Consider the following 50,969-nt stretch of genomic DNA (forward strand, 5'->3'; position numbering starts at 1 on the left):
TCAATGTCATGCAACCATAACAAAATACTATTTAGAGATGACTGCCACACAAACACATTTCTCTAACAAAGACAGAGATTCTATCGCTCAGTAAATTACTAAAGCTAATTGCCCCTAATTGGAAAGCCTTGATTAAGGTACAGCTTCTGATTTAAGAGGAAGCCAGTATTGATGATGCCTGTTTCTCTCCATTCTAATAGTTAATTTTAGTATTCATTTCCTTTTAATTTTCCTGTCAAAAGACCTTATGCATAAATGAAAGCCATTTGTGCAAAACTACACCTTTCTCTGCATATTGCCAGTGGCATTAAATTAATAAGAGGAATGCGTTATTTTTGCTGTACTTAAGTCTTCAACATATGATTTCAAGGACCAACAGATATAAGGTATCCTTTGTCCCTGCTGTCAATCACATGTTAAACGGTAGATAGTATTGTTGCCTGTAGATTGCTCATTTGCACAGATAGCTTAAATTGTTTATTTGTACTTTTACCTAGACGCTGAATAACCTCCAACTGAACCACTTTGTTAAATACAATGTCTTGTTTTTTGTTATTATTGTGTCCATCTGTGTTTGTGTGTTTTGTATGAATCCAAATTTCCCTGTAACAGACAATAAATATACTTTGAACCTCTTCAAGAAAAATAACTTGAAATCTAGCTTGCCACAGCTTTGATTGATTGCATGTACATTTGTTTTAATCCTAAATTAAACCTCAGCACAGCCGACATTAGAAATCAAAGGTTAGAAGATCCAACTGTGTGTATTTTTACAGAAGCATGCCGTGTTCCTTCACGGTGTGTACAAAGTAAAGTTCTCAAATGGACAACTCTGCTTCTATATTGTGTAATCTGCCTCGTGACAGTGACACATTGTTTTAATTTACAAAACTGTGACAACATATGAAAAATGCTTTTAATTTCTGGCAGCAATAACTACTAGTCTTTTAGTGCTCAATTTAAACTTACAATAGTGGTGAGGCAGAAGCATATCCAACACAACTTCCATTTCCTCACAAACTCCATAAAGTATTAAACTCTGATCATTTTGGGGTGGCCTGTTATGGAAATGCTATAATTAGATTCCAATGCTTGGGAGGCTTGCAGGGTGTTGATCATTGTTATTTCATGAAGCACACAGGGCTGTGAAACTCATCCTTTCAGACTAACCATTTCTACTTGCAGATAATGAAAATAATAACTAACCAATGTCCATATATCATTTGAGGGATTAAACATATAGTAAGGTAAGGTAGTAACTGCTATTTTTATAACTGTGACATGGTATTTTCTTAAACCACAGATTCAGTATGTTGACCTTATAATCATGTTATCCTTTACAAAGAGAGGATTGAGATGAGAGATGTTTATATCATTTGGGGAAAGCGGCATGTCTTCCACTGAACAAAAATGGAGTTACGGCACCCTCTGGCTCTCACGACATCTACTGCACATCTGTCCATCTTGGAAAAGGAATCCTTCCTCAGTTGCTCTTCCTGAGATTTCTTCCATTTTTCCATCATTAAAGAGGTTTGTTTGGGGAGTTTTCCCTTATCTGAAGTGAGGGTCAAAAAGGAAAGATGGTGTCTTATTCTGTACAGATTGTAAAGCCCCTTGAGACAAATTTATTATATTGGGCTATACAAATCAGAATTGACTTGACTAAATTGACAATAATATTGCATATCAATACCAGTTTTTTTTATAATTTCTTTATGTCTGTGCAAGCATCAAGCCACAAGGTAAATTAAGCAAATCTTTTACATCTAACTGGATGTTGTGCGAAAATGCAAGTCTTCCTTTAAAACATTGTCTCCAGTTGACAGCTTATGATAATGTGTTCTTTCATTTTTGGTTCCTTTCAGATCTCTTTTCATCTCTAGGGGAAGAGGCCAGGGTCCCATTGAGCACAAGATTTCAATTAAAACCTTTAACACTGTGTCTTTCAGCCCAGGAGTGAATAGTCATGCTTCAGTAAAACTCCTTGGAAGGCTTTGTTAGCATATGTGCATGTTGGTTTTGTTGTAGCAGAGAAAAACAGAAGAATAAAACACTGTGTCGTTACCTGGAAACGTCAGACTTTACTGGTCGGACATTAAAAACAGTAGATGTTCAAGAGCTCTTAAAGCTTGAGATCCAATTTGCCTGGTTCATCATGTCACTTAACACACTTGTTCATGAGAGGAATAATAATAATAATAATTCAAAACAAAAGACGGGCAAAAACATGTATTCACAAAGCCAAGCATCCCGACAGGTTGATTACAGTTTATAAAAAATAACGAAACACTTGGATAAGATGCAAGTTTAAAAAAGTATTTATAATATGATACAAGGGTATTTTGTGCAAGAGGTTGTTGGGGCTGTGAAACCTGTACATTATGAACAAAGCACTTAAAATTCGAGAGCAACCTGAAAGCAGAACACAGCTAGTGGGCCATGAATGTGTCAAACGGCTAACTGTCAAGATACTAGCTGTATTATACAAATGGTTTGCACCAGTATACAATGGCTGTAAAGGTTTAGATTACATATTTATATAAAGTGCAGAAGATACAAAGACTTCCAGCGAAGGTCTGAAGTGCTTTGTGACTGAACCCACCACCACATGCTGAAAGCCCTCTCATCATATGGCTGGGTGGTTGGGCAAAAATCAAAAAACGTGGCAGGGCAGCATCACAAACGGTTGGCAATAGTCGAGCTGCAGAATATATACTGTATTACAAAATGTATGAAAGGGTTACCAATCTGTGCAATATATTGAATCTTACAAATATAATCCATTTGAACAGTTGTGAAAAAGTTAGCTAAAATTTCCCCTTTTACAATTATAAATAGACACTTGTTGTTTACTGCCCCTTCTACACTGAAGCATAGCACCACAGGCTTTCATTTTCCAACTCCAACTCCAACTGAATATGAAATAACCTGGAATAAATGAGGAGGTTCATTCTTATATAAGGGGATTAAGACATCTTTGAAATTAAAGATATTAGAAAATATATGCACTGTTAGTGACTAGATTACATGTTTTGTTTATAGTTCATAATTCTGGTTTGTCTCTAATGGTTTAAGGTTACAAAAAGCAAGTGAATTCAGCATCACAGTTGAGTCTCAAGAATACAGGAGAGCAAAGAGGCATCAAGCACTCCATCAAACTCTGTCCAGCACCTCTCCTTGTCAAAACGCCAGCAGCTGGGGTTTCTGGGGGATTATCTAGGTCTGCTGGGAACCCTGTTGAAAGACCACATAAAATAATTTAACATGTAATGTCAGCGTACAATGTGGATGTTATAAAAAAAACAACAACTAGATGTTATGTTGCTACTAGATGTTATAGTACAGTGACTTTTCTCCTTACGGAGTTGGTTCTTTTACGTTTCCAGCAGTCTGGATTGAGTCTTTTCTGCTCCTCAGCTAGAGCCTTGGCCTCCATGGTGTACATCCTCCTCTCCTCATTCTTCATCTTCTTCCACTTGTCACCCAAGATGACACTAATGGCTCTGGAATTTAAGGTGAGAGACAGAAGAGCAAGGACTTTTATGCCATAAAAATTTTATTAAAAAAGATTTAAAAAGTCATAGTATAGTATAGTATTAAAAATAATAATAACACAACCAGCATCATTATCAAGAATGAAGTACAGGAACATAACGATTGCGTCATTCACGTGCATATTAAGTAGTCACATGTATTTGTTTTGGTATTATAATGCATCCATATTTACCACTCCAGCAGAGACGATGGTTTCTTCAGCCAGCTTAAGTTTATAAGAATTTGTCCAAATTTCAATATTCCCTGCAAACTAAGATAAACAGACTACAAACCGACTGCGTTTGTTTTAGCTTGTTTTGTAAAAATTCGCTATTTGCAGAGTAGGGCTGTGTTTGCGTAAAACAGCGCGGTGGACAAGAGTTTACTGAGCAGACAGAGCAGATTGAAATATCGCTTTCTACATGTTTATGCCGGTCTACACAGGTGAGTGCATTGATAAGTAGGCCTATTGGCTTTTAACTCACAAAGGTTTTAATGTAGCCTACTTACAGTAACAAGACTAGCGTTAGTTCATCTGCACCAGCGGTAGGCTAATTCTCTTTGTATTGTTCCCAGTCAGAGATATGACTCAATCAAACTACTGTAAATAACAGGTCGCGCAACTGTGAACGTTGTAATTTGGCATGTGGATGAGAGAGTGCTTCAGCATTTCAACCATGATTTCAACACATCAATAACTCTCTTGCACACATATTGCCAGTGCCTAAGGTTGCCGACGCCTGGTATAGTATGTCATAAAAAGTCATCATATAGTATGTCATAACAAAAGGTATGCCATAAAAAAGTGCCATTTAAAAAGTCAGTAAAGTATGCCATTACAAATGTCTCATGATGTCTCAAAACTCATGAAAGATGTTTTTTAATATTTGATATGGCCTTAATTGTCGCTAAATTGATTTATCAACCTTTAATACTTTTTAAGACCCGGAAGACACGCTGAAAAAACTAATTTGATCAATTTAGGCCTTTAGTTTAAGGCAGGGTTGCCAACCTCAAGAGCTGAAACAGAGACCTGTGGCTTTAAATGAAGAATTGACTTATACAATAAACATGTTTAATGGTCCAATAAAACATAATTACACTGAAGGCAAAGCTTGATTATACTTCTACCCTAGAATGATTTTGAAAGAAACCTAAACTAACACATGTAGTGGAAACAACACTTGTTGGGACATGATTGGCTTAAAAAAATGGTCCAAAGAAGCATTGCTCATGGGCTCTTTAATGGTGGGTCTTAAAGGAGAGAGCACTACTCATTCAGTTTTGCTACCAAACAAACCAAGACCATTGCTGTGTTACTTTATCCCCAACATTGGGGTCTCACCCCTATTTTCCACCGGGCGCATCTGTGCTCTTTGTTAAACTACAAAGCTTCACATATAATGGCATGGACTTTTAGTCTGTAGCTTTGGGCTTGACAGCTCTAGCCTGGTTCACTCATTAACAACACAAAGAGGGTCTCTGTTTTTAAACTGTCAATACACACTGTGTCTACCCTCATTCTCTAAAGCTACGTTCACACCGCAATTCTTAATGCCTGATTCAGATTTTTTGCTCAGATCCGATTTTTTGTTTGGCTGTTCACATTACCTTTTAAAATGTGGCCTATATCAGATTCCAGTGTGAACTGTTTGCGGTTTTGAACTGACCCGCATGCGCAAAAGAACACTAACAATGACATCAGACGCAGCACGCTGTTGCACTAAAGTTAGGGAGGTTATGGAGGAAATCAGCATTTTCGCTTTTATTTATTTATTTTTATTTTATTTTTATTAAAATGTTTGTGTAATGGCAGCCATAACATTAATGCGCAGATGCTGAGGAGGAGAAGACTGAAGAGAAGAGAGACAAATTTGCGGGGTTATGGCTGCAAATTCACTACAGAGGTCTGTGTGACCGGACGGCCAATTTGCACGTCAGGACCGCTACACGGGCCTCCACCACTCTACGCCCCCTCGCTACGCTCCACCTCCCGGCGTTGCGCGACTTCGGGCCGGTGGTGTATGGATAGTGGTGCGCCCGACCCCGAGGGACCGGGATCCCACCTCAGCCGGCGCACGCCGGCTTTCACTTTCATTGCACCACGGGGAGACCCTGACTCGCGAGCGCGTTAAACTCCTTGGTCCGTGTTTACAGACGGGGGGGGGGTGAGTCGATCCCCGCCCTGGCGATGCGACGCGCGGTTGGGGAACACGGAGGACAGTCCGCCCAGGTTAACAGCCGCACTGGAAGCAGGGGGCCCCGCCCCTCCCCGCGGGGAGAGTGGCCGCAGCGAGGGTTTTTGAGGTAAAAGTCACATCAAATCCGCCTTGGCTGTTCACACTGCGGTCGCATTGAAAAAAATCAGATCTGGGTCGGATTCAGGACCACATGTGGAAGTGGCCTGAATCTGATCTGAAAAAATCAGATCTGGGCTAGATTTGAGTGTTCACACTACTTCTGAAGAAGCCTGACCTGGTCACTTGACCCCAAAAAAATCGGATTTGGGCCACTTTGGCCTGCAGTCTGAACGTAGCCTAACAGTACCTCTGCTTCATAAGCTAACATGTCAACACAAAATGAGACTGTGCTTTAACAGTACGGTCATATTATACTTCCACCCTACGAATTTTACTCCCTCTCTCATTCAGGCATGTCTCTGCTGTTTCGTTGTGATCTCCAGTCAGCTCCAATGAACTTGCAGTCGGACATGTCCACGTTGGTCAAAGAAACACTAGTTTATATTTCTTGACGTTCAACTTCCGGGATTGCTCCCGTGCAGCAAATTCGGTGGATTAATGAGGACTATTACTGACTGATCTCTGCAGGGTAAATTGACACAGCTAGCTAGACTATCTGTCCAATCTTAATTTTCTTTCGCACGACTATTTTGCAGCGGCTCTGTGTGGAGTTGAGCGCCGCCCATGACGATTCTGATCGGTTTAAAGAAATGCCAATAAACCAGAGCATGTTTTCCTCCCATCCTCGAATGCCACTTGCGCGCTTTGAAGGAGGGTCTGGCAAAAGAAACACTAACGCAGTGTGTGCCATTATGCTATTTGGTACATTACACAACTAGACTACAACTGTCATATGACTTTCATAGACTACTGTTCGTGATCGCTCTGCTAAATATTTATTTACTACACACACCTGGACCTGTGACATCACATCCTCTTACAGGAAATTACATTGAATGCAAGGCTAATGTGAGCGTATTTAAAAATGTGACACGGTAATATAGAAATTCATTAGCCTAAATTAGATAAGTCTGCAATACAAAACCCTATGTATAAGTGCACTGGATCTTATTGACTTTTGCATACCTGTTGTCTTTCCCAGGATACATCTGTGTGTACTCCACTCTGTACTTCTTGGCGAAGAGCATGAAGGCATTCATTGGCCGCTTGCATTTTGTAGGCGTGGCACCACTGGCTGTCCCTGAGGTGTTGCTCCTGTTTGATTTGCCAGTCGAGGATTGTGGAGAGCTGGAGCGCTCAAGTTTATCACAGTCTGGACTGACAGCACCCCCACTAGACAGGGAGGTCCTGCGCTGACGAGCCATGCTGCTTAGAACATACACTGCTGAGGAGTCTAGTGGGGTGAAGTCATAACTGCAGGAGAAAAGAGAGACAGACATTAATATTGTGTTTTGTTAATCTATCACACTTTAATCTGCAATTTGTTATTTTTCCAGTGTGTACGTTTGCTGTTTGTTACAAAATGTCACCCTGTCACTCGTCAAAAAATGTCTCAAATATACAAATACTGGATATGTAAATGATTGTAGATTTGCTATATAATGAATAACTGCAGTAACATATTTATAAACCAATTATTTTGTTTTTAGAATACACACCATATTTCTAACTCATCTGTTTATTTTATTAAAGCGATATAGAAATCGTCTTGTAGAGACGATGATTAGACGTCCTCAAATGCCAGAAAGTATTCACATTTAAGAAGGTGGAATAAAAGAATTGTGACTCAAACCGATTGATTTTCAAAATAGTTGGCGATAAATTAAAAATCTGACAAGTGATTGATTATTGCTTGCATTTCTATTTAGCTTTCAGTCTGCAACTTTACGGATTCAATTCAATTCCACCGTTCTCATAGTGTCACTTTCAGCCGCAGCGGGCAGCTGTTTTCAGTGAAAAACAGCAGGAATATTGTGTTCAAATTGTGATCCCCAAGTGGCCAAAAATGTTATTGCAGGTTTGAAGCCGAGAGGAGCTAGCCTAGAAATCTAGACGCACCCTAGTGGCAGCAAATTTATTTTGCAGCCAGGGGGGTCTAGGCACTCTCCGTTGGCTTGCGAGCTGGAAAAACCAAATTCTGGTCAGGCCAATCACATCGTGTATACAGTCAGTGGGTGGGCTTATGGCTGCTGCTGCTGCTGCTGGGAACAGCAGTCTTCTGGAAGACTTGGAGTTAAGCTTTTCTTTGAGAAAAGAACAAAGAACGGCACAGAAATCAGTCTTAAAAAAGGAAGATGTGTTCGGAGTTTTGCCGACCGGATACGGCAAAAGTTTAATCTATCAACTAGCTTCGCTACCTCCTTCATTGCTCTGCCTGGTTGTAGCGCTATCCTATTACGTGCAGAGGGAATTTGAAAGACAACCGTTTAACCCGCCCCTCAGATTGAGCCCTGTCAATGGTGAGTTCCCAGACCCAACATCTTAATGTGGGTCTGGCTTGCAGTCAGGTGATAATTCTCTGCACATGTATATTCATCACTACGAGCGACCCCTTTCAAACTGTCACGTTGTAATTTTATACATTGTTATATAAATATATAAATTACAGCCACTTTAAGTTTAGTTAAGAGTGTACCTTCTGAAAGTGTCAAAGACAACAGAGTCATCACAGTTAATGGCTTCTGGGTGGTTTGGTGGCAGGCACACATTGCCCAACTGCATCTCATAGCAAGGGATCCCATGGTGCACCACAGTAAGGCTCGGATAAAAGGAAGACCACCCTGAAAAACACAGATGGTAAATTACAGATTACTTTGATCATAAAACCATTTATTTAAGCAAAAGATGAAGTATTTTGCATTTGGCAAACATTTGGTCAGTGGAAGCTTCTGTTGGCAATGACCAATTTCACATATTGCAAAAAAAAAAACTTTTTGACATTTTGTCAACAAAGCTGGAGAACACAACCTGCAGTCAATGTGTACTGATTTTGAACAGAAATCTAAGAATTATTTTCAAAAAATCTTATTTTACCTTTATTTTTGACAAAAAATGGGTGATCCAATCGGCATTCAGCTGTTAAAAGGCCATCATCGGGTGAACCAGGGTCAAAGGTCAGTTTAAGAACTGCCTGGCCAAAAGATACTGTCTCTTCGTGGCTCACCAACTTCAGACCCTCTAAACCATATCTCTGTAAATTAAGCAAAAGAAAAAATGGAAGAAAAGTCTTTACTCACCAGCACGATTAGCTTGTGGACCTCACTAACAAAGAGGAATTGGTGTTTAAACAACTTGGTTCCTGATCACTTGGTTTCTATGATACTAAATGAGACCACTACTGCAAATCATCAAGGATGTTGGGTTTTATTCATGCACTTAGTTACTAACTGTCTGTCCATCCACTGTTAGCCTGGCTTCCACCTTGTGGCCATTACAAGCCATTCATTACAAGCCATCATGTCCACTGACATCACACTGCATCATGCAGTCATCTAGTCATTAATGCAGCAATACTAAGGTGTACACAGCAGTAAAGTATTCCCAAGTATAGCAGATTCTTATGAATCATTTTAAGAAATACTAAACTCACTACCTTAAAAGAGGAGGACGATGGCATCATGGTTTCATCATCTGAGTCATCATCAGAATCCCTGAGTTCATCAGCTTCCTGCCACTCCACATTAGGACCTCGATGGAAGCGCAGGCGAGTTCCTGAATATCAACACAACAATGTGACATGATAAATAAGCAAATGTGTGTTGATAAAGAGAAGAGAATGCTGGAAAATGGATGCAATACTGTGGTTTGGACACCTGAGGTCGGAATTTCTTTACAAATGTTTGCTCGTACCAATGTTTACTCATGCTCAACCTGGTTGTAAAGAAAGTGAGAAACTGAGGCTAGCTCTCCCCTCCCTCCTCCTCATCCCGTCCCCTCCCCCACCTTTCCGTGCACTAACTCCCCTAACCCCCACCCCAAAATCCTTCTTGTCGGTTATTGGCTGGAACACTGTTATGTTTCGTGGTGCAGGTTGGCGCAGTTAGTTTTTGTTGCCGTTTGTATAGCCTGGGCTGTCTACATAGACCGGGTTTTTTACAGTGAGTTCAGGGGACAGGCAGCTAGCGGATAGTGAGGAGATGTTTGCTGTATGTGACAAAAAATATGGTAGCCTAAAAAACGTGTGACATCGCTTAGAGCACCTTTAACAAAAGATTAGTGTCAGCACCTCTACAGCTTCAGTCCAAAACAGTCATCAGTTATCATAAGCACACTTTGAGGGCATAGCAGTTAAGCAACCAATCAGTACAGTTTTGACCACATTAATTACAGGTATATTCACAAACATTCCAGAAGAGTAGGATAAAAAATATATAATTGTGTTTCTCAACTTATATTTGTTTTTTGTTTTTAAATGTGTTTTACATTACTAGGGTTGGGCATCGTTTGGATATTAACAATTCTGATTCCAATTCTGATTCTTCCTTGTGATTCCGGTTCTTATCGATTCTCGATTCAGATTCTTTGAGGGGTGGAGTTGAAACGGGTCACATGCTTATTTCACAAATAAGAGGAAAGTTTTATTTTGATTCAAAGGTGGGTTGCAGTTTGACGGGGCATTTTCAATGTAAAATAAAGCCACACTAGAGCACAACACAACAAGCGCCTGGCCGCTACGGAATCCAAAACTTGCGCATGTTAAATTCTGAACCCATGATCTGATTTGAAACCAAATCCTCCAAACGATTCCAATAAAGAAACGATTCCGATGGAATCGTAATTTTTGAAACGATTCCGAGTAGGAATCGGTTCTCGATGCCCAACCCTATACATTACTGATGTAAACGATAGATTTAAGAAATCATGAATGAATGGCTTGTTTTCTAATGGGGAGTATGTACTTACACTAGACTGTGGATTGTGCCTTTAAGCTATGAGGTATAATTCTTAAGACCATTTTTTCTTTCAACAAATTCTTAGAAAAACACAGGTTTTACTTCAGTGTGTGTGAGTAAGGTGTATACTGGTGAATGCATACAGTATGTACATGGTTGTGTACGTATGCACCTTTAAGGAAGCAATGCCAGGCTGTGGAGGGCCAGTTGTGAGACCAGGCCATGTCTTCATCATCAGAAAAAGATGAGGACATTGAGAAAACTCCAGACTCCGATTCACTGCTAGCCTGTTGTAAATAATAATAAAAAAAAATCTTACTATTACATCAGTAAAATAAACAATTTCAGTATACATGTCATACAGAATGTTTTAGGAAATAATCACTGGGTCTGCAAAAATGGATGATTTTTAGGTTTTCAAAAGGTGAAAGGTTACCCTGACACGCCTGCGCTCCCTGAGGTGGCCTCTGGACGGGTTGGGTGCACTACTGGCTAATGGGGGACGGGCGTAGGAATGTAAACTATTACTGTTGCCAAAGATGTGGACTGGAGATGATCTGGAATAAAATGACAATGTCATAAATATATATGATGGTCATATATAGTCATTGGCTACACTTTATATTTTTAAGTAAAATATAAGTGATATTTATAATCTACAGACAGCTGATTGGTTGTTGTTTAACACCAGCAGGGGTATTCAACAACACAACATTAGCCAGGTTTACTGTGAAAATGATTTTGCGATATCCTGGTTGTAATGATGTAAACATATTGGGTCATTTACTTCAATAATTGCAAAATATTGGGTCATTTACTTCAATAATTGCAAAAAAAAATCAACAGAATAGATATTTCATAACATTTTATACATTATTTGGCTAATTTGCCAATCCTACTTTGTGGAATACCCACCCTGGGGTATTATGTACTTATGTTCTAACAGGGGTTGTCAACTTCTCTTTCAATGTATGCACTCATCAGACTATTGATTTGTATGGTAGTTGGCCTTGGTACGAACCTCTTATGTGGGACGCTCTTCAACAGGGGGCTCTGAGGACTGGTGGCAATGTTGGCGAGCTCAGTGAGCCAGTTGGTGTTGGGGGAGCAGCTGAGTTCCTGGTGAGACACCCCTGCTCCAACCTGAAATAACCCTGGAGACCTCTGGTCCTCTACCTCCTGCAACTCTGGCATGTCATCTAGGAAGAAGTCAACAATAATACCCATAATTGATGTGGAAAAGTTCAGTTTACTTAAATGTAGAATGTGACTTGTTGCTGATTTAGGATTTTACCATAATCCATGTGGCACCCAGGTGAGGAAGGCAGTTCCTCGTTGCACTTGAGTGGATCGAAAGACTCGTCCATTCTCACAATGTTCTGTTGTTCCTCTATTTCTTTTAACAGGCTGCAGGTCAGTTTACTCAGCTTCCATCATCATATTCTGCCACATTAGCTGATTTTATGCTAAAGAAAAAGGGACAACCCAAGAGCTTTAACAATCTATTTCCTTAGTTTAAATTAGACTTAAGCAATAACGACATTTTTTGTAATTACATACATAAGTCTGAATGGTGTTCAGCGGATTTTTGTTGTATTCATTGACATAACGAACGGATCCATAGAGTAAAAAACATTACACATAATCCGTAAAAGGCCGCGGAAAATAAAAATATACCCCAGGCAGTATGTTATCATAGCAAGACATGTCATGCATTGCATGCATCAATGAAAAGGTATGAAGCTTTTAGGGAATCCTTTGTTCTGAATCGGGACAGTATACCTCTGTGACTAGTCATGTGACCCGCTGCGTGGAGGCCTTGTTTATAAACTTAAAAAAGGATCTGGCGCATGCGTACCAGAGCTCATTCATTCATAACTGCGTAGCAAAAGTGAAAATTTGCAGAGATTCGCTTTGAAAAGTAGCGTAATAGAAGCTCGAAAACACGAAGTTGAAAAAATGTGAAAGAATATCAATGACAGGGTAAAATTAAGTCTTTGTCTGATATATTTGGCGTCGTGCAAAGTAAAATTATATATATATATATATATATATATATATATATATATATATATATATATATATATATATATATATAATAAGCTGTGAACATAAAATTAATCAGTTCACAAGGAAGAACTAACGGTTGCTTTCTGACAAACCATCAATGGTCGCTGCAAGCTCTGACAAACCGTTGCTTGACTTCGTAAACGCGGATATACGAATGACATACCGTTAACGTTTCAAAATTATTATCAAGTACAAAAGACAGTTTGAAGCTCGGGCCTACTGTTTTCCCACTCCTCAAAATTAGCAGCAGTCCTTAGTTCAAACGCAGAGGCTGTCGTGTTTTTAGTCTATGGTCTAGCTAGCTACATTGTAAACAAAAGAATGTCAACAAGTTGAGGCATGACGCAACCTCTGCCCCGTTCAAAATGAATGACACGAAAACCCCGAGGCCTTTAAACGACATTTTTACACGAATCAAGGCAGATTCTACCAATTGAAAGACTTGTTTTTTTATGTTTTGATACACAAAACTGCTGTCGGTTAGGCTTGTTACCACCAAAACAATCGTCACGGCGAAAAAAAACATTGTCGAGCACAACCTGTCATTCGACATCAAATAAACGCGTGACAACCCCGCTAAAACACCATGGTAGAATTGTAAAGACACTGATCACATACCGCTTAAGTTAAAATTTAGTTTGAACCTTTAATTTCTTCGAAAAGTAGTCAACTTCCCACTTACCAAACCTTGTCGCCATCAAGAAACTCTCTGGCATTCACTCGAAGGGTGGGAATGAATGTTTCCAGACAAAGCCTCCTATTGGTGAATAAGAACGTCAATAATAAGAATCCGGGTATTCTATTGGTCGATACTGTTGAGAAAAATATTGAAGGTGGGGCCTAGTTTGTTGATCATCATATGATTGGATGAACGTTCATGCCTGTTACTACCCAGTAACAGCTGATTGGCAATGACAGGAACAATACATGATTTATTTACCTTCAATGTTGCAACTACAGCAAGAAATACATTTTTACTCACATTCCTTTCTAGATTATTTGTCCTCCCTCGTACATAAAAACAATTGCTTTAACTGTTTTACTACATCATATAGTTAATGAACGACTGTATGAATAAGGAATGAATGAAAAGCTTCGAAAGTGTGCTATTCCATTATAGTAACACATACTTATGTAACACGCAAATATATAAAAAAAATGTTCTTTATTGACATGACAAGTGAAACATGCCGTACTTTCAGTCAGTATTATGGGTTTGCCTTAAAAATTACCAGCACTACCTGCACAAAGAGGGGAAATAAATTCAGGATGTTTAAATGTTAAACCAGCTTTAAACAGTTTAAGCTGCAGTAAACCACAGACAAAACACAGAAGACTTCAACTAATTTTTAAAAGAGAGAAGAGAGAGAGAGAGAAGACTCTGTTTAGATTTCTGTTTAGAGGGAACATTGAAAATGTGTTTCCAAACAGTATAAGTTGTTGGCAGAGGTAGACAGCAATAATGGATATCATAATCATAAATGTATGTTTCACTGACACAAAAACAATATGACTTAAACTTTACATTAAAACACAGGAAAATCAATTGTTTCAAGACACTGCCTATAATGACTACAGTCTAGTGGGACAACTAGTTAAATTAAAGCTGGGCATATATAATAACAGTAAATACTCAGTTTTAAATTGTACAGCAATGTGTTGTATATTCTTACAAAACTATCAGCTATCTTTCTGAAGTTTTTCTTTGCAAAAGCATAGTATTAGGCTAACAGCCACAAATACACACTTACCAACAATGATACAGTTTATGAACATGTATTCAAGGGATTAAATCTTATAATAAACATAAATACATTTTGTAAAAGTATTAAAGTACTGCCAAGTCTACATTCTGTTGTGATAAAAATGTGAAATATGTTATTAAATTAACTTATTTTACACATTTTTAATCCTTTCTCACGTTGGGGCACTTTTCCTCATGCTGTGAGTGTTAGTGCTCTTGCCAAAAATGACAAGAGATTGTGACATATTTGCTTATACTTATCCAGTAAGAAATTAGTTTTGGCATCTGATTTTGACCAACAATGTTAACAAATGTACAAACAATATTATACTGTAGGTGTAAATATAATACTGTGGAGAAAAGGTGAGGGTTAACAAAACGTCTGACACTGACAAGTTCAATGTATGCTTACATTTTTAGGGTGAGAGTCGTGAGAAATCTAATTCAAACAAGCGTTGAGCAATTCTGCTTTGGCTTATTTTACTTTCGTCATAACACTCAGTGGCAAAATGTTAAAATGAACCCTGTCTCATATGGAATTCTGACGCAGCCTGTTATTTACCTGACACACAAATGTTGAAGTGGATATTCACATTTGTTGTAAGAAAAGCCATTTAAGTGATTATGGGAAAAGAAAACTCCATACAAGCCTCTATATCATGGTCCATTGGAGCTGTCTGATGCACTTTGTTGCTCAATATCAGTGCTACTTCCAAACAGGGTGACCAACTGCTCCTCATAGTTAGCAATGTTTCTCTTCATGATGTCCATGCACGGGCCCAGCAATCTCTCGAAAGCTTTGATGTCCATGGCTGATTAAAAAAAAAAAAGAACAGAAGAGAATAATAATGAGTGGTATACTGAGAAGTCTACATGCTGGACGCAATAATGTCATAAAATTGCACAAAATATACCCAAGCATTTGACGGTTCCCACAGCATAGGCTGATGCAGCTCTGGGCTTGTTTGTGACGAGCGCCAACTCCCCAAAATACTGGCCCCTAGAGCATGTGGCGATATCCACCTCCTCATCCTCCTGGTCTTTTTTCGTCTGGCAAGAAAGAAATGCACACTTTAACATACCAGGACACGCAAACAAAGTTTTCTTTCACACTTAAAAATTAATGGTAGACTGGGCAGACATACCCTGCTTCTTTTCATGGTGATTCTAACTTGGCCAGACTCAACAATGTAGAAGCGATCTGCTAAATCACCCTGTAATACAAAGCCCAAAAAATAAGCGACTCAGTGTTTATAAATTCTCCATTGCATCAGAAAATGAAATGATCAGTCCAAGAACAAAGAGATTCATCACCTGAGCAATAATCTGCTGTGAATCACTATACACCTTGGTGGATATTACATCCACTACCTTCATTCTCTCTGAGAGCTGTGGATGAAAGGATATTTGGTTGACAATGGTTTTACTGTAAATGCATACTGCATTCTCTTCACACTGGAGGACATAGCTAATCTTAACCTCTAATGATGTAAGCAGTGGTAACGTTTCAATGAACGCCTCATACAGCCTCCTTTTCTTGGCATTGTTCTTCACTATAATCCTCCTGAATGTCAAACGATCCTGAAACACAGATTCAAAGAAAAGGAAAACATTCAGGTGCATGTGAGACACAGTGTTATCTTGCCTCCCTGTGTTGTTATCATAAACTGTATTGTTATATGTATGTATATGTACAGTATATCAATATCTATTCTGTTGATTTTTAACAAAGTATTTTTTGAGTATCAAAAGCCTCTCTCTTTTCTCTTGCTGTAAAATGTTACAATGTTTGTGATGACTCATAATACACATAATGAAGAAATAATCCAGGATGCACAGAAAGTCTGGCATCACCATCATTTTTATTTGTTGTGCTTACTTTCCCTGCACCTTTTAAAAAGTCAGGATGGCTGGGTGGTAATACTCATTTACATTTTCCCCACAGCTCGAGACTGTTCTGGTACCCTTTCACCTGACAATAATTCATATGAAACAACATTTGGCAGTAGGGGTCGCTGCATCTCCTGCAAACCATTACACCACTCAGGATAACTCAAGCAGTAGCATATAATGATCAGGACAATATACAGTATAATGATATATATTTTAGAATCAAATAATGCCCTGCAATATGTTAGATGACAACATGCAGTGGTTACATAGTGTACTATAGGAAATATAGGCAGTTGACTATGGTTCCTTCAAGCTGGGAACAAAGAATTCCCTACCAAATAAGCAAACACGGCTTTAATCTTGTGGTGATGTGGTCAGTAGAGCGCTAGGCCTGAGGACTTAGCTTACTGGAGCTTTAATATCCAACCAAGATGCCACAAAGGTAACTGTATACAATTTGAATGCCAGACTTAAATCAGACTCTAATTAAAGCTCCTACTATAAACTACTGTTTGCTTAGAGAACCTTCAGCAGCACTGTCCCTCCTCGACCTCTGGGGATCGTCGGTCGAACAGGACTGGCTGCTTGTTCACAGACTCAAACACGCACTACAACAGGGGTCAACAGGGGATACAGATGCAACCTGCCCGGTTCGCACACAGATGACATAACAAAGCTGTTACCCACAGTTTAAGGGCACGACCCTCACTGAGTCATTAATAAACAAGCTGCTTCACAGATCGAGTAGCAACTGAATATTCACAAAGTTGTTGGATGTTGTTTAACCAAAATGCTGAAATTTAAAATAACAATAAAAAAAAATAGCAATGCGGGTAATACAATTGTTTTCACCTCGACTTGTGTCTTCTCCATGATGGTGTTGACAGCCCCAGTTTTCACATTTTGAACATGTATAACATATATAACGTAACAATTACAACATTTATAACATCTTGAGTACTCATTTACATATGTTCATCTAAGGTGCTAGTACTCAGTACTTTCTCACTTTTTGTTGCATTCAGTGGGTTTTATACAGTATGTTAACTCAGTCAGACAACATTATCCCACCTACTGCATTGTGCCAGGTGCCAACACTACCGCAGACAACCTGGATATTTACTGTAAATCGTGACAACTAACAGCACAGCATGTTATAAAAACCTGTGCATGGAGCCAACTGTGCTCTTGCATTAGGAATCCGGGTTTACTCACTAGGCACCAAAGGGCTCCAGGCGAGGTGGCAATTATTGTGGCTGCCCTGGGGGTGTGGTACATCAATGCCAGTTCTCCAAAGCTGCCTTGATTGTCGTAGCAGCCTACCAGCTTGTCTGTGCCATCAACCTTCACGAAAATGTTAAACGTCCCACTGAATACAAATACAAACGAAAAACAGACAATCAGAAAAAAATATAAACACATGGCAGCCATATTGATGTGTCCTGAAATTTTAAGTCAGCAGGATATACTGTATATATATATATTGTCTCTGTTTCTGTATTTATTGTGAATTCTTATTAATCTTTCATATGTTTGTTTGTTTGTATGTATGTATGCACCCAATAACCAAGGCAAATTCTATGTAGTTCCAGTACTGTGGCAATAAACTGCTTTCTGCTTTTGTTTTCTGTTTCTGAACATTGATTTTACGGATTATTTCACAAATATATTCATTTTTAAAGTTATATATAACAATCAACAATCTGATTCAAAAATAATGAGCAAGCCATGTTGTGAAAGCCACATGAAAGATCACCTTTCAATAACATAAAAGTTGTCCCCATCATCATCTTGATCAATGATGTGCTCCCCTTCAGTGCAGAACTTCTCAAACATGGCATCCAGCACCTGAGACATCTCTTCCTGCGATTGTGTGAAATATTAGTCAAATATATGAATTTCACGCGTTGAAACAATCATGCAGAATCCACTCAGCGAGCTGTTTTAGCTACTTGAAAATAACCATCTTTACAAATCATACATAGTGCACTGAGCTGCAGCAAAAAGCTGTTGGCCTCAGGCCATGTTCTCCTTTGTGTAATTTAAGAGATGGCAGAGCACAAACCAGAGGACTCCAGAGTGCTTATGGTATAATCCACTCACCGGATCCAAATTCTTAAACAGAAGAATGTCCCAACATGCTTGCTGTAGTCTCTGTCTCTGCTCATCGGTTTTTGGATGGGTGACCTGCAAATTGAAGCACAGGTCTTGTGACATGACGCTATGCTACACAGACGACTTTATAATGTTGACTCAGTTGTTGATTCAGATCAAATTCAATTCTTTGTGGTAAGAAACACAGTTTACCCTTGGCTCTTTATCCTCATCATCTTCATCAGGATTGAATGCTTCAGCACACACTGCATGACAGAGATCAAGCGGACACTCATTACCAGAAAGCAAATTCATAAAATAATTCCAATTTCTGACAGAATCTTTGGAAACAACATTTGAACTCAAATGCTTAAGAATAAAGCTTCTTATTCAAGTGACCCAGCAGCAAAAGTCAAATCCAAGGGGTTATTCTGCAGTCTCATGCAATAAATCTTTCAATAAACACAACTTTTCTTAAGTGTGGGGCTTTGGGGGATGGGGTGATGGTGGTGGCACTCTGTGTTTTAACGGCAAGATACTGTAGTAATAACACACTTTTATTTGAATAAAGCTTCTTACAGGACACACATTGAAAAATACTTTATATTTCAATTCATAAATGTGGGAAACTTCACTCTGATTTTGCAGAAACAATGCTTAAACTAGGGCTGGGCGATATGGAGAAAATCAAAAATCACAATATTTTTGACCAAATACCTCAATATCGATACCGCAAGGATATTGTATTGTTGACTATTGGTGCTTACACAAAATATTTACACAATGAGATTTTTGATAAATAATCATCGGTAATGTGGATATAATGACAAAGTGGGTAAAACCAAATAATAGAACCGCTAGAACAGTCTGGTAAGTTGAGGAAATGACATCACTTTACTGTAATGCAGCCTTTAAAACCAGGAAAAGACAACACTTATGCCATATTACGATATTGTAATATCCAAAAACTAAGACGATATCTAGTCTCATATCACAATATCGATATATTGCCCAGCTCTAGCTTAAACCCTTGCAACCTTGTTGATATATATGTATATATATATACCCCTGTATGAGTATTTTATAAAATATATACAAGTACTCTTACTTTGGTTTAATGTTTAGTTTACTATGTAGAGGATGTTAATTTTTCCATCTGAAGTGATAAAAGGTAATAAAAAGGCCTCAAGTGTTACTAAATACATTTCCTTGCTCATACTTTCCATTCAGACTGTCAAACATGCAGATATATCAGTCCTAGTACAGCAATTTTTGAGAAGCCAGAATGTTACTATTATGAGGAGCAAGAGATTATTATTAGTAGTGGTACTTGTCCTCATCTCCCTACCCACGTCACTCACTGACATTATTAACCAGACTTGAGACAAAGTGGTTTCACAAACTCTAATAAATCAAGTCTAGTATATAAGCTAAAGACAGTGAGAAAAGACATGTAGACACAAGAAATGTCCTAAATCACTCGTATTACTGAAGCAAATCTGACGTATTCTCAGTGTAGTCTCATGTGTCAAAAAAGTTGAATATGTTTCCAGCACTGATAATGTCCAGAGTTTTCCTCTTGACAGAACAGGCTTTAAACAGCCAGCAAATGACAACTTACCTGATACTCTTCTGATGAATCTGTTCATTACCGGGGCTGCAAAAGCATAGTATATATATTAACATGTTGGATTTCATTATAAAATTATCTATATCACAGTAAGTGAATCATTACTAAAAAAGGTAAGGTTAATGCACTGTGTTTCTACATTAGTAGAACATGTGTAGTGGAATACATTCAGCCCTGTGCTTACTAAGGATCCATATTCATTTGGGTAAAACCTGAATAAGGACAGCTGCTTTGAAGTGTGTCTGAATCAAATTTGAATAAGAAAAATATTCAAATGTAAAACACAGCATAAATTGCCAAGCTCCAACACAATAGTCTCAGTATGAAATATCCATTAGATAGGAGGTCTCATCCATTTATAGCCTGTCAGCCAATGTTGTCTGAGGAAGCTCATTGGCATACCATTATGACAAGGCACTGGAGGTGTGATGGGCCACAATCCTGATCCAAATATACTACAATAGTTAGTTTAATGATTAAATATACTTTACTTGTACTTATGTAACCATTGCAGCCAGCCTTGCAGACCCTACCACTCATTGGGATGCTGTGTCAGAGCTATGGGTTGCTATGCTACTTTGCTGCACCTTATTGCAATACTGAACTGGCCACTGTTGAACATGACCACATGAGGAAGCACAAATTAATCTAGGGTGGTAAAAGTCATATTTTGCATTGCTTGCATCAAAGCAGAGGGTTAATTTTGTACCTTTATCTGCTTTGTCATATTGTTGATACACCAGGGGCCATCAGGCCTGCAACTGAAACTGAAAATATTGAAATGACCTAGAGGTGCAGGGTCTGTCTAGAAACACACAGGTCCTGCCTTACCGCTGTCCTTATTACAAAAACGTGTCTGCACAGATGAAGCCCAAGACACGTTCATTAACCGTCATTCAGCCTCCGTGACCATATATGGCAAATGACAGAGCCGTGGTGGATGCAAGGTGGCGAGCGCTGGAGCATCACTGCGCTGAATGTGTCTTATTATTCTCTCCCACTGAACAGAAGCCGTGCACACAGCGATACATGCTCATTGCTCTAAATAAATTAAGGACATCCACTGTCACACACCCTCCTGATATGCATTGAATGTATTACCTATGAATTCCTCGTCATCGTCGTCCTCCTCCTCCTCTCCGTTTTCCGAATCGATCTGCATGGCTTCGTCAATGAAATTGACCGCTTTTCCCAGTCTTGGGGCCGAATTTTGGTCATTGCCAAATGAGGCCTCTTTGGTCTCGCTTTCCTTCAGCTGGGTGAAGTACTGTAATGCAAACTCGAGCAAATCCCTGGGCTGATTCCTCAAAACTTCCACGGTAAAGCTCTGTAACAGCTCCGTCAGTCCTTCAGGAATTTCTATACTCATTCCTATTATCAGTCTATGAATGTGGACAAAACCGGTTTGCTGCGAATTTAAAATAGGCCTAATAAAACCGATAAGATGAAACAAGCCAAAATCAGCAAACGGGTGTAGTCAGGCCACCCAGTCAGCAAGCCATCCACAGCGAATCCTTTCTTTTCCTTTAATGAAAATGGCTCTGGATTTCTCGTCCAAGCATCTTCTGCTGCTTCTGGCTACAGGAAACCCACGCATGTGACCCAGGAATCCATGGCAACCACCTATCCAGGGATTGCGTATGAGCAGCAGCAGCAACAGCGCAGAAACTGCAGTCAGTCGCAAAATACAAATGATGGGAAACCTCGTATTAGCAAGAGATCGACTTTCACCGAGAGATGAGATATATGTTGTCTAGTAGTAAGTTTTAAATTTCTTTTTTATGGCCAAAACATTTGTTTATTTTCACTACTATCCAATGTCTCACTTAATAAATAATACATAATTCATAGTCGAATGAAAAAAGGGCATATACAATAAAATACAGTTATTATAGATTCATAAATAGGCCATTTGGGAGGGGGGGGGTATATAGACATATATTTGCTATAGGCCTAGGCCTAAATAATCATTAATTTACTGTACAATCGGATCAGCAGGTAAAAAGTTAAACCGCTGCTATGTACAGGAATAACAGTAAAAAACAGTCTTGCATTCATTATCCAGCTTAATTCTACTAATTAAGAGCTGTAAGACAAATGCTCATTACAGAGGGACTGTCACTTTTATAGTACTAGCAGTTTAAGGCCTATTTCTTGTTCCAGAGGGAGAACATTTAACCCTTGTGTTGTCCTCGGGTCAAATTTGACCCGTTTTCAAAGTTTTTATATCAGAAATAACATAAATTAGTTTCTTTGAACCAAAATGCCCAAAAATAACATGGATGCATGGACATACGTGATCTTTGCACGTAAACTTAATGATTACTTTTATTTAATTTTGGGTGTTTTATTCAATTTTATAAACATCTTTAAATTGTTTAAAAACAGTATTGTGACTAAACTTTGACATAAACCAGTCTGTGATCACTCAACATCCTTTGATCTTAACTATCAGTCAAAATAATTCCTGCTTTTTTAACTCAATAATTAGGTATAATGTCATTTAAATTAGGTTTATTGGCCATTCATTAAAAAAAAACGAAAGAAGTGACAAAAACCTTTTTAAAAGTGTCAAAAGCATAAAAAAGAGCCCAAAACGCTGGAAAAAGCACCAAATGTAACTACTCACGTTACTCAACTCTAAACTTTAAACATAATACAGCTAATCAGGAAGAAATAGAACAACAGATTGCCAAATGTGCAACAATCCTCCTTTGTGTGTGCCACATTGTAGGGATTATCATGCTGCACTGGACTTTCATGGTAGAAAGCACAGGGCAAAGAGAGATCAAGGAATAATTCTACAGGTAGGAAGAAAAAACAATGTACCAAAAGAGCACAGCAATTATCTGCCATGGTTGTCTGTGGCTTAGCTATGGGACCCCTCCCCCTGCTGTGGCCCATATCTGTCGCTCTTTATTAAGAAAGCACAACATTTTCTCACTCAGGCGAACATATGGGAGCACGTCCGTGGAGTGACCCATAATGCAACATTGCTGCAGCTGCTTAGCTGCTAGCTCCCACACCTACCATTCAAGACCTTTTACATGGACGTGTGCGAACCCCTATACCTATACTGTAGTAAGAAGACATCAGAGACAGTTGTTAGTAGAAAACAAGCACTGTGCATCAGCACTGCTCTCTGAACCGAAGATTATTTATGCTTCTCAACAGACCAATGGAGCTTGCAGCTTTGGAATTATTACACTTCAAAATGCTAAGAATTTCTAAATCATCCTTAGGTTGCACCAAGAGTTTAGATTTTCATTTACAAAGTGCAATAAAGAAAATAATGAATAGTTAAGTTTGTGGCTTACTGTATATACAAGCAGGAATTGGCCTCTACAGACATAAGGCTCAGTATTTACACTGTATTACAGGAGGCAGTCAATCTGTCGTATTTGAAGATTAGTTGAGAGACATGTTGATGACTGATAAGAATATACACTGTTTATTAGGCAGTTAAAACTAATGCAATCTAAAACAACAAATCCTACCTTCATGAAGGTTATAATGCTCAGTTTTTGTTAATTCATATTTAGCCCACCTACCTTGATGTCTAAGAGGTGAACACAATTGTAAAGCCACCAGCAGTATAACACAATACAAGCTACATACAGCTTACTAAGTGACAATAAAGTTGAGTCAATACCGCTCTAAAACACTTTCCACAAAGACTAAACAATTCAATTCTTCTGAACAATACATGCTGCCATCTGCAGCTAAAGACAAACAGTGTAGGGTCAAGCTACAATTCAAATTAAACTACAAAAGAAGCTTTAAAAGCTATTTTACTCTATGTTAATGGATCTGCATATTCTCACCAACCAAAATTATGTATGAGAACTACTGAGAAGTATTAAACAGATGTGACTCATGTAAAACAAATGGACACAGTATCTACCATTTCCAATAGCCTCATTTTTGGTAGCAGTATGACTCAGTTAAACTATGTTTCAGCTTTGGGTATATAAACTCTAAAAGACAGGGTTTGGGAACTCATTCATTTGAAAATGTGGGATAGCTCTGCCAATGTTTTACACATCCAAAGGAAATATGCTGACTGGGTAATCCCCACACATCTACCACATCATGCGGAGTGTTTCCTTACTTTCTCAACAGTTAATATCTGCTATAAAGCCAAGAAAATGCAGCTCCTGATACTTATTATGGGAAAGACAATGAAGGGGATGCTTCTTCACCAGACCCCTTTAGCCTGTTCTTTTTTGTGTGTGATTAATATAGAAATCCTGCCTTTAAGTAACAACCGTGTAACTAACTTTAGCATATCTGTTAACTCCGGTACCTAAAACTACAGTAAACAGTGTACTAAAGCAGTCGCATACAACAGTCCTGCAATAAATCCTCCTGTCATGTAGGTTACAATGTTCAGGTTTTCTTGAAACTGTTTTAGAGAGGTGTAGATTCAACTTTATGGTTATTTTGGAGGCTGTGTTTGTTTGTGTTGCCGTTGAATTTCATTGCATTATACACAGAGGTGTTTTTGTTATTTAGCCTATCCTCATTGATATAAATGAGTTGAAATGCCAGTCAGTATATAATTTCTAACCTTCATGAAGAATTTATTGCAGGACTGTTGTATTAGACTGCATTACTTTCAGTAAGGTGTACCTAATAAACTGGCAATGAATGTAGTTGCATGCAAATGTTTTGTCTTCTTTCTTATAAACACACCCTATGGCCATTCATATTTTCAAGATGTGGGAGACTGTGCCATCTACTGGGCCTGATATTGTAATGCAATGTTAAACACATTACATCATATTTTGTCTTTACATCAAACAATGCTGGTGTTTAGTCAGATCATCCATTAAACAATGGGAAAACCTGCAGATCTATTTCCTGCAGCCCAATCACAGTGTGCTGGAAGGAACACACACGTTCCATAAGAGATGCTTTGAGCACACGAGGGAGCTATGGGTGAAACAAGCAATGACGAGATCCTTGCAGGGGAAAGTGGTCAACATTGTAAATATTCAGGAGATGCCAAGGTATCTCATTGTATACTGGCATTGCATTAAAATTGAAACATGAAATGATTAAAAAAATTTTAAATTATAAAGTTTAGGATGCTACAATTGACTGTATTTACAAGCACAATTAAGTGTATCTGGAGATGCCATGTCACTCATTTTTAAATTGTGCAAAAGTCAATTTTTAAAGAGCCCTGCTGAGACACGTGCTCCCTGATTCGACCACATTTCTGCTCCCAGGCAGTGGGTGGACCATCCTTCCAACAACTTGATTCAAACTTGTACTTGTATTAATACACCCTTTTGGTAAATGACAAACTATAATAACAGTGGAAGTATAGCGCCCAACAATTCTGTCAGCAGTTGAGTGACTCCTACCTGAATAAACTGCCTCTCAATTGATTTTATTCACTTTCTATAATGAGAGAAAGACCATCATTGAACTGCAACAAACTTAGAACTGTTCAATGAAGACATACAGTACAGTAGGCACCCTCTGCTGTATGTGAAGCCTTACCGGTAGGATCTCTCGATTTGGAGGTGCTGTAAAGAAACCAAAGGTGATCAGCCGTGCCCAGTTGATTACAAGTTTTAATCAAAGAGGTTATGTATTCTACCTTAAAATAACAGAATACATAATGCAAAATAGCAATGCTGAGAAACAAGAAGAAAACATTTCACAGCAAATGCCACCTTTTTCAAAAGTTTATCGCTGCATGATTCTGCAAGTCATTAAATAATTCATTACGAATGGCAAATAGCTTTCACCATAAGATTTAAAATTAGTTTATTCACTTACAGTTTTGCCTTTTCTTCCTTTTGTCTTGGGAGACACATGCACAGCAGTGTTCCAGAAGGTAGGCCAGGTCAGCCAGTAGCGTGGTACCATGGGTAATATATACAGTACCACATACGCAGTACAGTAAATGTGTTGTCTAGGTCATGTACAGTGGATGAAATAAACTGCAGTGAAGATTGTTCCATTATTTTGTTTAGTTTTAAGAAAACCTCTAAGACTATTTCTGACGATGAAAAACTAGAAATTTGAGCGTGTCGATTCAAGGTTTCCACCCTAGATGATCCATGTGAAAAATGTTTAAAAGTGAAATTGTTTTTATCTTGTTGGAAAGACGGAGTTGATATTTTGTATTTTTCAGTATTTTGTTGGTTTCCCTTGGCATATTCAAGTTTGCTAACTCAAAATGCTGATGGACAGCCAGCTCTTTGTACCCACCAAAGAATCTGCCATCCACTTACAGAAGTGCAAATTTCAGCTGGCTAAAAGCCTTTTCTCCTGAAATGTCTATGTCAGTTGTTATTCACACACACACACACACACACACACAACAATAATCGGTCACCTTCATCCACAAAACAATGTTGCTTCCCCCTTTTAACTTACATAAACATCTTATTTATGCTTCTAAATCAAAAGCACCTTACTTTCAGTTGCTTGTGCATTTTTATCACCAAACACACGACATGTCCTTTTTCCAGGAAACATTTATTCGATCAAGAGACAGGATCGTTTCTTTCCATAAACAAGTCAGTTAAATATTAACAAATTTACAGCCATGAGGAATGTAATAAAAAAAACAAAAACAAACCAACAATGATCGCCTTTAAAAAACCCAACCTAGGGATCCCACCCAGGATAATGTCGACCACAGTGGCGCTGGAACAAGACTCAAACCGATTTCCAGCTCCATTGTTACATGCTCTTCTATTCAGTGCTTCACAGTTCATCTTTGTCCGATTTTGTCTGTAAGAAAACAAAATTAAAAGTTAAGTTATGAAGAAACAGCCATAAGAACAAAATACTCCCAATTTCTTTACTTCACATCCTTAAAAAAGGTCCCATGGCATGAAAATTTCACTTTTTTTTCCCACATTAATATGAGTGCCCCCAGCCTGCCTATGGTCCCCCAGTGGGTAGAAGTGGCGATAGGTGTAAACCGAGCCCTGGGTATCCTGCTCTGCCTTTGAGAAAATGAAAGCTTAGATGGGCCGATCTGGAATCTTGGTCCTTATGAGCTCATAAGGAGCAAGGAGTCCCCTTTCTCTGCTTTGCCCGCCCAGAGAATTTGGCCCACGCATGAGAGAGAGACATCATGGCTTTCAAACAAGCAAAGTGGCAGTTGGTCAAGGCCACACCCCCAACATCCACCTTGCACCCCCCGCTCTCCTCCTCAGTAGCTAGAGACCCAGAAATGGCACATACTAAGGAAAGCTCATTGTGGAACTGGCTCTAGTGGCTTTATTCTGTATCAAGGCTGAATTTCGAGAAAGAGACTACAGATACAGTATTAGGGGACCACTAAGGTCTATATAAAAGCATCCAAAAAGCAGCATGTCATGGAACCTTTAAAGCAACACTATGTAACTTTTAGCCCTACAGGTTGTCTCATTGGAACTACAACTCACGCTACCTGATGCTAGTTGTAGTTCCAATGAGACAACCTGTAGGGGGATGCTCCCCCTACAGGTTGTCTCATTGAAACTACAACTGCAGCTTAAAGTTGCATAGTGTTGCTTTAAGATGCCACAGCATGTTAAGTCCTCCCACCGTTTCTTCATCTTCGTCATCTACAATTTCCTCTTTATCTTCAGAGTCGTCCTCTGCTGGCTCCTCCTCTGGCTCTTCTGGCTCCTCCTCTGGCTCTTCTTCAATCTGTAGAATAGTTCATCATTTTTAACACAACAGCCCCACAATCTTTATCCATCACTGAGCTGACTTAAAATGACCCGACTGGGCAACTGGAAGCAGGTAGAGAAGCCTAAAAGTGGAGGTAGAGAAGACTAAAACTTTGCTATGCAAGTGTTTCCGAAGTAATACAGAATGTGGCAGGTGGCATCAACTTGCCTGTTCGTCCAGGGGTACATTCATGCTGAGTCGGAGCATGCGCTCTATCCTCTGTCCATAAGCCTTTGTGTCTGCAAGTTGGTAGCCTGAGCGCAGCGTGGCCGTCTCAAACAGAACCACAGCCAGATCTGACGCAGTCTGGTCCTCACTGTCTTCCTGAGGATATAAAAATAAAATAAAAATAACGATCAATTATTTGCTCAGATTGGTCAATTTTATGTCAAAATAAATGCTGCACTGAAACCTATTTACACACGTTAATTGGTTAGATCACCATAATAGAAAATGATTATCACTAACAGAATAACTGTTACCATGTTAGACATGCAGCTATGTTAAACTTGTTGAAAAACTATGTGGATGTACTATATTGATGTGAATGACCTAACATTTTTCTTTTTGGTAGACAACTTTCAAAAGGCAGAGTTATTTTAGAGTACTAAGTTATTTTATAGAATTACACAATATGGCATCATTAAAATAGTACAAAGATAGTAGAAGTGAGTGGAGAGACTTACGTTGACTCTGTTAAGCATCTGCTTGATGAGAGGATGTTTTGGGTTGATTTCTAATGTTTTCTTCTGGCTGGCGTAATAGCTGAAAGACAGAGGAATTACCATGTAAGCTCAGTAAACAGGCAGGCCACAGTCAGCCATGTCATACATTTGCATTTTACAACTGTGACAATACGCATCAACATTGCTGAAAAGCACAGGGTCATTACTCACTTTGTGGAAATGTCTTTTCCTGTCTGGTAAGCCTGTGCCTTCATGATCCTCTCCATGTTTCCTGACCAGCCGTACTGGCTGGCAACCAAAGCGCAGGGTGAGTTGGTTAACCTCTGAGAGAGGATGGCCTTCTCAATCTGTGGGAAGGACAGAATCATTAAAATCACGTGACGATGGAATAACCGACATAACTCAGCAGCTGCAGCCACGTTTAAATCACATCTGTGGCTAGTGTTTATTTCCTATGTCATGAATATTACAAAAATAATTCACTACCTTGTCCTTCAGGGCCTTGTCCTTCAGCCAAGTGGTGAGAGGTTCATACTCCTTCTCCAGGGCCTCCCTCTTCTCCTTGGTCTTGTCACTCTCGTCAAATTTAACACCCTCTTTTGCAACGTTCTGGAAGCGTTTTCCATCAAACTCGGGCAGTGCCTGGATGCAGTACTCATCCACAGGCTCGGTCAGGTAGATCACCTCATAGCCCTTCTTCAGCAGCCTCTCCACGAAGGGAGAAGACTCAGCCTGCAGAGGGACAAATGATCAAAGCCAGGCTATTACATTTGATTTTACTTGAAGTGCTTGGTTTATTTGGAGCAAGTGTAATTCCAACATTCCTTGTTTACACTGCGATTTACATAACTGAGCATTTTAACCTGACCAAACAACATACATGTATACAAATACATCCACTCACCTCCTTCCTGCTGGTACCAGCCATGAAGTAGATCTTGTCCTGCTTCTCCTTCATGCGCTCCACATACTGCTCCAGGCTGGCCACAGTTGTTTCGCTGTTGGAGGTCTGGAAGCGCAGCAGCTTGGCCAGACGGGTCCTGTTGGAGTGATCCTCAATGACACCCAGCTTGATGTTGGTTCCAAACTCCTTCCAGAACTTATCGTTGTAATGCTCCTCGGCAATCTTCTTGATCATGTCCAAAGTCTTACGCACCAGCTTCTTGCGGATAACCTGAACAGGGGGGAGATGAGCTTTACATCTTTTGTCACTTTCCCTTTGGATTTAGTTTGATATCCCTTATTCCTAACCCGCTTTATTTTATTGATTTTTTTGACTTTGCTATCTCTTCCCCTTTCTTCTCCCAGTAAAGCACTTTGACTTTTTATAATTTACTATACAAATAAGGTTCCTTTCCTGCTTGATATCAATAGTCTTTTTTGCATCTAAATTACAAAGCATTTAAAAGACCACATACATTGATCTATTTGTGGCAGCACACCACAGTATCAACTTTGACCGCCACGCTGTTTATTTTATTACCATTTAAAATGGGTTATAAAAAAATAAAAAATAAAATAAAACTTAGCCGTGTTCAGCACACTGATTCACTCAGGTCCTACTTGCCCTGCTCACTCTCTCCAACACATTGACAAAAGACCCATCAGGTATTAGTAAACATGTAGGATCTAAGCTAGTAAGGATAGCTACAAGTTAACATTACACCCAGCCAGTACACGTATGCTATCACTACAATCAATGAAACTGGCTACACCAAGCGACTGCACCACGCTGATCCGCTCTAAAAAGGGGACTGTCAAGGCTAGCGCGCTGTACATACATTTAGCTGCTAGCGCGCAAACGCACTCACTCCCCCGCAGAGACCAGAGGTGTAGGTGTGTGTTGAAAAGCAAGGTGAACAGATTAAAGTAGTCCGTGAGTAAAAACTAAAAGGTGGAGAATTAAGTAGAATTAAAGTGGTGAAATAAGAAACCTAAAAATAAGCCCCTTTCACACAGCCTGTTCAAGACGGACTGTTGTGCCTTTAAGCCACCTCGCAGTCTGTGTAAAGTTAGACACGTTTGCTTGGTTCTGTGTTATAAAACAAAGCTGGCCTCAGCCTACATGGGGCGCACGCTCTTACTGGGTGAGCGTGAGGTCTCCCCAGGATAATGTATTTTTAAAAGACAAATATACCCCTGTGCCACAATTACGCCATCATTCTGTGGGAAATACTTGAATGAAATTGGTATTTATTTTGTTTTATTAACGTTAGATTGGAAACTCACCTTAAGCAGTTTGTGTTGCTGCAGAGTCTCTCTGGACACATTAAGGGGAAGGTCATCAGAGTCGACCTAGCAAAATAAATCTCTATTAATCACAGTGCATATGCTATCATGGAAAACACCTAACAGTTCATATTAGCATGACCGTCTCAAGCAGAGTTAAAAAAAAAATAAATAAAAAAAAAAAGATTAAAATAATAATAATCACTCACCACTCCCTTGACAAAGTTCAGGTACTTGGGCATCATGTCATTGAAGTCATCTGTGATGAAAACTCTCCTCACAAACAGCTGTGATAGAAAGACAGAAACCAAGTTGAGGGTTTTCCTGAATATCATTCCATAAGCACAATACAATCCCTTAAAATCATTACTGAAGTCTGCTTGAGGAAAATACCTTGATGTAGTCGTTCTTCTTGGAGCCATACTCGTCAAACAGGCCGCGGGGGGCTGCAGTGGGCACGAACAGGATGGACTTGAAGGTAACCTCACCCTCAGCCGTGAAATGGATGTGGGCCAGAGGGTCTTCGCTGTCCTGTTAGCGGAAAGCATATTTTAAATGAATCAAATTAAACATGTTGAGCATACAAGGAAGACACAAAATCTACAAGCGCTACGGTTTAGGTGCCTACCTTAGAGAATGTCTTGTAGAAAGCGTTGTACTCATCCTCTTCAACCTCCTTTGCTGGTCTCTGCCAGATGGGCTTGATATCATTCATCAGTTCCCAGTCCCACACAGTCTTCTCAACCTACAACGAACAAGATAGGACATTTTCAAAAATCGCCCTTCTTTGTAAAACAAAGAGACCAAATTATTTATGTATTAAAATGACCAAATGAATTAGCATCAACTCAGGCTATGGCATAATCAAATATGTTTTACTGCCTCCATATAAATCATAATAAAAAAAAATAAAAATAAAAATGATGTAAGAAATACATTCGTCAACATCTTTCAAAGCTTGAAATGTTTAATACATAACTTAAGAAAAAGATATAGATATCTATCCATCCATCCACACTTGCTATCACCACAATACTAATATCACCCACCCCTTTATGAACCTACCTTCTTTGTCTTAGGCTTCTCTTTGTCCTCCTCCTCTTCTTCCTCTACCTCAGCCTCCTCTTCAGCAGCCTCTTTCTCTGGTTCCTCTGCTGTCTCAGAATCTTCTTCGATGGGCTCCTCAACTGTCTCAGTCTGGGATGTTGACAGGAAGAAATTATGTAAGCGAAATTTGTTTACTTCCACATTTTGTCAGTTTTATAACATAACTGTGCTGGGAACAAGTGCATCAAAGTGTGGGAGTAAATATTTCAAGTAATCACCTTGCTGGCCCAAACGTAGATGGGAAAGTTGATGAACTGAGAGTATTTCTTGACGAGGTTCTTGATGGTCTCCAACTCCAGATAGTCTGATGCCTCCTCTTTCAGGACAAGTCTGAGGTTAGGAAAAGATGGGAGGATTACATTTCACAGTCAATATATTTGAGAGGTGTAACCAACAGCAGTTGATCATAAAGTTAAAAAAAAAAAAAAAAAAAAAGTAGCTAAAATTGCTATAGGTTATTTTAAGATCATTAAAAACAAAATGTAAACCCACGTGATGGTGGATCCCCTTCCCAGTGTGTTCCCACGGGGGTCCTCAATAACAGAGAAACTGCTAGAGTCCGACTCCCAGATGTGCTGGGTGTCATTGTTGTGTTTGGATGTCACAATGACTTTGTCGGCAATAAGGAAAGCAGAGTAGAAACCCACACCAAACTGGCCAATCAGCTCAGAGGTTGACTGTTCCTCAGCCTGCACATCTGTCATCTTGTTGAGGAACTCACTAGTGCCGGACTTGGCAATGGTGCCCAAGTTCTTCACCAGCTCCTCTTTGGTCATTCCAATACCAGTGTCAGTGATGTGGAGCATGTTCTTCTCCTTATCAGACTGGAAATAGAAAAAGCACAGTTACAGACAGAGCAAGGACCACTAACATTATCAAGGACTGCAGCATACAGTAAGTATACTTATTGTGCATACTTTTATTTTGATGGTCAGCTCCTCATTGGAGGCCATTGCATCCTCATTGGTCAGAGACATCAAGCGGATCTTATCTAGAGCATCAGAGGCGTTGGAAATCAGCTCCCTAAGGAAGATCTGAAACGGATACAAAAATCATTTGATCATTAGTTTAAGATATACCTCCATACGGTTGACACAATAATCCTGCTCAGTCGAAGTCCAACCAGCAGACACACCGTGTCACCCCCTCCTCCAGATCTCAAACAGTGAGTTACATCAGATGACAAAGAGCCACTGGTGTGACGTTAAGTTACCCAGTTTGTTTATTAAGAGGCAGCTGATAGTAACTGTTCAATATTTCAAATACAAACTGGATTCGATAAAGTTTGGCAGGTGTCAGTTTAAATGTGCGCCTTGGTGGCTTTTATTTTTATTTTTCATTTTTAAAATGATGTTCATATTGAATTTCTTGTTCTGTATGGCCTGAAATATTTTACTGAAATGACAAAAGTGGCAATTTAGTCAGATTACAGGCTAGGACGATGATATAACTATGCTTTAATTAGTTTCATACACACAGTGACCATTTTACTAGGTATATCTGTAAAATCTAATGCAATAAACTTAACCATACATTCTCTTTATAAAATATACTAAAGTTCAGTTTTAATTGACACTGTCATAGGAGGTATTTATTTAACTATATATATTTATTATTGAGGTGGTAGTTTGCAATGGTGGACTTTAATGTATTGAGGTGGTTTATTAATAATAATAATAATAATAATAATAATAATAATAATAATAATAATAATAAGCCCAACCCACTTCCAAACATGTGGGGGAAAAGAAAAGATAAAAAAAACACAATTCAATATACCCCTAACTAGGACATCAATTATAAAGAGATCATTGAATTAACACCTCTCTGATACAAGTAAATCCACCGAAATCAGTTTGCAAAACTGGTGATTGTACATAAACATGTATGTTGTACAAATTGTACATTTGTTCCTGCTTACCTCCTTGTTCTTGTAGAGGGAGTTGATAATCAGCTTCATCATACGACTGACTTCAGCCTGAAAGACATGTTTTTCTGACTTGTCTCTGATTTCCTTGATCTGAGCTGCATTCAATCCATCCAGCTGGATAGCCTCCTCCTCTCTGGGGACAGACCGATGCACACAGACAGGTGAGATCAGGGAGGTGCACAGCAACAAATCATAGCTGCCAACAAACATGCAAATCTGCTCTCCCCTCTAGGGATCTGCATCTTTAGTTAAAACCAAGGCACACAAGATTCCCTTGTCTTAAGGAGGGATATGCAGTAAACGTTGCAAAGCTTTGCCACCACTACAATTCATGGGTTGCTATGAGCATTTGTGTGCACAAGCTTCGTCATGTTGACATTGTACTGTTAACTCTAGGTGTAGTCGACCTTTCCTCATAGGGACAACCACATTTCACTCAACATTGTGAAAAGATTTGAAGTGACACTTACCTCTGCACCACCTCATCATCTGTTCTGGAGCCATCTCTGCTTTTACCTAAGTCCTCTTCTACTGCCCCATCGATGTCAAGTTCATCCTCTGCCTTTACAGCAGCTGCCAAGGACAAAAAGTTTGAAAATAATTATTATTTACAAATTACTGCAGGTGTATCTGGAGAAATATTCTGTACATTTCACACACAGAACATTTCATTTAGAATGAAGCTCTGCAAAGGCGTTATCGAAATCACCAAATAAGTAAGGCGCAATGTTAAACAGGCTGGCTATTTCTTAGCCAGAATATGGATTTATATGTATACAATAGCAACGACTTTAATGTGGATGTTAGCTAGCATCAAAAAACGTTACCATACATGGTGTTTCTACTAGAAACGTCTGGAAAGGCGATAACAATAACGGATACTGGCGTTGTTACAAGAAATGTGTTGAACCCAAGTCAGCCATGCGGTCTATCATTAACAAAGAGAAAATTTAGCTATATAACTATAAATATATGAAGACTAACGTTATTAATGAATGAGCTAAAAAGAAGCACAAACGCAAGTTAACGCTAGCTTACTGGCTAATGTTAGCCAAAATGTTGGGTAATAAAAAGTGAGACGATACATAAAAATCTTTCCGCTAACGTTAACGTTACTCACCAAAGGCAAAGAGTGCGAAAAGAAGACCTATCACCCAGACTCGTTTCATTTTGAGTTAACGTTATTGCTTGACTACCGATGTGCAGCTCCTGAAACAAAAGCTGGGAGTTAAGTGCACGCAGCACTGCCTTAACAAGAGAGACTGACAAGCTACCTCTTCCACCTAAAGAGCCCACTCTATTAAACCCGTGACAACCGACCAATGGCTGCGCACCACGCACAACCTTTGACCAATCACAGCCGAGTGTCCTGTACATGTTGTCCAATCAGATTCGTCAACATAAGTCAATACCCGAAAATCGTGGCTTGACTCCATTGGCCAAGAATGAATAATCAGCACATCACTTCCTAAAATTTACTTATAGGGAAAAAAATCTTTGTCAACACGTTAGTTAAACTTTGATTTTATTTTCTTATGCAATGTCACAGCCTCTGAAGCTGTATGACAACGATTATTATATTGACATTGACATTATTTGTCACTGACTGTTGTATTATGTCTGTGTCTGTTTCAGTCTATATTAGCCAAATTTATATAATGCGTATCTACGTATATGTATATGGTATAGTATTTAGACTTTCTGGAATGCATTCCCATTCAAAGTGTGGATTAACTGTACTTAGATATCTGCAGCAATGGAAGCACTCACTAATGATGACTACACATTATCTGCACCACTGATCTCTGTCCACAAGGTGTCGCTTTTAGTGAGATGATGGCAAACCGTTTTTCTTTTTCTTTTTTTTACAAATACACACTGAACAATTTGTGAAAACTGAGATTGTGTCATACTGGAATCATTAATGGTTGGATAAATATGTGTGTAACATTATCATACAAACATGCACATTATTATGCTGCTTGCTCGTAAAAGTCTTGTCTGATGAGTGTGTACCATGGTTGTGGTAGTATAGGATAAGGTTACAGGTGCTAAATAGCAGTTATAGTTACAGTTACAGTACAGTGTGTGTGTGTGTGTGTGTGTGTGTGTGTGTGTGTGTGTGTGTGTGTGTGTGTGTGTGTGTGTGTGTGTGTGTGTGTGTGTGTGTGTGTGTGTGTGTGTGTGTGTGTGTGTGTGTGTGTGAGCGTTATTGGCCCTTTGATAACACTACTGAAACCATTGCTTACATCTATGGCTGTATGCACTTTGATGCACTAAATGGTTTTAACAAAGCATAATATTTTTCCAAAAGAAACCCAAACCCTTAAATATGGAAGCCAATTTCGAGATTAAGTCTTAAAGTCTATGTCAAACTTATAAGATAGTCAAAGGTTTGTTATAATTTTTTTACTTATCAAAACAAAAGTGATACTAGGTCGAACTTTGAACTTTAAAAGTCAAACCTATGTGATATTAAGATAATTAGAGCTATTCCTCTCTAAAGAACTTAGATTATGAGCTAGAATCTCATAATTCTTTTTAATTTCTGTCAGATATAAATCTTTTTTTATATATTATATGCTAGAAATAACAATAGACTAGAACGAGGCATCTCAGAGGTGTGCCAAAAAAACTAATTCATGTCCTAGCATCTGTCATAATTTTGCTTTAAAAAAGTCTAACATTTGATTAATTATCTCATTATTAGGACTAAGTATTCATAATTTTGATTTAGTCATGAGATACTAAGTCATAATGCAGACGTTCTAAGTCAAACCTATGAGATTCAGTCAGAATGATGATGTCGTTCCTTTTTTTAAGATTCTTTTTTTTGGGCATTTTAGGCCTTTATAGGACAGCTTAGACATGAAGGGGGAGAGACAGGGGGAATGACATGCAGCAAAGGGCCGCAGGTCGGAATTAAACCTGCAGCCACTGTGGCGAGGACTGAGCCTCTGTACATGGGGCCCAAGCTGGTGAGCTATCCAGGCACCCAGAATGATGATGTATTTCCTAACGATTTATCTATTTTCCGGCTTCCATAAGTTTAATTATTTCTGAAATAATTTTCATTTTTAAAATATCCAGAGAAAGCCTGCTGGCCAGTGCTTTACAGCAATAATAATAATAATAATAATAATAATAATAATAATAATAATAATAATAATAATAATAAATTATATTTTTATAGCACCTTTCATAGAAAAAAGGCAGCACAAAGTGATTTAATAATTACAGTAGCTCTGTATAATGGGTCTTTTCCTGGGTTAATGTATATTTAATGTATCTGGTACATAGGCTGTAAATATGATAGGCCTATTACATAATTAAATTATATCACAATATTTAAAGTCTATGAACTGGTAACATATCGCTGCTGTTTGGTGGACAGTAGTCTTATAATTATAATCAATACATCCATGCTCCAGACGCACCAGCCTCTGATTCGCTGGTTGGTTGTCTGGGTCTTGTCAAACGCGGAAGTGACGTAAAAAGCAGGACACTGGTATTATTTACAGACGAGCGCGGCGTCAACTGCATGCATTCATCTGTGAAAGTCCCCCGCGACGCCGGGCTGTCACCCTAAAGATCAGAGTCATGGCGCCCTTGTCTTTGCCCCTGTCTCTTCTGAAGCACAAGAACTGTCTGCAGAAGGCGAATATTTTCTGTAATGTATTACAGACTTTACACCACCGGCCATTCACACCTCGCTTATGGAAACGGAATTTTGGTGCGGTACCGCATGGAGTCGGTCAATTCCTGTCACAAGAACCCAGAGTCAAAAGCTACGCAGCATCTGTTTGTAGTAGCTCTTCAGACGGTCAGGACATGCCAGAGAGGCTGTGGTCTGTTTACAATGAGACCAAAAGGCAGACTGAAGGTATGGACACTGATGAAACAGAAACAGCAGCATTCCATTAATATATAACCCTGTTATGACTAATGTTTCCAGCAGACTGCACCGACCAGTTATACAGCCTCACATTTAGCAGCATCTCAAACAAAAACGCGCCCTGAACATACCGTGGGCTTGATACATTGTAACTATAGGCTATGATACTTTATACACCTGTAAAATATAATGCAACTTAAGATTTACCTACAATATCTTATTTATTATTATTTAGGGATCAACCGATACTGTTTTTTCAAGGCCAATACCGATTATTAGTAGTTAATGAAACCGATAACCGATATTTTGAACCAATATGCATTTACAGTGAAAATAAAAATATTTAAGTCAAAATTAAGATTTTTGGAATGTTACAAACTCCAACACAAAACTTTGTTTAAATTCTATAAGCATTTATTTAATAAATTAGAAACTTTCAACATAATACACAGTAAAAGATAAACTGATAATCCTGGATTATGCATATTTAATGCATGCATCTGGTAACATTTTGCATCTGTTTAGTGGATAGCAGGAAGAGACTGAACTCTAGACGCATCATAAGTTCACACACCATGAATACGTATTCATTAGAAAGCGGTGGTACTGAGAAATAAGTAACAGTATTTGCAAAAGTCTAATGTGCAGGTACTCCATATCGTTGTGTACTGGCCTTATTCAGAAACCAAATCAAAAGCCTTTATCCACCACCTTCAAGACAGTTGTTCTTCTGTCCTAAGATATGCCATATCGACAAATAATGTTACCAGATGCAAGAAAACAGCAAAATAACCTCATTCTCCCCTCTTAGGTTTGATCCCAGCCATTTCTGCCAACTCAGTTAACCCTGACACCATTTTTGCAAACAATGAGATGAGCCTGCGGGACACAGAGATCTATGGCTTCGACTATGACTACACTCTGGCGTTCTACTCCAGGAACCTCCACACCCTCATCTTCAACATAGCACGGGACATTCTCATCACTAACCACAGGGTGTGTGAACAGTGTGACCCTTTTAAACCTGGCAATTGAAACTTATTTTTTTAGATACAGACAGGATCATTCTTCTCAGCTGTAATTGATTCGTAAAATAATTGAATTACACACAAAACATAAAAATAAGATCAGGATCCCACTAGAAAAATAGTGTCACTGTGCCATCGAGCGCGACATTTAATCATAACATTTTCAGTAGAGCTGCTAAGAGAGTAAAAACAAGATGCAGGTAGAAATTTGTGTTTATGGCTGAATGGGTTGGAAGGAAAGCATACTTTATATATCTCTCGAGGGGAAATTCACACACTTACACAAAGAGGACCTATGGAGAGATGTCAGAGCAAGGGGGCTTTCTCTTTATGTGTTCCCCTCTTTTTTTTTTGGTTTCCCCCTCCTTTCTTCTTTTTTTGTCGGGGCGAAAAAAAAACTGCTCATAGGAGGGCGCCCCCCCCTTTGGGGGGGGGCCCCTGCCCCCTGTGGGGGGGGGGGGGGGGGGGGGGGGCACCTCTGAAAGCTACCAGTCCACGCTACATACTTCAGAGTGGGATTTGAACTGGTGGTTTCCAAGCCAAGTCACTACAGACTGAGCTACTGCCACCCCAAGTAGTAGAGTACTTTGATAATCGGCAGTATAATCACCCCACATTTAAGGTTGAAACTGGGCTACTGTGTTGTACCATCCAGCACTGTTTTTACCTACATAGGTGGATCTGGGCCTTGTAGTGTACTCCATTGCAATCCAATTGTTTTATGATTCAGTAGATCCCTAACCCTAATGCCCTGTTTTGTTGTCACTGCAAATATTATACCAATTTTTGATTTTCTTTTATATTAGTATCCAGAGGGTCTGCTAAATTATGAGTATATTCCTAATTTTGCTGTCAGAGGACTTCACTATGACGTTCAGAAGGTGAGAAGGTCTTTCCTTATCTAACTCAAAAACTAACAGTTTTATATTTTAGGCTTATTGCTTATTCATGATAATTTTTGACTTAAAACAGGCACTGCTGATGAAGATAGATGCTTTTCACTACATCCAGTTGGGAACTGTATACAGGTATATATGCACTGTGTTACTTCTCACATCAGGGTAGTGGATAATAAGTAATTCACTGAGAACACTGTATGCTTTTCTCATCAGGCTACAGATTTACAGTTAAAGGCAATCATTCAACATTTCAGACTTTCAGCTTTTCTGGAGTTTATCGTCACTTTTAGGAAGTTGCACATGCTACACATGACATTAGTATGAATTCTATTAATGTCAAAGGATTTGATATTTAATGTTTCTTCTACAGGGGTCTTCATCCAGTTCCTGATGAGGAAGTAATTGCCATGTATGACGGTTGTCATGTACCCCTGGAGAACATGAGCGACTTCTATGGCAAGGTAATGATCATTTCCTATCTTATCTATGACAAGATGGACGCTACAGAAATAAAAAAAAAACAGAATATAATGATGTTCATCACTGTCCTGCAGAGTTCCCATGGCCACACCATGAAACAGTTCATGGACATATTCTCCCTGCCTGAGATGAGCCTCTTGTCCTGTGTCAATGACTTCTTCATGAGGCACAATATCGACTATGAGCCAGTGCATCTTTACAAAGACGTAAAGGTGAAATATCTTATTATTTGTCTACCGTCTTTGATCAGTGCTTTGGGAAACTTGGCATACAATATTTGCAAAATCTGACAAGTTGATTCAGCATTCAACAGCACTCACTCATGATTGTATCACCAAGGGGTCAATGTGTGTGGAGACATTAAATCCAGCCACATGTACATGCATGTTAATGTATTTACATGTTTGCAGTGTGCTGTGATGCTCAAGCCATTCGATCCCATCTTAATTTTAGCTCTGAAAATGGGGTCTAATTTTAGTTGAGTAAGCCCGCCTCCAGCCATCTGCGTCTGTTCTCTGGTGGCTCTGTTGCGTCAAAGGGAGAGGGGAGAGAAATCAGCGCTGCGTCTCCCTTTGAGGGCAGCTGTCATGCTGGTCCTGTCTATTTTGTGTAACACTGTAGTGTGTTTGACAGATCACTGTCATTAAAAAGCCCTCTCACTAGCTCTTACGCTCTTATTTCCATTAGTGCCTCTTATATGTTTTCAAGGACACCCCGCTAAATCTTTTTTTCCTGCCGAGCCTGATTTATTATTCAGCATTAACCCTGTTTTTTTGAGTACATCAAATAATCTTTGTATATGATAAACTTCCTTTTAAATGTGCGACTTTGAAAGGGAGAGTCTATTTACTCTTTCACTGATTCAAAAGCACAGATTACACTTTTGAAAATGTGGTGGAAACTTACTCACTGTGTCACCAAAGTAACTAAACTCGAGGGTCTGCTTTCTTCATACTGAATTTGTATTCAGAGATGCACTTTCTTTGTGCTTCCAAGTCAACAGTTTATATACAGAGCAAAGTGTTGCTACTAGAGCTGAATGCTAACATCGTGTCACTGAAGTCATGACTTCCTGGCTGAGGACTGTTTACTATTTCCTCTTCACAGGAAGCCATTAGAGATGTTCACGTCAAGGGCATTATGTACCGAGCCGTGGAGGCAGATATTGGTAATGTTCTTTGATTTATATTACTTTGTTTGAGATAAAAGCAATTATACTTAGTTGTTGCCAAGACATAAACATTTAATTTAGAAATAGTGAGGATGTGATATAATAATATAAAAAAATAAAAATAAAAAACAGTTTTGTCTGTGCAAATTAAATCAGCAGCACCCACCTTTCACCCTCTCTCTGTTTTGCCATTTCCCAGAGAAATACATTTGCTATGGTGAGCAAAGCCACGCTGTGCTGAAGAAGCTGTCAGAGCATGGAAAAAAGATGTTCCTCATTACCAACAGCCCATTTGACTTTGTGTAAGTGTGAGCAAACAGAGCGCAAGTAGTTGTTGCTGTGATTAATAAAACATGTCTTTTATCAGTGTACTAATATTAAATGGGTGCCACTGTATAATGCCTCAACTTCCACACATCAAAAGGCTTTCCATCTGCAAGTATTTTTCATTCAAGTCATTGACCATGACCCTTTTTTGAAGTCAGGCTTGACTGTACAAAATGACTTGCTATGCATATCCAACCTAAAAAGGCTTCCCAGAACTCAAAAACATTAAACCTCTTTACCAATGCAATGTTTCAACCTTGACGTCCTCCCGGATCCATATTAGTACTAACATAGTATGAGATGGACATTTTATTGCTGGTGAATCGCTGAGCCCTCAAGTCTTTTTTTATAGTACCTTTCTGATGAGCTTTAAAATGTTGCTGACTATGCGGTCCTATCACAAATCAAGGCCTAAAATGCCCAAATAAATTAATCTTAACATTTTTTTTGCTGACAATGTGAATCTTTGTCCTTCTCAGGGACCGAGGAATGAACTACATTGTTGGGAAGGACTGGCAGGACCTGTTTGATGTTGTGATCGTTCAGGCCGACAAACCTGGCTTCTTTAATGACCGGAGAAAGTAAGTGCATCTGTGGCTTATACTATGTCCATGCTGTGCCTCTTTTATCCCATTAAGGGCCTCACTGGGCCACACTGCCAGCAGTTACCAGTGTAGTGTATCTTTGTTTGGGAGCTGCCAATATTGGCTAAGATGTGTCTTGTGTATTTTTCCCTAGACCTTTCAGGCGAGTGACAGACAAAGGTGCGTTGCTGTGGGACAGGATTCACAAGTTGGAAAAAGGAAAGATCTACAAACAGGTGTTGTGCCATTCATGCTGGTTTAAAATTCCTGAAAAATGTCTCCTGAATACACCTTATAAAATACATGTTTCATTATTTTTTAAACATGTGTTTGATCTCTATAGGGAAACCTTTACGAGTTCCTGAGACTCACAGGCTGGACAGGATCCAAAGTGCTCTACTTTGGTGATCACATCTACAGTGACTTGGCAGTAAGCAGCATCCAGGCATATTTACAACAAAGGACCCATTATAACTACACAAAACACTGTTTTATGAAAGATTGGAGGGAAACCCTGCTTTGACCATGCCCGATTTAAGATATGTGTGTTTCTCCTGAATTTAAAGTGTTGACGCTAATCTTTATATGCAACAGTCTAAATCTTAACGTTCTGTTAGAAGAAGTACATAAGGCGATGCTGAGTAAATGATTGAAGCAAAACAAAGCTACTTAAATAACTGGGTTGAGGATGTAATTCTTCATGCATTAAACCACAGTTACTGTAGCTCTGCATTGGGTTTGGTTGACAGGCATTTTAGTCAGTGTATTGTAATATTCACACCTATCAAATCTACAGCAGTGATACACTGCACCTTTTTTTTACCTTTTTATACCTAGCAACCTGCCAACCGCTGCCCCTCAAACTAGCATCAGTTGTTTTTACAGTGAGTTATGACTTAGATATATGCATGTGTCTGATCAGCTGTAAATGATGGTAATTAAATGCAGATGCCTTGCTGGTGTCAGGCAGCCAGCTGTCAAACATGTCAACTTGTTTATTTAGAAAGATGGAACATGGCGTTTGTGGTTTAACTGCAGCTTACAGTCAGCCTCTCTGTCTGTAGAATGAGATTGTTACTGCAAGTGGCCATGGACAGAAGCATCTCTGAGTTACTAAGGACTTAAGGGGAGGAAGGGATGGAGTAATATTTTATTTCTGCTTTATGCAGTTTTATTAAAGAAACCCCCAAAAAATTCCATTTTAGCTTTTAGTTTGTCAATGGCCCGTCTTACATACTTCCTACTTATTGATACAAGGCTTAACTAACCTGGGCTCGTAGAACAACAAACACAGCTACTAAAGGCTAAACTATTTTTATTTTTTTGTTAGTATTTACAAAAGTTGTGTTGTTGTGTCTAGGGCTGTGACGGTAGTTTTTTTCTTACCGCGGTGAAGGAGCAACATTATCACCACGGTATGGCGGTTAACCGCAACCCATGAGAGTAGCGTAAGTTAGAGCGAGAATGGCAGGGTACCTTAAGTGAGTGACATCAGTGCCCGTGTGGTTGCGCAAGGAGAGCGAGCGGTAACGGAGAGTAGCGTATGAGTGCCACTGTGAGGAAAAGAGAGAGGAAAAAGAGATAGCAAAGTTGATGTAAAGTGAGTTAAAAGTGAACAATAAAACAACAAGCTAGAGCTTCTCAAGACACGGTGGCTTTATTTATTGTCAATACTGCCAGTAAAGTGAATGGCGTTACCTCCGAAAAAACATTGGCTTAAACCTTACAACATACGTTGCAGCCATAGACTGTAAAGATTGCAGCACAGTGTTTCCATTTCAGTCTTTACTGAGTTTTGCTGCCATTTAGGGCCACAACAGTTTCTCTCATCTCTGTTGATCCATTCCACAGACTTTTGTCAATAATGTAAAATATAAATAAAATTGTCTGCCGACAATGCCGAGTGCAGCCTGTCTACCAGCTGAGCAGACAGAGAGCAGAAAGGGCAACTTGGCAGTTCGCTAACTTGTTGCTCTCTCTGCTAATATAAGCCGCTCTGTGTTAGGCTACGAAACGTGCATGCAGGCTGAAATTCAACTGTGCTGTTTTATCGGGATAAAGCTATAAACAAAAGGAAACTCCACTAGCTGCTAGGCTAATGTGCGGTGATGACGGTGACGAGCTCAGACCCGTATATAAGGTTTCTTTTTAAAACCGTCTCAACTGGTAATCATAAATGAATGACACAGTGGTATAATAGCAACAATATACTCAAATTCAGGCTGTACTATATGATATGTACTTTAATCCTCCAACTCCAGTGTATTGTTTGTAGCACTCCCTTTTTATTGCTTAATTCCTGCATGTAAAAACATGATTCAGATACTAACACAAACAGGTAAATTCCTAAATTATTGAAAATTCTGGTCCTTTGTGTTGTAGGATCTAACACTGAAACATGGCTGGAGGACGGGCGCCATCATCCCTGAGCTGAGAAAGGAGATCAAGATCATGAACACGGAGCAGTACGTGCACATGATGGCCTGGTTACAGGCACTGACTGGACTTATCGAACAGATGCAGGTCAGGAGACTCATAAAGACGTTTGTGTTTTTCCCTTTTTGCCTCTATCCTCAATCGGTGTGCTTAACTTCTTTGCACTGCTCCCAAACAGGTACATAGGGATCCAGCATCTCAAGCTGTCGTTGAGGAGTGGATCAGAGAAAGAGAAGCCATGAGGTAATGGAGATAATTACTTAAGCAATCAAGAGCAGCTTTGATCATTTATTGAGATCTTGTAGAACTGATCGAACTGTATCTTGATGGTATGAATGTTTGCATGGCAGGTCACAGACAAAGGACATCTTCAACTCTCAGTTTGGGAGTCTGTTCCGGACGTACCACAACCCCACATACTTCTCACGCCGACTCTCACGCTTTGCTGACATCTACATGGCCTCCATCAGCTGCCTGCTCAACTATGACTTCCAGCACACCTTTTTCCCTCGCCGTACTCCCCTGCAGCACGAGTCCCCCTTCTGGCCTGAACACAGTCCTGCTGGTATTAGCGTCCCCTCACAGCTCAGCAGGACCAAAGCAGAGTCCGATTAGAAAGAGAGAGAAAGAGTGAGAGAGAGAGGAAGACAAGGTTAAAAAATAAAGACTAGGATTGGATAATCTAAATTGCTGATTTAATTAGTATTTGTTAGGTTTTAAGATATGGCATTTTTGAAGATGCATGCCACATTTTATGATATGTACAAACTGGTAATGTTTATTAAGCTTAAAACTACTTAGTTACATACTTCCTCTCAAAGAATTCAGTCCTAAAGAGGACCAGTAGATTTAGTGCTTTTTAAGCAAAATGACACATGACCGAAAGAGCATTTCGACGTTTTAATTTAAAACATGGACACCTTGTATTTTATAGTTTTAATCACAAATAATTTGAATCATTGAATGCACTGGTTGTTGTGAAAGTATGCAAAAATGCTGCATGCTGCACAGTCTAAAGAATAGGGGGCAGTCACACATCATGTCTATCATGGATCTGGTATGAATTGTACAAGATTATCTTTGCTTTTTCTATCATTTGCATCTGTAAAACAGTGAAATGGGAATACTCAGATGTGACATTTACATTACAAACTCTGTTGCCTTAATGTATTTTTCACATTACTCCAATGCGTATATTTTTGTAGTAGTCTAATGTAATATATGGTAATCTAGCTTTTTTAAATTTTGCATCTTAGTTATTTTCATTTTGAGCTGTACAATGTGATACGCGCTGCACATTTATGTTCTAAGATCTTTGTACCTCTGAACCAGTTCCACACAACACAGCCTCTATATGTCTTATTTTAGCACATGAGAAATGTCCGTTTGTCAGCAAAAAATAGAGCATCGTTGCTATATTTAGCATTTAGCAACTGTTGTATTTGACTTTCATGGGTTTGACACTTCTGCAGAAAATGCATGAAATGTTTTCACAAGTGCTGGAACGAAGACTTGAGATGAATATATTTGATTTTTAATCTGAAAAAAGGGAATTCTTAAATGCCAGTGGCTAAAACCTCATGGTTTATTTGCATTTCTGTAGTAGTTAGTAAATATGTGTTGAAGTGTGTTCTTATTTCGCTATTTATTAAAATAGAAATGCTTTATGATCCGAGCCAAGTGCTTATATCATGAATTTAAAGCAAATTCATACGGTTGGATAATTGTTATTTAATAAGATTTAATTAGCAGGTACTGTATATGTTTGTTGAATGTGTAATCCATTTGCATACTACAGTATTTATTCCTTCTCTGTCAGCTGTATTTAAACAACAAAAGGAAGAAACATTTTATAATTTGAAAATTAGTTTTCAGGACTAATTCATCCCTCCTTTATATCCCTCAACTTTCCAATTACCATTATAGCAGTGGGTTTGTTAGGATTAATCCATTCAAATCGTGTTACAGACCAATTTACCATATTGCATTTGGGGCAATTGTCTCTTATCAGGCAGGTGCACAATTTGATCAGAGCTGAGTGGTTTAACAGGGATCAGAAATGATAAGATCGATGACGCTGTGTCCTCCTGAGTGTCCATGGATTCAGTGTCTGCCCTCACAGTTGTTTCACCAAAGCTGGACTTCATTTAGGCACCATGGACAGCAACAGCAGCTCTGGCTCTCATCCATCCATCTACGCCGAGGTGATGGCTATTACGCCCACCATCTTCCCTCGGGTGGGCTACAGTATAATTTCTTTCCTCATGTTCATCAACACATTGTTAACAGTTTTTAACAATTGTCTCGTCATAACCGTGATGCTGAGGAACCCGTCTCTACTCCAGCCTATGACCGTTTTCCTCAGCCTTGCGGTGTCTGACCTCATGATAGGCCTGTGCGGATCCCTGGTCGTCACCATCACTAACTACCACGGCTTTTTCTTTATTGGCGACACAGCCTGCGTGTTTCAAGGATTTGCAGTTAATTATTTTGGTAAGTGGAGTTGTGATAGAGCAGGTTATGTTGTATACACTTTTTGAGAGCAATTTTGTTTTCTCTGTGCCTTGAGGTCTGTCATTATAAACACAACAAACATAATTGTAAGCTAAAATATTGATCCTATTATTTCACTGCACTTAATCTCAGAATGTTTACTTTACACACATTTATGTAGGCCTCTGATGCTTTATGAAAATGTCTACCGTTATCAGATTTGGCAAATGTCATGTTTATTTCTTGGAAAAACATTTTTTTGCTGACTTGAAGTTTATTCTTTGGACACAAACTGTAATTCAAAGTACACTTGGGTACACCACGATTTTCTCAGTTGATGGAGTTTGCTCAGTTGTTCTGGAGATATTGGAGATGCTCGCTATGACAACTGAACAAGCTCCATACCCTGAGAAAGACCATGAGATGTCGTTAAAATCTCCAGAAAAAGCTAGCAAGTGGACCTTTAGCTGACATTTTTGTTTTGTTAATTTATTTCCCTTTCCTAGGTTTGGTGTCTCTCTGCACTCTGACCCTGCTTGCCTATGAGCGGTACAACTTGGTGTGTAAGCCGAGAGCTGGTCTAAAGCTGAGCATGCGGAGAAGCATCGCCGGGCTGCTATTTGTCTGGCTCTTCTGCTTGTTTTGGGCGGTGGCTCCGTTATTTGGCTGGAGCTCCTACGGACCTGAAGGAATCCAGACCTCCTGCTCTCTGGCCTGGGAGAAGAGATCGTGGAACAACTACAGCTACCTCATCTTCTACACACTCCTATGCTTCATTTTTCCTACTATAGTCATCATTTACTGCTACTCCAAAGTGCTCACATCCATGAATAAGGTGGGCTCATGATGGCTTCTGATACACTTTCACACCATTAGAACTAGGCTAGATTTAAAATGCATAGCCCCCCATCCTTATCTGTTTGCAATTTACCACCTACAGACTAAACAAGCTATTCACTTTTAATGGGTGTCAAATTTCCTTTCTACTCGTAGCTGAACAGGAGCGTGGAGCTCCAGGGTGGGCGTTCCAGCCAGAAGGAGAATGATCAAGCCATCAGTATGGTCCTGGCCATGATCATATCTTATTTTGTTTGCTGGCTGCCCTACACGGCGTTGTCAGTGGTGGTAGTCGTGGATCCAGAGCTCTACATCCCTCCACTGGTCGCCACTTTGCCCATGTACTTTGCCAAGACCAGCCCTGTCTATAACCCCATCATCTACTTCCTTACCAACAAGCAGGTAAGCAGCTGAAGTGTATATCTTCTGTGAAATTGAAATTCACACAGATAGGCACAAGAAAAAAAGATTAGAATTGCATGTGAAATCAATGCTCAAATATTTCCTAAATGTTGTGTCCAACAGTTCCGTGAAGCTGCTCTGGAGGTGCTGTCGTGCGGCCGCTACATTCCCCATGTGCTCCCCACTGCCAGCATCAACATGCGCTCCGTCAACTCGCACAGCAAGGTACTGCCTCTGTGACTTTCTCCAGTGAAAACAAGAAGCTGCCATGGTTGTCAGTGTTTATTGGTGCCCCATCACGGACGCAGTCAGGCAGACCTGCACATCTACAGGCCCATGTCTCTCAGAGAGGTCTTCACTGTAGCCCAGTGAGAACAGAATCGGCACAGAGACTGATAGCTGATATTGAGGAGGTGGACAAAATAAATGCAATCCAATCCAATCCATCTGGAAAAAAATGCTTATTTTGTTAACTTGTTAGGATTATATAGGAGCTGGGTTGATTCATCTGAAACTATTTTGTTGTGGCATTTTATTATTTCATTATATTGCAAGGTAATCCTGTATTTATTGTCCATCCCATTTTTCTAGAACAATAAGAGTATTCAGTAAGATGTTTTTTCTTCTGTGACTTGTGACTGTTACATTTTTCATGTTGATGTTTGCAAGTGTGTACTGTACAGTATGCATGTGGGAAATGACCCAAACAATCCAATATTATGTAAATAAATGAAAATCAATGTCAACAATAGACAGCTCCATCATGTCATCAACACTGACAGCTAGGCCAAATAATGTACAAGTCGTGCCAACTCGTGCCTCTTCCCACACATATTAGATTGCTGCAGTGTATACAGGCATAATTTCACTCACATTGCACATAAACACCTGTGTGAATACAGGATTTACTCAGTACAATTATTTATCAGTTGCAGAGAAGCTGCAAAACATAATATGCTCTCTCTCTCCGATTGTGCAGCTGTCCTAATGCATACAAATAACATGAGTATATATCAGTTCTGCAAAACCCACAAAATCAAAAACATGGGAAATGTAGGTGCACTTGTTAAGTGAGCCTGCTGCACATCTCAGCTTGTGCATTATAATGGGAAGTCAGTCAGGCAGTAAAAGACTTTTGCCTGGCCTACTCTGTGGTCTGTCAATTTCTTATTTGTATTATTATTTTTACATTTGTGAAGACAGTTCAGAAAAGGAGCATGATTCAAACACAGGATGATGTGTCTTATATGGCACACGTCTGAACTCACACTGAGTCACCAGAACTGAAGATTGATATGCATCACTGAATAAAGATGAAGTAAGAGAACACAATTAGGAGAGGGTTGTAACTGTTAAGTTGGTGCTAGCAACTAGGATGACTCATTTTTGGCTGAGGATTTAATCCACTCTTCAATAGTTGATGATTTTATCTAAGAGTGATATTTATTGATTTAGTCTACTTTATTTCATTGAAATGTTGTTTTAATTGGTTCATATTTCTTTATGGGGGCAATTATTCGATTATATTTATTAAACTATGATTAATATTAATTAATGATTCTGTCACAATAAACCTTGCAATATATCCTTATTTTTCCAAAAACTGACAAAAAATATCTATTATAAAAATATAATATTAAAAATTGATTCCAATCAGCCAACATCTTGTTTCTCAGAGTCTTTAAGAGCTTTGTTTTGCGAACTCCAAGCAGGTTGTCATGTCTTTCACTGAGGAGAGGCTCCGTCTGGCCACTCTGCCATAAAGCCCATTTCGGTAAAGTGTCGCAGTGAGAGAGAGGGCCAACTGAAATGGTCATTTTGGCTGAGCTCCAGAGAATTTTTGATGAGAGATGTTTGAGATGTTGGGATGAAGGCATCTGAGCTAAATTTCAAGTGTCATAGCTGAATACTAAATTCAGTTTTTTCTTTTTAATAAATGTGCAAACATTTATAAAATCCTTATTTCACTTTGTCATTATGGGGTTTCATTTACACAATTTTAGCATCAGGATGCAGCATAACGAAATGTGAAAAATGTGAAGTGGTCTGAATACTTTCTTAATGCACTGAAAGTGATTTCTATTACTCTACATACACCTTTTGTAAATAATATGTTAGGCCTTTTTCCCTCCCACTTGTTTGGCACGCTAATGTAAGCTAAATATTGTAAATGGTAATCTGTTTTTCATTTGCAACTACTCTTTTGTCTTCTCGTTTCTATTTTAGCAAGTTGCTCATTATGTTGTCACAGTTTATGGCGTCCTAAAATATTTACAGTTGTTTGTTTTGCACCAAGACGTTTGATGCATGGTTTTGTGTTTCCCCACAGTTTATTTTCTAGAACTTCTAGTTTTTACCTGTCATGATTTTGACAGACATTGGATCAGTCTAATATGTAGGATGGTCAGGAGGAACATGTATTATGTTGATCTAATCCCAGATTTGGCATAGTCCATAAGCCTGCACATTTGAAGCAAAGAGCATTTCACACTTTATCTCCAAACAGGATTACATAGTGTCATTCTATAATCCAGCAGCAATGCTCTCTTTATTTCCTGAGCCAATTCAAGAACTCCCAAGTCATCCATCTGGCATTCTTGATGCAAAGCTTTTTTCTTTGTGAGGTACTGTATTAGATTAAATGGACAGCTGTTCACTTCACACACATACTGTGATGCATATCCTATGTATCACAATGCCATACCATCATCATTATTG

General features: G+C 39.1%; 4 protein-coding genes across 10 annotated transcripts; 2 read left to right on the plus strand and 2 right to left on the minus strand.

Moving 5' to 3' along the window:
• Positions 1–2,214: 2,214 nt before the first annotated feature.
• Positions 2,215–13,466, minus strand: hbp1 (HMG-box transcription factor 1). 5 transcript variants are annotated; one of them, XM_039807871.1, is made up of 11 exons: positions 13,380–13,466; positions 11,922–12,093; positions 11,649–11,826; positions 11,064–11,184; positions 10,800–10,914; positions 9,328–9,446; positions 8,769–8,925; positions 8,371–8,515; positions 6,861–7,148; positions 3,379–3,503; positions 2,215–3,234 (listed from the first exon to the last, which is right to left on the minus strand). In XM_039807871.1, exons 2-11 carry the CDS (start codon positions 11,992–11,994, stop codon positions 3,077–3,079), a joined length of 1,479 nt encoding a protein of 492 aa, XP_039663805.1. In that variant the 5' UTR covers positions 11,995–12,093; positions 13,380–13,466; the 3' UTR covers positions 2,215–3,076. The 5 variants fall into 5 exon arrangements, with proteins under 5 accessions (XP_039663805.1, XP_039663809.1, XP_039663808.1 ...); XM_039807875.1 differs by having other exon boundaries at positions 3,362–3,503; XM_039807874.1 differs by lacking the exon at positions 13,380–13,466 and adding an exon at positions 13,342–13,363.
• Positions 13,467–13,843: 377 nt separating this feature from the next.
• On the minus strand, positions 13,844–34,974 carry hsp90b1 (heat shock protein 90, beta (grp94), member 1). Of its 2 annotated transcripts, XM_039807870.1 has the most exons (28): positions 34,820–34,974; positions 34,170–34,272; positions 33,691–33,832; positions 32,687–32,803; positions 32,262–32,593; positions 31,988–32,099; positions 31,728–31,859; positions 31,291–31,407; positions 31,056–31,193; positions 30,872–30,949; positions 30,663–30,728; positions 29,338–29,607; positions 28,920–29,165; positions 28,644–28,780; positions 28,434–28,512; positions 27,912–28,071; positions 27,619–27,686; positions 21,160–21,466; positions 20,050–20,085; positions 18,642–18,694; positions 18,438–18,521; positions 18,091–18,197; positions 17,550–17,703; positions 15,921–16,022; positions 15,756–15,830; positions 15,587–15,655; positions 15,356–15,491; positions 13,844–15,253 (listed from the first exon to the last, which is right to left on the minus strand). In XM_039807870.1, the coding sequence occupies exons 1-28, from the start codon at positions 34,866–34,868 to the stop codon at positions 15,099–15,101; spliced, it is 3,624 nt and encodes a 1,207-aa protein (XP_039663804.1). In that variant the 5' UTR covers positions 34,869–34,974; the 3' UTR covers positions 13,844–15,098. The 2 variants fall into 2 exon arrangements, with proteins under 2 accessions (XP_039663804.1, XP_039663803.1); XM_039807869.1 differs by lacking the exons at positions 13,844–15,253; positions 15,356–15,491; positions 15,587–15,655; ... (6 more) ...; positions 20,050–20,085; positions 21,160–21,466 and adding an exon at positions 26,538–26,814 and having other exon boundaries at positions 27,619–27,723; positions 27,916–28,071; positions 34,820–34,868.
• Positions 34,975–37,299: 2,325 nt separating this feature from the next.
• nt5dc3 (5'-nucleotidase domain containing 3) lies at positions 37,300–46,186 on the plus strand. Its single transcript, XM_039808571.1, has 14 exons — positions 37,300–37,582; positions 38,406–38,590; positions 39,429–39,503; positions 39,595–39,650; positions 39,892–39,982; positions 40,076–40,213; positions 41,109–41,169; positions 41,372–41,474; positions 41,979–42,080; positions 42,238–42,319; positions 42,427–42,513; positions 44,466–44,606; positions 44,698–44,762; positions 44,870–46,186. Exons 1-14 carry the CDS (start codon positions 37,300–37,302, stop codon positions 45,132–45,134), a joined length of 1,734 nt encoding a protein of 577 aa, XP_039664505.1. The 3' UTR covers positions 45,135–46,186.
• A 141-nt stretch (positions 46,187–46,327) lies between these two features.
• On the plus strand, positions 46,328–49,756 carry parietopsin. 2 transcript variants are annotated; one of them, XM_039808573.1, is made up of 5 exons: positions 46,328–46,756; positions 46,977–47,012; positions 47,519–47,847; positions 48,006–48,251; positions 48,375–49,756. In XM_039808573.1, exons 1-5 carry the CDS (start codon positions 46,579–46,581, stop codon positions 48,489–48,491), a joined length of 906 nt encoding a protein of 301 aa, XP_039664507.1. In that variant the 5' UTR covers positions 46,328–46,578; the 3' UTR covers positions 48,492–49,756. The 2 variants fall into 2 exon arrangements, with proteins under 2 accessions (XP_039664507.1, XP_039664506.1); XM_039808572.1 differs by having other exon boundaries at positions 46,328–47,012.
• Positions 49,757–50,969: the final 1,213 nt, after the last annotated feature.

The sequence above is a fragment of the Perca fluviatilis genome, chromosome 8 (genome assembly GCF_010015445.1).
Source record: "Perca fluviatilis chromosome 8, GENO_Pfluv_1.0, whole genome shotgun sequence".
NCBI lineage: Eukaryota > Metazoa > Chordata > Actinopteri > Perciformes > Percidae > Perca > Perca fluviatilis.

Excerpts from the sequence above, each read along its gene's own strand:
- hbp1 (XM_039807871.1), bottom strand. The coding sequence starts at position 11,994 with ATGGACGAGTCTTTCGATCCACTCAAGTGCAACGAGGAACTGCCTTCC. Across the intron at positions 10,915-11,063 it reads GGGAGCGCAGGCGTGTCAGG|GCTAGCAGTGAATCGGAGTC; the intron begins GTAACCTTTCAC and ends TATTTACAACAG. Across the intron at positions 3,504-6,860 it reads TATCCTGGGAAAGACAACAG|AGCCATTAGTGTCATCTTGG; the intron begins GTATGCAAAAGT and ends CTTAAATTCCAG.
- hsp90b1 (XM_039807870.1), bottom strand. The coding sequence starts at position 34,868 with ATGAAACGAGTCTGGGTGATAGGTCTTCTTTTCGCACTCTTTGCCTTT. Across the intron at positions 29,608-30,662 it reads AGCAACACAAACTGCTTAAG|GTTATCCGCAAGAAGCTGGT; the intron begins GTGAGTTTCCAA and ends CCCCCTGTTCAG. Across the intron at positions 18,695-20,049 it reads ATTCATCAGAAGAGTATCAG|TGTGTGCTGAAGCATTCAAT; the intron begins GTAAGTTGTCAT and ends TCTGTCATGCAG.
- nt5dc3 (XM_039808571.1), top strand. The coding sequence starts at position 37,300 with ATGGCGCCCTTGTCTTTGCCCCTGTCTCTTCTGAAGCACAAGAACTGT. Across the intron at positions 39,504-39,594 it reads TTCACTATGACGTTCAGAAG|GCACTGCTGATGAAGATAGA; the intron begins GTGAGAAGGTCT and ends GACTTAAAACAG. Across the intron at positions 44,763-44,869 it reads AGAGAAAGAGAAGCCATGAG|GTCACAGACAAAGGACATCT; the intron begins GTAATGGAGATA and ends TTTGCATGGCAG.
- parietopsin (XM_039808572.1), top strand. The coding sequence starts at position 46,676 with ATGGACAGCAACAGCAGCTCTGGCTCTCATCCATCCATCTACGCCGAG. Across the intron at positions 47,848-48,005 it reads TGCTCACATCCATGAATAAG|CTGAACAGGAGCGTGGAGCT; the intron begins GTGGGCTCATGA and ends TTCTACTCGTAG. Across the intron at positions 48,252-48,374 it reads ACTTCCTTACCAACAAGCAG|TTCCGTGAAGCTGCTCTGGA; the intron begins GTAAGCAGCTGA and ends TGTGTCCAACAG.